General features: G+C 46.9%; 2 protein-coding genes across 4 annotated transcripts; both read right to left on the bottom strand.

Annotated features, from left to right (window-relative positions):
* Window positions 1-314: 314 nt before the first annotated feature.
* POLA2 (DNA polymerase alpha 2, accessory subunit) lies at window positions 315-41,639 on the bottom strand. 3 transcript variants are annotated; one of them, XM_035098932.2, is made up of 18 exons: window positions 41,428-41,639; window positions 40,168-40,292; window positions 37,151-37,236; window positions 36,564-36,621; window positions 35,053-35,162; window positions 33,409-33,602; window positions 32,657-32,745; window positions 31,536-31,691; window positions 30,122-30,184; window positions 29,459-29,501; window positions 28,231-28,355; window positions 27,034-27,072; window positions 23,836-23,909; window positions 22,733-22,838; window positions 16,570-16,676; window positions 7,086-7,145; window positions 6,041-6,167; window positions 315-4,717 (listed from the first exon to the last, which is right to left on the bottom strand). In XM_035098932.2, exons 1-18 carry the CDS (start codon window positions 41,522-41,524, stop codon window positions 4,565-4,567), a joined length of 1,812 nt encoding a protein of 603 aa, XP_034954823.2. In that variant the 5' UTR covers window positions 41,525-41,639; the 3' UTR covers window positions 315-4,564. The 3 variants fall into 3 exon arrangements, with proteins under 3 accessions (XP_034954823.2, XP_034954824.2, XP_034954825.2); XM_035098933.2 differs by having other exon boundaries at window positions 35,053-35,159; XM_035098934.2 differs by lacking the exons at window positions 315-4,717; window positions 6,041-6,167; window positions 7,086-7,145; window positions 16,570-16,676 and adding an exon at window positions 18,862-19,787.
* Window positions 41,640-43,667: 2,028 nt separating this feature from the next.
* LOC118076221 (solute carrier family 22 member 20-like) lies at window positions 43,668-52,403 on the bottom strand. Its single transcript, XM_060269843.1, has 10 exons — window positions 51,806-52,403; window positions 51,511-51,515; window positions 51,061-51,213; window positions 50,715-50,884; window positions 49,813-50,041; window positions 48,550-48,673; window positions 46,553-46,668; window positions 45,533-45,747; window positions 44,256-44,403; window positions 43,668-44,061 (listed from the first exon to the last, which is right to left on the bottom strand). Exons 1-10 carry the CDS (start codon window positions 52,214-52,216, stop codon window positions 43,854-43,856), a joined length of 1,779 nt encoding a protein of 592 aa, XP_060125826.1. The 5' UTR covers window positions 52,217-52,403; the 3' UTR covers window positions 43,668-43,853.
* Window positions 52,404-60,948: the final 8,545 nt, after the last annotated feature.

Here is a 60,948-nt window from a genome sequence, read left to right as displayed (position 1 = left end):
TCAAGTCTGAGGTATGCATGGTTGAAGGCATGGGGAGTATCATATGTTATATACAGCATTTTGGACTGAACCCAGCGGCTAAATAAGAAGATACATCGCAGCGGCCTTCCCCAAACTGGGGCCTTGGGCTGCAATTTGTCCCATCAGCTCCCAGGACAGGACGGTCAATGATCAGGGAGGATTCGAACTGCCAGCAAGTCAGATTTTCTGAGGGACGCATGGTGTCACTGCAGCTGCTGCCTCGGTAGTGGAGGCACATGAATGCTGCCATGGGGTTTTTTCCACTGCCTGAGGCAGCGGCATCACCCCAGGTAATGGCTGTGCCGGGTCAGCACAGGGGTGTTTGGAGGATTCAAATGGGGAGTGCAACATGCAACATATCCATATAGAAACACCTTGAACACAATATCTTAATGGAACAATGGGAAAGACTCTGGCAAACTGATATAAAATTTACGGCCTGTTACAACTTGAAAGAGAATATATTCAAAATGATGTACAGGTGGCATGTAACACCTGAGAAAATGGCCAAAATGTATAAAAATAGATCACCTACATGCTGGAGGTGCGAGAAAGAAAACGGTTCATATTTGCACATGTGGTGGTCGTGTAAAGAGGTTAGCGTTTTTTTGGAATGATGTATACGAAGAGTTGAAAAAACTACTAAAGTGCAACTTTAAAAAAAAGCCAGAGGTATTTCTATTGAGTCTATTGCCAAACGAAATAAGAAAACCCCAAAGAGTATTGCTCATGTACGGTTTAGTGGCAGGAAGAATAATAATAGCAAGAAATTGGAAAAACAAAATAGCACCCAATATAGCAGAATGGCAGATCCTAATGGTGGAATACATGCAATTAGCGAAAATGACAGGTAGAATACGAGGCCAAATGAAACAAGAAGTCAATAAGGAATGGGAAGTGTTTAAAGAGTATATAAGAAAGAATAAAGTAAAAGAAACTCCACTGGCAGAATTAGACTGAACCCAATATGTAAGAAATCTACACCATAAAGATTAACTGTAGAGGAAAAAAGGGAAAAGAAAATGATGTGTATATAACAAACTGTGCATAAAGAAACAATGTAAAGATAAATTACAGCAAGTCTAATTGGAAGTCATCTGTAAGTTAGAATTTAGATCATAAGTTAGTAAGAGATAGATAATATACTGTAAGGGGATTTTTCTTTCTTTTTCTTTCCGTAATTGTATGTTTTTTGTGTGTGTCTTCTGTATGATTGTATCTGTGTATTGCTATCTTGTATCTTTTAAAACAATAAAAATTTATTAAAAAAAGAAAGAAAGAAACACCTTGAATTATCGCCTTCCGATCTCTTCCTTCAAAGGCCTTCTCAGACTCATTTCCCTCCTTACCCCAGGAAGTACTGGCTTGACCCTTTCCCCGAAAATGAAACAAAACCAACTTTACAGCCTTCATGAAAGTTGTTGTGGGTGCTATTTCTAGTTGCTGCAGTGGCCTAACCAGCTAACCTAGCAAGTGAATTAGAAGAGACATTCAACTACAAACACACTCCACGCCCTTCGGCAGGTTCAGTCGCTCACACAAAGACATAGGATGGGCAAGAGGAGGAGAATAATTATAGGGTTGTCTCGACGAGAAGCCCTTAAAATACCGTCAAGACCAGGAATGGGCGACCTGCGACCCTCCAGAACTGGGGTGGGGAACCCTTTTCAGCCTGAGGGCTGCACACCCAACTAGGCAACCTTCCGGGTGCCACATGCCAGGGGTGGGTGGGCCAGAGGCAAATAATGTAAATTTCATCTTTGTATAGTGAGCTAGATTCTGTACATTCCCCCTATCTATCCTGCATCCAGGCAAGCAAAGAGGCAGCCTCAAAGGTTAAGGGCATATTTCAGCCAGGAGGGTATAAAGCAGGTTCACCAAGGGGGCTGTGGCATGGGGAAAGGTCCCTCCACCCCCCACAACCCACTCGCTGCCCAATAATGCAACTAATCCAGAATGCAGCAGCTAGACTGGTGACTGGGAGCGGCCGCCGAGACCACATAACACCGGTCTTGAAAGATCTACATTGGCTCCCTGTACATTTCCAAGCACAATTCAAAGTGTTGGTGCTGACCTTTAAAGCCCTAAATGGCCCCGGTCCAGTATACCTGAAGGAGCGTCTCCACCTCCATCATTCTGCCCGGACACTGAGGTCCAGCACCGAGGGCCTTCTGGCAGTTCCCTCGTTGTGAGAAGCCAAGTTGCAGGGAACTAGGCATAGGGCCTTCTCGGTGGTGGCGCCTGCGCTGTGGAACGCCCTCCCAACAGATGTCAAAAAGGAAAACAACTACCAGACTTTTAGAAGACATCTGAAGGCAGCCCTGTTCAGGGAGGCTTTTAATGTTTAATAGATTATTGTGTTTTATCTTTCTGTTGGAAGCCGCCCAGAGTGGCTGGGGAGACCCGGCCAGATGGGCGGGGTATAAATAATATATTATTATTATTATTATTATTATTATTATTATTATTATTATTATTATTATTATTAGTGCACTACATAGAACCAACCAACACACATAGCAAGAGCCAAAAGGCAAAGTTTACTTCCAGAAGAAGCACTGATCTATGGCTGGGGGCGGGGGGAGGAGGTTGGGTTGCCAACACCGAGTGCTCTAAGCTCTAGACCTAAGTATTATCACATTTCTTTTATTAGCTGCTCTGCACTTTGCTTTTATGGAGCAGTGTGGTTTTATAGGCGGGTGGTACTGGGTCATTAGCATGGAAGGCAGTGTTCCTCCCACCCCCCTTTACCAAGAATGTGTGTGTTAATAGGTTTAACAAAACACATCACAGGTTCAGTGCAAAGCAGGAGGAATACTTAGCTTTTATCTTTCTTAAGCTCTTTGTTGGACTGCCTTATTGAAAAAAACGAAAACACCATAGTTCAGTTGGTTAGAGCAGGCTTCCTCAACCTCGGCCCTCCAGATGTTTGGAGGCTACAATTCCCAGCATCCCTGACCACTGGTCCTGCTAGCTAGGGATCATGGGAGTTGTAAGCCAAAAACATCCGGAGGGCCGAGGTTGAGGAAGCCTGGGTTAGAGGGTAGTGGTGAGAACACCAAGGTCGCAGCTTCGATCCCCTTATAGGACAGCTGCATATTCCTGCATTGCTGGGGGTTAGACTAGATGATTCTCAGGGTCCCTTCCAACACTGCAATCCTTTGATTCTTTGATCTCCTTAATGGACACAGAAGCACAGAATTATAGAGTTGGACGGGACCACCAGGGTCATCTAGTCCAATCCCCTGCAATGTAGGAATCTTTTGCCCGATGTGGGACTTGAACCCAAAACCCTGAGATTCAGAATCTCATGCTCTACCGACTGAGCTATCTCCTAGGTGCCACAGCCACCCGTCAATCAGGGCCCACCTGGGTCAGGAACACCAAACCATCCATTTATAAATACTGTTTGATGAAAAATGGAGCTACATTATTAAAAATATTGTCATGGAAATGTAAGAAGACCCCTGTTGGTATCCAGAGGTATACTGCCTCCAAAATAGTGGCTAGTAGCCACTTCATACGCTTATCCTCCAGAACTCCTTTCAAAGCTATCACAAGCTGATGGCCATCACTTCATCGAGAAGGAGCAACTTCCACAATCCAACTCAACACAGTGTGAAGATGCATTTTCTTGTCTGTCCAAAATCTTCTAACATTCAGCTGGGTCCTTGTGTTATAAGAGAGGGCACCCGCACTCGGGAACCCTTTCAAAATAAACCTCTGAAGTAGATCACTTATGATCCCTCACACATTGCAGGGAGGGCCAAAGCTAAGCCTAAGGCAACCTGAGAGGAACCAGGGACTTAAAGAGTGTCATAACTCAGTCTCTTTGCCCCACCTCTCAGGCTGGTGCACTTTGTACAACTCAGCAAAGAAGAATGGGGACAAAACCAGGCCTAGATGGTTCAACCTGTCCCTGGCCTCCCTACTTTCCACCTCACTGGTCCCAACGGTAAACAGCAACCACTGAATATAGATAAGGCTAGATAATAAGACAAACTGCAGGAGAGTTGTGGTTTTTTTTGTTTTAAATGTCTGCACCCTGGCCGCACGCAAGACCTGAACTTTCCATTTTCCAAACTAGAGGTCAGTTTCCCCACCAACTTTGCAGGAGAGGAGCGTTTGCGCGGGTTGGGGGAGGGCGTGAAGGCACCTAAAAGGATATCAACTTTGAAGCACAGAGGGAGACATGTTGCTCCCCCACCACCCAAAAAAAATGCTACACACCAGTGAATATAGCTAACTTTTTATCTGTCTTCTCAAAGTAGAAAGTGTTTTGTCAAAAGGACATTAGCGTAGGCAAATCCATTCTTCCCCGCCCAAACTTGGGAAAATTGCAACAGAAGAGATTCTCTCCAGCTGTGTTGGCAGCGAAGGTAAAAGGCAGATTCCCAAACAGCTGCAGCCCAGAGAGACCCCTAGACATTGGAGGAGAAACCCGCTCCGTCTCTTCAGTCTCGTCGCTAAACTGTGTTTTGGTCCCACTCCAGCAAAACCTCTGCAGTCCTCTCTGCTAGTGGGTTGAGTACACGGGTGCAAGTTAGATTCTCACGACCTGAGCAGCGATGCAAGGGCTCTTCCGCTCCTCTTGGTCCTTGGAGACCTTCTGCTGGATGCACAAACGCCCGTAGGTGCCCCCTACCTGGCCTTTTGTTAGCCGGCCTGGGTTCACACAGACACACCCAAGGACGTCCTAGGGATGGGCAGGAAACAAGGGGAGAGGGGAGAGACAATAAAAACAAGAAACAGGCTCTCTAGTCAGATGGGAAAGTATCATTAGGACATACTGATTTTAATCTCCTTATTATGGGTGTAGGAACTGTCTTGCCAGATCAGAAAAAATCAGTCTAGTCCAGCATCCTAGTTCCAAAAATGGGGGCAGCCAGATGTTTCTCAGCACTCACTAGCTGGGTATGGCAGCAATGGCTACCCTTTATGGATCTTAAAGAGCGTCTCTCTAAAGTATCAACCATTCTGGGACCTATGATCAGCAAGGGAGGCCCCTGCTGGTGGTACCTGATTGGTGGCAACCCGGAGAGGGCCTTTTTGGTGATGGTTCCGTTTGTGGAATGCCCTCCGTGCTGAAGTGGGCCTGCTCCACTCATTATTAATTTAAAACCATTTCAGTTCATTCAGGCATTTGGTGCTGTTTCACAGAATGACACGAGTTGGAAGGAACCCTAAGGACCACCTGGCCCAACCCCCTGCAATGCAGGAATGTGTAGCTGTCCCTTATGGGGCTCTAACCACGACCTTGTTGTTCTCAGCACCACGCTCTAACCAACTGAGCTATCCAACTGAGTGTATGTGGCTTTAAGGTTTTCAACGTTTTTCCTAATGTAATTGGCTCCCCTCCCCCATTTTGTTCTTTGCTGTCCTTGGGAGGGCAGGATAAATAAGTAAGCAGCTTGCCCTCTAAAACAGACTGCCTCTGAACATGAATGGTATAATAGCGTTTTATCAGTGGATCTGCAGTGAACTCATCTGTATTTCTCCCCCTCTAAGCCTCACTCTGCCATCTATTCTCCAGCCCAACTCCTGCTCAACAGGGCAGCCTGCAGAGATCCTTGCAGAGAAGTGGTGTGGCTGTGTTCAAGAACCTGTAGACAGGAGGTTGAATCCCAATTCCGGAATTAGAGGGAATGGTGGTGGCAGAGGATTTGCTTTGATTGCAGGTCCCAGGTTCAATCCTGGTATTTCCAAGGAAGACTCGGAATATCTCCTGAGTAAGATCCTAGAGAGCTGTTGCTAATCAGTGCAGGCAATACTGAGCTAGACCCAGCCCCCTATGTTTCTATATAAATGGGTCCTTTATTCAGCTCCATGAGGACTGGAATCTTACTTTATTTTTAGAGCTGTAGCAGCATCTCCAGGCAGAGCTGGCGAATACTCTCTTGTTCAAAACCCTGGACAGCCACTGCCAATTTGTGTGGAGAACACTGAGCTACCGCAATAGCTTGGAATGTGTCCCCTCCCTCCATCACCCTGCACCCAGACAGCTTCATTTCCCCCCAACCTTGATAAAGTATCTCAGTTCCGACGGAGTGATCAGCACGTCCGGCGTGACAGGCAGGGCTGCGTATTGGTGGAAACGTTCGTAATCAATGTTCATCTCTTCCGCGGGAGGGTAGAGTGGATAGTAACTGCTCAGGAATTAAAGAAAGAAGGAAAGATCGTGTTACCCCTCCCATTCCGCAACCTGCTCCCTCGCATACATCGACACGCCCAGCAGCTGTTCCTCTCCCCCTTGGGTACCAACAGGATGCCAAGCTGTGCTTTTCAACACTGCTGCCAATTTCAGTTTGCGTGTGTGTGTGTGTTTCTGAAGTCTCTAAATTCAGCACCTTAAAGGCACCGTGTTCCAAGGGGTGTTATCTCCATGTTTCCAAAGTGTTGGGAAGGGGGGTGAAAATAAAGGGAGTCTGCCAAGTATCAAAGAATCACAGAGCTGTAGAGTTGGAAACATCCAATGAAGGAGAGTGGATCTCCTCTTGTGGGAGTCTGTTCCCCTGTCAAACAGCTCTTACTGCCAGTAAGTTATTCCTGATGTTTAGTCCTGATCTTTGGACTTGGCTTGCATGGCTTGACCCCCAGACTCTAGACTTGCCGCCAGGTAGGCCAGGAGTTCAGGACACATACAGCTTGGAAGGACAAAATACAAATGGCAATCACAACGAGGCTGGAAAGATCCCAGCCAACTGGCTACCCCAGCCTCTGGTTTTTCCCTTCCTCTCATCTCCACGGCTACAGACGTTGCGCTTCTTTACAATACTACACGTAATCATGCAACGCGCCAACTTTATTTTAAGGGGCAAGGCCATAGCTCAGTGGCAGAGGCACTGCTTTGCAAGCAGAAAGTCCAGGGTTCAATCCCCACCAGCCTTTTCCTGGTAGGGCTGGGAAAGACTCTGCCTGAAACCCTGGAGAGCGGCTGCCAATCAGTGCAGACCATACTGAGCTAGATGGACCAATGGAGTTGCTGTGATTTGAACCCAGGACTTTTGGCAGGCAAAGCAGGAGGAGCGGGGAGGGTTTGTTTTGCTTCAACAAAAGGAGCTTACCTCCTCTGAGTCAGGATGTGCTTCAGAGTTCTGGAAAACCGGTCCAAGACACTGGAAGAACTGGGACAGAAAGAAAAGAGAGAGGGAGGTGACAAAATTAAAAAGAGGGCGTGAAAATATGTATTAAAAATAGAACCAGTACCGAGCCCCCCCCCCCATATCTGCTTCTCTAAAACAGACTCCCTTTCAGCCTAAGCTAAGTCACTGAGTTGTCATAAGGATAAAATGGGTGGGGGAGATGGAAGATTTAATAATAGGAGTGCTTAGTTGCATACCTTAATTATTTGTATTTTAATTTCTGTGTAGATGGGTTTTCATATTTTGTAAAACTGCTTAGAAGCCTATTTTGCCAAGTGGGATTAATCATCATCATCTTCTTAGAAATGACTGGCTGATGTAAAGATTTTCATCTTTAAATGGCTTCAACAAATTAAACCTTAATTTAAATTAAAAGGTTTAAACCTGACCCTCTTAAATCCAACCCAGACACGTACACATACCAGGCAGCATCAAGCCAGCCACCCGCAGGAAATTTAGGCTGCAGCAAGGGTGTGGAACCTTTGCCCCCCGCCCATGTTGCTGAACTGCAATTCCCATCAGCCACAGCAAGCATGGCCAATGGACCAGGGATGATGGGAGTTGTAGTCCGGCAACATCTGGAAGCCAAAGACTCCCTTTGCATATGATGTACAGGATAATAAACCTCAGTCATTAAACACACACACACACACACAAAACACCCTCCTCAAAATACAGCACAAGTCAGTTCCCTGGCAATTTGTTCCCAATGGAAGCTGCTTCTGTTTAGGAATATTCCTACCCGTCCCATCTTGAGAAAATACTTACTTGTTCCATAAAATTCATATACTGCACGAGTGTAAAAACAAACAAACAAACAAACACAAACAACCTCTGCAGAATTTAGCAAAGATGTATTATTATTTATCTGCAGTGTTAGCACCCCAACCTTTTCACCAAAACGTGTTTCAGAGTAGCTTGTAAGAAAATCCCTGCCTTCAGGCTAACAAACAAGATACGGCACATGAGGAAAAGGGAACAGGAGGGAGGAGGGACGCTCAAGGGAAACATGCCCAGTAAGGGATGTGCTTTGGGAAGAGGGGCTGCAGCTTGGAGGGTCTGTTGTCCGAGGGTCAGCTAGAGGCCTGGGGGGCTGCTTTCAGCTGCTAGGTCTTAAGTTCCCCAGCTCTGCCCCAGCTTGAATATGCAAAGGCTCCAGGCTTCCTATTCTCAGGAGACAGATTCAAGGATCTTGAGATTAAGCCAGAGAAGGGAAGGTCTACATTCTTTTTTGCTATTTTTTTGGCATGTTTATCTGCCAGTTCTGCTTTTCTAAGCAGGGTTTTAAAACGGCTTTTTAAAAATCAGCTAAAAGAGGCTTTAGCAAATTTTCTGTAAGCCGCCATTAGTATTTATATAGCTAACGGTGGGCTATACTGTAAATGCTTTCATAAATACATCAGGCACTGCCCTATGGACGCCTACCACAATTTATCAGGGAAAGAAACTTGAGATTGGTTTAGGCTTGTGGTTCTGAACAGAAGCATTTTTGAAGATGCCAAATCAAGCTTTCAATTGACTGGCCAGCCACATACATAGATACATACATAAATACATACATAGATACATACGTACATACATACATACACACATAATACCACCCCGCCCATCTGGCTGGGTTTCCCCAGCCACTCTGGGCGGCTTCCAACAAAAGATTTAAAATACAGTGGTACCTCAGGTTGCGGACCCGATCCGTTCCGGGGTGCCCCAAAAAGTCCACAACCCGAGCAGCGTTTCTGCGCATGCGCATAGCACGCAGAATGCTTCTGCGCATGCACGCGCAGCAAAACCTGGAAGTAAACACTTCCGGGTCCGCCGCGTTTGTATCACAAAAAAACGCAACCCGCAGCTGACGCAACATGAGGTATGACTGTACATTAAAATGTGTATTCTGCTCTCTGTCATCATCATCATAATATTTATACCTCACCCATCTGACTGGGTTGCCCCAGGCACTCTGGGCAGTTTCCAACATAATAAAAAACCCAGCAAAACATCAAACATTAAAAGCTGAAGAGTTCAAGGAGATGTATGCGGAGGTTCCCTGCCCCCCCCCAGTTATCTTCACAAACACCCTGTGAGGTAGGCCAGGCTGAAGAAAAGGTGGCTGGCTAGCTCAAGATCACCCAGTGGAGCTTCATGGCTGAGCAAGCCCAACTCTCCCAAGAAACTGCAGGGATAGGAAGGGTGGGAAAACACATGAGGCTCTCCAGAGGTTATTGGACTACAATTCCCATCAGCCAAACTGGCTGGGGCTGATGGGATTTAGAGTCCAACAACATCTGGAGATTCCCCCAGGTTTCCCCACTCTCTGAGATGAAGGACACACATATGGCGAGTGGATTTCATAACTGGCAAAGCGGGGTGGGGTGGGGACAGAAAAGAGGCCTCTGCGTTCAAATTTTACCCTGCTGGTGTGGCCCACGTATGTGTGCAAGGGAAAGACTCATGTGCTTACATTACATTAGGTCAGAGCTGGCCCTCTGCCAGCCCATTGTAATATTCGAAACTCTGCTGCAGCTGAGAGGGTTTTTTGGCAGTCGCTGTTAAATCACCCAGCTTAACGCATCATGTTTTTGTACACCCCCCTCCTGCCATGGAGTCCCAGCTAATGCTCATAAATTAAAAGCGCTCTGATGTCTGAAGGCACGGCGACTCACCAAAACACAGAAACCTCGACATAAGGGAGTGTGGAAGTCAGGCATGAAACACGCACACACACAAAAACACGTCATCCGTGTTTTGTATGCAATGGACAAAAGAAAAACAAAGGCAACCCAACAAGTCCCTCCCCAATTTAATAAGGGAGAGAGCTGGGTGGAAGAACAACAGGACAGGAGCAAACGCCTTCCCTGGCAGGGGAGAGACTGCTCACGGCACCTTTCGTTTTGCTGGTTTCTAGTCCATGTGATCCCAAAAATACAGGGCAAAGTGAAAAGGCAATAAAGTATTACCTTAAATTACAGTAATAGCTTTTCATCCAACTCCCATAATTTCTGACCACTACCCATGCTGATGGGAGCTGTGTCCTTACCTGCCCCGTGCCAGATGCCAGGTGTGGGGAAGGTGGGTGCTGTATGTGGGGAAATGCACGTGGGTCAAATTAGGGACCATTTGACAGGCTATCTACACCAGGGGTAGGCAACCTAAGGCCCGGGAGCTGGATGCGGCCCAATCGCCTTCTCAATCCGGCCCACGGACGGTCCGGGAATCAGTGTGTTTTTACATGAGTAGAATGTGTGCTTTTATTTAAAATGCATCTCTGGGTTATTTGTGGGGCATAGGAATTTGTTCATTCCCCCCCCCCAAAAAATAGTCCGGCCCACCACATAGTCTGAGGGACGGTGGACCAGCCCACGGCTGAAAAAGGTTGCTGATCCCTGATCTAAACCAAGGGTCCAGGGGTCCTCCACCTTTTCTTTAGCAGTTGTGCAGAATTGGGGGAATTTCAGCAGCATGACAAGTCATAAATCTGTGGGGGCAGAAAGGAACTTGCTCCAGCCACAAAATCACTCCTCTGTGTAGCAGCTGAGAAGCCCCCCCTGCCCTCCTCTGTACCAACTCATTATGAGAATATATATACAGTATTATTTTCATTTCACAAGATTTATATACCGCCTAATTAAGCAACAAAAAAGACCTCCAAGTGACTTACAAAAGACAATCTAAAGTTTTCTTCAAAATATACCCATGAAAGCAAACATTACAAATTTTAAACTTCTTTAAAACATTAGTAATTTAAAAATCATACTTATCAAAACCACATATTAAAATTGCATGACAAAATTACACATCTGCCTAAACAAAAAAATTTTTTTAGCAGGCACTGAAAACAATACAGCAAAGGTAACTGGCTAATATCAAGGGGCAGGGAGTTCCAGAGATTAGGTGCTGCCACACTGAAGGGTTGATTTCTTGCAGGTGTGGAACGAACATAGTGTGGCACTTCTAAAAGTGCCACTTCTGCAGACTGAAGCAGGTTGTGTGGGCACAGATGGGGTGAGGTGATCCTTCAATATTATCGAATCATTAGATCCTAATATTCATCAAGGGAAGGGGAGGTATGGGGTGGAAAGAGAGAGGAGAGAAATGCAGCCCCCCCTAGAGATACAACATTGCCTTCCTGCCTTTATTCTGGAGAAGAGCAACCGTCTTTCCCCCAGAATGAACAGTCCCTGGAGATCTAAAAATAATAACGTCAGCACTGGGAAGACAGTTGTAAGAGCCAACTGACGGTTTTCCTGGTATTTCAGGGCAAGTTTAAGGAACTGGTTTCCCTGTTATGGGAAGTGGAGGAAAGGCAGCAGAATTTGAAGGTCCCAAGAGAGAGTCTAACTGGACTACTTCAATTAAGATATTGGCATGTTTTGGCCTTTCTCCTCAAGTGAGGGAAGTGCTTGAGGTAGTTTCCTTTGAAGGAGGAAGTGTGAGGTGACGTCTATTTGCCCCTTCCCGCTCTACAACATGAGACAGGGAGACAAACTCCTGCCATCTACCAATTCCCCCACCCCAATCTGCACTAGGCATTTAAAGTGGTGTGACACCACTTTAAAGAGTTACGGTTTCCACACACCCCAGCAAAGAATCCTGGGAACTGTAGTTGCTGAGAAATGCCAGGAGACCCTTATTCCCCTCACAGAGCTACAGTTCTGAAAGGGGCTTCACAATCAATCCCTCTTTCCCAGGATATTATTATTATTCATTCAATTTATATACCGCCCTTTATCAAAGAGATCCCTGGGCGGTGTACAATGTTTAAAGCACATTACAGAACACCAGTGATAAAAACATAATAAAAAGCATACAGACGGACAGCCTAATGAATAAAATAGTCATCACAACAACAGTCCTCTCTCCCACAGGTCATAATTATTTAATAGCCATAAGCCTGGGGTAAAGAGGAATGTTTTGGTCTGGCGCCTAAAGATACTGCAATGGTGACACAATGTGAGTCTTTTTGAGGAGAGCATTGCACACTAGGGGAACCACCATGCAAAAGGCCCGTTCTCTTGTTATGAAGTAACATGACAGACGAAAACACTGGGCTGAAGGAAAAGATTCAGAATTTATAACTCACTATACTTCCAGTGCCTGGCGTGCTATGGTCCATGGGGTCACGAAGAGTCGGACACGACTAAACGACTAAACAACAACAATACTTCCAGAGGACATCTAACTAGTGTACAGAAATATAATATTTTTAAAAAAGTACAGGTCATAAACAGTATAAAAACCAAGAAGTTTAAAACTTCAGGAAACAAAAACAAAAAAAAACAGGCCAGTTTGGGAGAAAAGAATGGAAAGAGCCTAGCTGCTGGATCAGGCCCACCTGGTGCCGTATCCTGTTCTCATAGTGATGAACCAGAAATCCCAGTGGGAAGACCAAAAACAGGGCATGCTCTCCCCACTAGTGATTCCTTGCAACTACGGTAGTATTCAGAGGCATATCAAGGTAGAACATAAACTTATCCACCATTATAAAAAAATTCCTTCAGTAGCACCTTAAAGACCAACTAAGTTTTTATTTTGGTATGAGCCATGCACACGAAAGCTCATACCAAAATAAAAACTTAGTTGGTCTTTAAGGTGCTACTGAAGGAATTTTTTTATTTTGCTTCGACTCAGACCAACACGGCTACCCACCTGTAACTAGAATTATCCACCATTAATTTGTCCAATCCTCTTTTAAATTCCAAGTGCAGGTTTGCATTAATGGCATGATATAGCCGGCTTTAGTTTCAGCCCCTTTCTTAATTATTCCTAGCATGGAATCTGCTTCTTTCACCTTTATCCTTTTATCGAGTTATCCACTACACCTGAAGGTCTCTTTCCTGGTCAGTCACCACCGGTTCAGACCTCGTATGAAATAAAGATTTTCAGTGACCGTCAAAATCCTAATGTCGGGGCTTGTTTCCCTCCTGAGGGAAGAGAATTCCGGAGAACTGGTGCCACAAGGCTAAAAACACAACTTCGAGTCACAGCACGCTTTTGCTCAGAGATGTGTGACGCCACCAACAGGTGACGATGGTGCTGACCGAGAAACGGGGCGCCGTCTCCCCATAAAAGAGGAAGAAGAAACACACATGGTGAAGGGAAAAGAGAGGATGTGACACAAACCCTCAAGGCAGAGGAAGACTGTGTGGCTTGATTTACTTAATGACAGGCCATGGCCGGCTGGCACCAGCCGACCTCTGAGGCATACCACTTGTCAGGAGATTTTCTCAGGAACTGCACTTTGAAGTGAGACAGTCTCCCTCTTTCTTTCTTTCTTTCTTTCTTTCTTTCTTTCTTTCTTTCTTTCTTGTCTGGAGATCAACCCATCCAGATGATTGATTCATTGGCTAAGACAGAAGGAACTCTGCACACAATCAAGAGCACAACACAGTGGTACCTCTGGTTAAGAACTTAATTTGTTCCAGAGGTCCGTTCTTAACCTAATGTTCTTATCCTGAAGCACCACTTTAGCTAATGGGGGCCTCCTGCTGCTGCCGTGCCGCCGGGAGCACAATTTCTGTTCTCATCCTGAAGCAAAGTTCTTAACCTGAGGTACTATTTCTGGGTTAGCAGAGTCTGTAACCTGAAGCGTTTGTAACCCGAGGTACCACTGTATTTGGAACATAGGGAGCCAGACCATTGCTCCCTCAGTATTGCCTATACTGCTCTCCAGATTTTTTCAGGCAGGGGACATCTCCAGCTCTTCACCTGGCACCTAAAAGGTTCGCCAGCCGAACCTCCCTGGGGTCTGAGTAGGTTCATATGGGGAGAGGTGGTCCTTGAGGTATTGCGGTCCTCAGCCATTTAAGGCTTTATAGGTCAAAACCAGCAGCAATTTGAATTGGGCCCGGAAATTAATTAGCAGCCAGGGCAGTTGGGCCAGAATTGGTGAAATATGCTCAAATTGTCTTGCCCCAGTGAGCTTGCCGAATTCCACACCAGCTGAATTTTCCTAATTGTCTTCAGGGACGTGTAACGCGCTGCAATAATCTAACCTCGAGGTTACCAGGACATAAACAGCAGTTAGGCTGCCCCTGTCCAGATAAGGGCACAGCGGGACCACCAGCCAAAAGCAGATGGAAGGCACTCTGTGCCACTGAGGCCACCTGAGCCTCAAGTGACAGCAAGTGACAGCAAAGGATCCAGGAATACACCTCCAGGCTATGGACCCTCTCCTTCAGAGGGAATGTATCCCCATCAAGAGCAGGCAACCTCCCAGCCATCTGGTCTGGGGAACCCCCACTAACAGTGCCTCAGCCTTATCTGGATTGAGCTTCAGTTTATTAAGGACTGGAAACGTCTTGCGGACTTTTGGGCATGAAAGAGAAAATGAACTTGTAATATCTGGAGTCAAAGATTGGGGGGGGAGAAATTGGCTTATAGAAAAAGGTACAACATTTAGAGGACAGACAGAACCCAATGTCTTTCTCTCTCTCTCTCTCCCCTTCTTCTTCTTCTTCTTCTTCTTCTTCTTCTTCTTCTTCTTCTTCTTCTTCTTCTTCTTCTTCTTCTTCTTCTCCCCCCCTCCTTTTCTTCTTTTTGTTCCTGCTCCTTTTTAGATCAGATTTTTTAAACATTTCTTTTATTTTGGTGTATTATATTTGTATGTCTCTTGGTAAGTATCAATAAAAAATAGATTTAATGTTAATACAAAAAGCTCCTACCATACATAAGTTACATGCAGCCTCAAGTGTAAAGGTAAAGGGACCCCTGACCATTACGTCCAGTCGTGACCGACTCTGGGGTTGCGGCGCTCATTTTGATTTATTGGCCAAGAGAGCTGGCGTACAGCTTCCAGGTCATGTGGCCAGCATGACAAAGCCGCTTCTGGCGAACCAGAGCAGCACACAGAAACACCGTTTACCTTCCCGCTGTAGCGGTTCCTATTTATCTACTTGCACTTTGACATGCTTTTGAACTGCTAGGTGGGCAGGAGCTGGGACCGAGCAATGGGAGCTCACCCCATCGCGGGGATTCGAACTGCCGACCTTCTGATCGGCAAGCCCTAGGCTCTGTGGTTTAACCCACAGCGCCACCCGCATCCCATATGCCTCAAGTGTAGTACTAGCAAAATTAATAACACGGTTTCACGGTAACATAAGCGTGTAAACCAGGCATCCCCAAACTTAGGCCCTCCAGATGTTTTGGACTACAATTCCCATCTTCCCCGACTACTGATCCTGTTAGCTAGGGATCATGGGAGTTGTAGGCCAAAACATCTGGAGGGCCGCAGTTTGGGGATGCCTGGTGTAAAAACACACACACACACACACACACAGAGAGAGAGAGAGAGAGAGAGAGAGAGAGAGAGAGAGAGAGAGAGCAAAGGGTTTACAGCAGAAATGGGGACTGTACTTTGGAAGCCGTGAGCAACTTAAGAGGGAATTTTGTGTGACATCAAGCCAAGTGATTCCACAGCTCAGGGCTGACATTTCTTTCGCTCACAGACCGATTACACTTATTGGATTCTGAATCATGCCTGATTCATGCTGTGTCATTTCCCCCACCCCCCATTATTACATCTTCCACACTCACAGCTGTCTGAAGATCAGCAGATATCCTTTTAAAAAGCAGCAGAAAATTGCTCAAGGAACAATGACCACACCAAGGAGCTAAATACAGCACTAAACCACAGTACCTCCCAGTATGAACACAATCTCAGCCAGCAAATGGATGTGTTTGGGGGGTGATTAATAATCCCTTCATTTTAATGCTGGAGGATTTAAGGTTTTAGAACAGGGGTGGGAAGACATGCCTGGGGGGTGACTGCAGGCCTCTCTCAGTCCCCTCAGGACTCTCCCCATGGCCCTCACTGGGCCTGCTCCACGCCCTCCTTGAGGGGTTTGGCCTCGCTGGAATGTGTCCATGAGCTATGGCAATGCCTTTTATTTGTGTAGATGGGGGGGGGAGGTAGAAAAGAGTGTGTAAAATTTACATTTTTTTGCTCACCCCACTTTTGCCTCTGGCACCACCTACCCTGTTTCTCCGAAAATAAGACGTAGCCATAAAATAAGCCATAGCAGGATTTTTAGGCATTCACGGAATATAAGCCATACCCCAAAAATAAGACATAGTGATAGGCGCAGCAGCTATGCCGGCCGCATCAGGAGGAGGAGCAAAAAAATAGGACATCCCCTGAAAATAAGCCATAGTGTGGTTTTTTTGAGAGAAAAAAAAATATAAGACGGTGTCTTATTTTCAGAGAAACACGGTAGCACTTTCGTGTGACCCCCCTGGAAGGTTGGCCAAGATGCAATGCGGCCCTCAGGCTGGAAAAAAAACACACACACCTCAGGGTTTTAGAGTTTAAGAGCATCCTGCATTGCAAGGGGTTGGACTAGATGTCCCTTGGTGTCCCCTTCCAACTCTACAGTTCTGCGAATCTACCGGTACATCCCTGCTTTGAACATACCTGCTAATTTCTTCTGAGCCCATGTGAAAGACCAGGTCCACAGACGTCAAGCCAAAAACCACACCATTGATCTCCAAGGTGCAGGGATCAGAAACGAAGAGAACCCTCTGGAATTGGAGAAAAGGGGAGAGAGGGTTTGTGCGGGTTGACCAAACAGCTCCCAAATCGGGTATTCAAGTAGAAAACACTGCAGGAGATTTTTTTTTTTTAAAAAAGCAGGACAAGAATCAGGGCCTCAAGATATGAGGCAGTTACAAAGCTCTTTCCTCACTACTTTGAGGGGGGCAGATAGAGAAGAGATTCAGCAGAGCTCAGGGATTCTCAGAGTTTGAATACCAGGTCAGAATCATAAATTTTCAAGTAGCATCAAGTAGCTTTCATGGTCTTGGTCCACTCCCTCCCCCCCACTAAAAATCTGTAAAATGGGACCAATGTACAGTGGTACCTCGACTTACGAAGACAATCCGTTCCACAGCCATCTTCGTAAGTCCAAGTCTTCGGCTGTTGAAGCGCCCGTTCGGCACATGCGCGAAGCGCGATTTCGCACTTCTGCGCATGTGCCGACCGTGCGCACCACTTCGGCGCAGAACGCACGTGCGGGGCATGCGCACAGCAAAAAGACTTCCAGGGTTGTCGACTTCGGAAGTCGAGGTATGACTGTAGACTCTACCTCGCGGATCGCTACAAGTGTTTTGATATTAACTCCCCTCAGTTACCATATTTACTCGAATGTAATGTGCCATCGAATCTAATGCACACCTCAATTTTCAAAATTTGAAACCAAAAAAGTATTTCTGGTGAATGTAAACACACCATGAAACCTTATGCGAGCCCTAATTTTCACGACGTAATTTGGCCAAAAAAGGTGCGCATTACATTTGGGTAAATACAGTACTTCTTTATCTGCCACATCAGTATCCAATACCACCAAGGGGGAAGAAATGGGGATAATCCCGGTTTATCTACTGTGGTGTAGTGGTTATAATGTCAGACAAAGGCTGGGGAAGACCTGGGTACAAATTCCCATTAGGCCATGAAATTTCCTGGTTGGACTTGGGCCAACAACATTCTTTCAGCCTAGACCATGGGTGTCAAACACAAGGCCCGGGGGCCTAATCCGGCCCGCCAGACCTCATCATGTGGCCCGCGTAGCCGCCGCCGACATTATGCACTGACAGTAGTTCTGGAGCCTGCGATTGGCCGAGGGTCAAAACCGGGGGCGGGGCTGCAGGCGGAGGCCAGGGCGCTGGAGCCGCGCTGACGGCCTTGGCCAGGGAATTTCAATTTCGAATGAGGCTGAGGTTGGCGGTGGCACAGCGGCCAGACGGGGAAGTGAGATGCAGGAGGAGGAGGAGGAAGCCCGCCGATGAGATAGGAAAGCCCTACAGGCGCCGCCGGCAAAGTTGGTGCCGGGACGGAGCAGCGCTGGATTTTTTTTGGTGGGCTTTGCTGTTGTCTCCGAGAGCGAGAGTGAGTGAGGCGGCACTGGGGAGCCGCCGCCCGCCGCTTCCCTTCCTCTCCTTGGCTGCATCCGGGAGGTGGGCGAGCGAGCGGGCGAAAGGGACGCGGAGTGAGCCTGAGGGGGAAGTAGGCGAAGCGCAACAGCCGCTTTCTTGATGGAGCCGGGTTTCTCTTCCCTCTTCCCCCGTTTTCTCCTCATAGACACTCGGGAGGGTGCCTGGCTTTTGCTCTGCCCCCCACCCCCGAGCCGCCCTTTGGCTTCTCAGTTCCGGCGGAGCTGCTCCCCGGGGGGCGGCCGGGAGGGAGGCGGCAACGACGGCATGGGTTCCTGCTCTTCCCGCTCTGCCGCCGCCTCCTCTCAGCCCCTCGTGATGTAGGGCTCCAGATGGAGTCGCCTCGCGGTTCGAGTAGGTGGGAGGGGAATTTTGGGGGGGGGGAGGTTTTCAAGCCTCCTTTGCCTGCAATCCCGGTAGGGAGAGGCGGCGGCGAAGACGACAACAGCGCAGGTGGGGGGAAGAGCAGCTCTGAGGCGAAGATGCACGTCCGCTGGGGCTACCGCCGCCTTCCTCCTCGGGAAATCCGCTGCCCTCCCTCAGCGCGAGGGGAAGGGACTCTGGCGCTGAGGAGGGAGGATGCAAAAGCAAAGCAGGGAGTTGGCGCTGCACCGCATGTTCCTGCCCCTCTCCAAAGCATGGGGTGGGTTGCAGCGTGTGGCATCCTGCCTAGCGGGGTTTGGGTGTGCGCAGGGCGGGAGAGGGAAGCCCTCTTTCCATCTGCAGGTTTTTAATCCCAGCAGTGGCTTTCTCCTTCCTGCCGAAGGTTTAGTTGAGCCCCCCCCCCCCCCCCCGGAAGCCGTCGATCCCCACCTTTTGTTCAAATTTCCCTCGTTTACATCCCCTCCCACACACGCGCCACGACGCAGGAATGTGATCCGCGTGGGGGCGGGAATGAGCTTACGTTATTACAAAAAACAGTAATAATTGAATGCAGTGACAATAATTTATGATAATAAAGAGTGGACACATAGTCCTACAGACACAACCGGCCCTTTGAGGGCGACCAAACTGCTGATGCGGCCCCCGATGAATTTGAGTTTGACACCCCTGGCCTAGACTCTCACAAGGCTGTTTTGAAAATAAAGTGTGTGTGTGTTAGAAGCCTACACACTGCCCTGTGTGTGTGACAAGGGTAAAGATACAACTCTGATAGAGGGCTTCATATTTTCTTCTTCCTCCTCCCCTTTTTCTAATTTTTCTCTGTTTCCCACCCTTCCTTCCTTTCCTGCTTTGTTTCCTGCTTTCTCTTTTGTTTTTATTTAGAATAGTTTGGCTTTTACTGTATTCTATATTGAAAAGTTTCAATAAAAAACGATTTTTTAAAAAAGGAGGCTTCATGGAGGATAAGGCTCTCTGTGGCCATGTTCAACTTCCACTGTTGGAGACAGAATGTCCTGAAGTATCCGACTGCTGAGAATCACAAGCGGGCACAGTTGTTGTTGCACTCAGCTCCTGCTTGGGTTTTTCCCCCCAGAGACATCTGGTAGGCTACTGTAAGAACAGGATGCTGGGACTATCTTCTTCTTCTTCTTCTTTGGCGATCACTCGTAGCCGAGTAAGATTGTCTTCCATAAACACGGTTTTAACAATGGGTCCGTAAGTGACTGTGGAAGCCAATTCTGGATCCACACGTCCTTCCTTTGGCCTCATCCTGCTGTAGTGCTCTTTTGACGTTCTTATGCCAAGAGTAGGGTAAAAATCCTTCAATGAATAAATAAGGCAAGTAAGGAGGTGTGTAAGGAAGGGACACATTCAGAAAGGCTACAGACAAATCTGGTTCCTGGTGGGAAAAGCTCAAGCTGCTCCAGGGAAACCCCCACATTTCTGCTGCAGAGTAAATGACGTAGGACTTCCTGCCAAGGGGCTCCGATTAGGAATGCGCTCTATGCTTCCTCAGAAAGCGCTATAACCGAAACACACACACAGCTGGACTCTGGGATAGCTGAGAAGCCCTTTGCTGGCTAAGATTCTCCATCTCTATCAATAGCCTTGTTGTTGTTGTTTAGTCATTTAGTTGTGTCTGACTCTTCGTGACCCCATGGACCATAGCACGCCAGGCACTCCTGTCTTCCACTGCCTCCCGCAGTTTGGTCAAACTCATGTTGGTAGCTTCGAGAATACAGTCCAACCACCTCGTCCTCTGTCGTCCCCTTCTCCTTGTGTCCTCCACCTTTCCCAACATCAGGGTCTTTTCCAGGGAGTCTTCTCTTCTCATGAGGTAGCCAAAGTATTGGAGCCTCAGCTTCACGATCTGTCCTTCCAGTGAGCACTCAGGGCTGATTTCTTTAAGAATGGATAGGTTTGATCTTCTTGCAGTCCATGGGACTCTCAAGAGTCTCCTCCAGCACCATAATTCAAAAGCATCAATTCTTCGGCAATCAGCCTTCTTTATGGTCCAGCTCTCACTTCCATACATCACTACTGTACTGGAAAACCATAGCTTTAACTATACGGACCTTTGTTGGCAAGGTGATGTCTCTGCTTTTCAAGATGCTGTCTAGGTTTGTCATTGCTTTCCTCCCATCTGCAGTGATCCATCCTCACCATCTGCAGTGATCATGGAGCCCAAGAAAGTAAAATCTCTCACTGCCTCCATTTCTTCCCCTTCTATTTGCCAGGAGGTGATGGGACCAGGATGTGACGGGGTGAGCTCCCATTGCTTGGTCCCAGCTCCTGCCAACCTAGCAGTTCGAAAGCACATCAAAAAATGCAAGTAGATAAATAGGAACCGCTATAGCGGGAAGGTAAACGGCGTTTCCGTGTGCTGCTCTGGTTCGCCAGAAGTGGCTTTGTCATGCTGGCCACATGACCTGGAAGCTATACGCCGGCTCCCTCGGCCAATAATGCGAGATGAGCGCGCAACCCGAGTCGGTCATGACTGGACCTAATGGTCAGGGGTCCCTTTACCTTTACCACTTTTACCTATCATTGCTAGGTAGGCGATGATGGGAATCGTAGACCAAAAACACTGGTCTAAACAAAAGACTTTTCAGAGTGCAGCAAAGAGTTCATCGGCTCCGATGAGAAAAAAAAATTCATTGTGGGGAAAAGCCGTACCGGCTTCCAGGTCTCCCTACCCCATACCAAACTTGGGAGTTCACTAAAATCACCTCCAAACTTCCGTCAGGAGCAAGAGGAAAACACCAGGCTTTGCCCAGAAGAGCACAGCCTACAGCAGTGCAAACACAGTGCCTTTTCTTCAGCTGGGAGCTCCCCCTTATGGGAAATGGAGCATTTCATGGAATCCAACTAAATCCTGCACATGCAGAGTGTACTCACACAAGGAGTGTTAAAAGGAGGGGGGGATCCTTCATGTGTTTAGTGAAGGGAGGGGCGTGGCCAGCAGGAACACCCTTCCTAGGCCCCCCTCCTCATTTACTTGAACATGCAAGGGGACTCATTTGAAGTGGGAAAGTTCTTTGTTTAGTGCCAGAGCATCAGCTTTGCCTGCAGAAGGTCCTTGGTTCAATCCCCAGCATCTGCAGGTAAGGCTGGGGAAGACTCACTGCCTGAAACTCTGGAGTGCTGCTGCCAGTCAGTGTAGACAATACGGAGCTAGATTGACCCCAATAGCCCGACTGAGTACCAGGTTCCTATGCAGACCTCTCAGGTAAAGGTGTAAGGTATACCCTACTGCAGCTAGCATGTGTAACTGAGATAATCACAGGTTCTTCCCCTGTTTGTCTCTGTTTCAGTCTCCTTCCTGTGTGCTTCTGTGTTAATTTTCAGATTATTGTTATTATTATTATTCGTATACTCACAGGGCGGTTTACAGAATAAAATCAAAATATAAAACCACAACATCCATAATCGAAATAAAAACAACCACCCAATAACACCCCCCCCAAAAGTCCACATTTTAAAAGGGCATAGGATGTCAATCAAATCAATGAAAGGCCTGGTTAAAAAGGAACATTTTCGCTTGGCGCCTAAAGGTGTATAATGAAGGTGCCAGGCGAACATCCCTGGGGAGAACATTCCATAGATGGGGAGCCACTGCAGGGAAGGCCTGTTCTGATGTTGGCACCTTTTGGACCTCTCAAGGAGGAGGCACACAAAGGCGGCCTTCAGAAGATGATCTCAGGGTCCGGGTAGTTTCGTATGTAAAGAGGCAGTCCTTGAGGTATTGCGGTCCTGAGCCATTTAAGGCTTTATAAGCCAAAACCAGCACTTTGAATTGGGCCCAGAAGCTAATTGGTAGCCAGTGCAGTCAAACCAGGATCGGAATAATATGCTCAAACCGTCTTACTCCGGTGAGCAACCTGGCTGCTGAATTCTGCACCAGCTGAACTTTCTGAACCATCTTCAGAGGCAGCTCTATGTATAATGCATTGCAGTAATCTACCGTTGAGGTGACCAGAGCATAGACAACAGTAGTTAAGCTATCCCTGTCCAGATAGGGGCATAGCTGAGCCACCAGCCGAAGCTGATGGAAGGCACTCTGGCTGAAGTTGATGTCTTCAGACGGACTAAGGCTGATTTCTGGCCTCACAGAGCATCTGAGAAACTTCAGGGTTCCTACCAGGCTTTGAAAGCCACCAACATCCAAGCTTCACCTGACAGGCCAAAATACAGATATTCCAGCTGTGCACACACATACAGAAAAGCTTTAAACAAAGGCACTGCCTTTGGATTGTAGGAAGCACCTGTTTGTCTTCTTTCGAGAGCTCGCAAGTCAAAGGCGGCTGGGGATAGATGCAGTGATGGTGGACATCTCTCAGCGAAGGAACGATGACAAGGTGTGATCCAGCACTGTTGGGAAACAGAATAGCTAAGGCCCCCTCTGCACTATACACTTAAAACGCTCTTATACCGCTTTAATGGCTTCTCCCAAAGAATCCTGGGAGCTGTCAGCTGACAAGTTGCTTCAGGGAAGCCCACAAGGGAAGCCCAAAGGCAACAGCTCTCACTTCCTCTGGACCACTTGGCTTCTGTGGCCAAGAGATGGTGATGGGTCCCCGTTGCCACCATTCTTCCGGGTCTTACCCTCTACTGAAGCTAGGGGCCACCCCAAATCTAGTGGCAGCGAGTTCCAGAAGATAATTATTTACCAGGTGAACAATTCCTTTCCCATCTGACCCTGCTTCCTACTACAGTGGTACCTTGGTTCTCAAACACCTTGGTACTCAAACACTGCAAACCCAGAAGTAAGTGTTCTGGTTTGCGAACTTTTTTCGGAAGCCGAACCTGCTCCATTTTGAGTGTTACACTTCCGGTTTGAGTGTTACGCTGAGATCTGTCTGGTTTTGCTATTTATTTTGCTTTTTTGTTTTGTTTTTGTGACTGTGTGGAACCCAGTTCAGCTACTGATTGATTGATCGTGTGACTGCAGTACATTGTTTATTGCTTTCATTTTATGGATCAATGGTCTCGTAAGATAGTAAAATTCATGTTAAATTTCTGTTTTAGGGGTTGTTTTTAAAAGTCTGGAATGGATTAATCCATTTTGCATTATTTTATATTTTCTATTTCCTTGGTTTTGGAACGCTGTGTTTTTTTAATGGACTTCCGGAACGGATTAAGTTTGAGAACCAAGGTACCACTGTATTAGTCATGGGGGCTATGTCCTATAACCGCTGTCGGAGGCAGTCTCTCACAGCATGCCAGCTGCTTTGAGCCAGAAGTGAGGACAGCACTGTTGCGATTTCGTCCTTCTTTTGGGCTTCCCAGAGGCATCTGCTTAGCTCCTGCAAGATACAGGAGGCTGAGCTAGATGGGCCATGGACTCTTCTCATGTTCTTGTTCTCACCTCCTTGTCCCTTCGACTATCATCTTCATGCACCTCTTGAAGATGTCTTCAAACGAGGCAGTGAGCTGAGAGTCCTTGGGGAGAAGAAAAAGCAGAGGAAGAACAGGAACCCAGTGGCAGAGCATTTGCTTCACATGCAGAACGTCCCAAGTTCAATCCCCCGTGTCACCAGTTAAGGGGGAAGATCTTTTTTCTGCCAGAGACCCCAGATCGGCAAGATCCACACAGGATAACGAGTCCACGGTTAGACCCCAAATATCTGAAAGACCACCTCCATCCCCCATTTTGGGTTTTGGGCCCTCTTGTTAGTTCCAACACCCTCGGAAGTGCAGAGAATGGTGGCTCAGGACAGGGCTTTCTCTGTGGCAGCCCCCAATCGTGGGACTCCCTCCCTACAGAGGCGTGTCTGGCACCTTCATTGTATAGTTTCTTACCCTGGCCCTGGACAGTTAAGAGATTTCCCACCCCCATCACTCCTTAGAATTCTGCTTCATTTGTTTAATCTACACTATTCTGTTTGGAACTGTTTTACTTATACACATACATACATACTAGCTGGCCCTGCCACGTGTTGCTGTGGCTCAGTCTGTTAAATGGAGACTCAGAGTCCCCCTTCAGACTCCCCTCACCTTCAGAGTCCCCCTGTGTCCTGGGTTTTGGCAGTATGTTGGATGTTGTTTGTTGGATGTCCACTGGAGGGGGCAATTTTTTGTATACAAATCCAGGTTTCTACCTGTCCTAGGTGTGTGTATGGACAATGTAAGTGGATAGAGACACTCTCACATGCGCTCCCAATGTTGTGGGCAAATTTGAGGACGACCGGGTAAGCGGTTGTGGAGAAAAGTTCGTTTGAACAAACATGCACACTCTACATTTTTCTATATATAGATATATATAGATACCGTGTTTCTCCCAAAATAAGACACGTCTTATATTTATTTTTTCTCTAAAAAAACACATTGCGGCTTATTTTCGGGGGATGTCTTATTTTTTTATTGAGCATGGTACGGGGCTTTCTTGCGCCGCCCGCTGAGCCCGCTGCCGGGTCCCTGGGCTTAGTGCGGTGCGGTGCGGCTGGGGCTGCTGCCGGCTCCTGCCGGCTCCTGCGACTTCGCGCGCCACCCGCTGCCGGGTCCCTGGGCTTCGTGCGGCGCGGCGCGTTGCGGCTGGGGCTGCTGCCGGCTCCTGCCGGCTCCTGCGACTTCGCGCGCCACCCGCTGAGCCCGCTGCCAGGTCCCTGGGTTTTGTGCGGTGCGGTGCGGTGCGGCGCGGCTGGGGCTGCTGCCGGCTGCTGCCGGCTACTGCGACTTCGCGCGCCGCCCGCTGAGCCTGCTGCCGGGTCCCTGGGCTTTGTGCGTGCGGCGCGGCGCGGCTGGGGCTGCTGCCGGCTCCTGCCGGCTACTGCGACTTCGCGCGCCGGCCGCTGAGCCTGCTGCCGGGTCCCTGGGCTTTGGGCGGCGCGGCGCGGCTGGGGCTGCTGCCGGCTCCTGCCAGCTACTGCGACTTCACGCGCCGCCCGCTGAGCCCGCTGCTGGGGCTGCTGCCGGGTCCTGCGGCTTCGTGCGCCGCCCGCTGCCGGGTCCTGGGGCCCGTTCAGTCGGAGCTCGGCGCGTCTCTGTGCTGGGGCTCCCGCTGGGCTGGGGCTTGGCGCACGCTGCTGCGTTTGCCGGCTCCCGCTGGGTCGGGTAGGTACCGGTACCCCCCAACATGTCTTATTTTGGGGGGATGTCTTATATATTTTTGCCTTTAAAAGATCGTGCCATGGCTTATTTTAGAGGCACGTCTTATTTTAGGAGAAACACGGTATATCATTGTATGATTCCATTTTTATAAAGCTTGCCATAGACCTTATGGCAGAAGGTGGCTAAGAAATGGAATGAATTAATTAATTAAATGTTAGTAGGGAGAATCAAATAAATTTTTAAAACACAGTGGTACCTTGGTTCTTGAACTTAATCTGTTCCGGGAGTCCGTTCGACTCCCGAAACCGTTCGAAAACCAAGGCCTGGCTTCCAATTGGCTGCCACAGCTTCCTGCACTCAAGTGGAAGTCGCGTCGGACATTTGGCTTCCGAAAAACGTTTGCAAACCGGAACACTCACTTCTGGGTTTGCGGCGTTTGGGAGCCAAAATGTTCGGCAACTAAGCCGTTCGCGAACCAAGGTACCACTGTACAATTAACCTTGCATTTCTTTGTTTCCGAAAGACTTGGAAAAGAGTACTGGCTGCATATTTTATTACTACTACTACTACTACTACTACTACCTTTAAAATCCTCCTTCCCTTGAAGGAGGCTCAGGGTAGTGAACATGGTTCTCCCCCTCTATATCTTATCCTCACAAGAAACGTGTGAGGTAGGCCAGGCTGAGAGACAGGGATTGGGCCAAGCAGGCTTTCGTGGGTGAGTGGGAGATCTGAACCCTGGTCTCTCCCAGGCCCTAGTGTGGCACTCTAACCACTACACCTCAGCTGACGTCTTTTATGCCCCTGCCAAGGAAGAATTCTAGATTGCTGCTTTTTAAATGAAATCTGAAAATTAAATGAGAAGCTGGGAAGTTTCTCGAAAGAAACCTTTCTCCTGCAAGTCCTGCTTTCCACACTATGGCCCTGGATGTCTGCCAAATTAATAAAAAAAACCCTCCCTTAGATATCTCTGGAGTAGATCTATGGAGTTTGTGAACAAAATGTGCATCCGATTTTAATCTAAGGAAAAGGTAACGTGCGCGTATTTGTGCGCGCGCACACACAAATACTATTTGTCATTAGTTAGGAAAATACTGTGTTAAGGACTAGACCAGGGGTCAGCAACCTTTTTCAGCCGTGGGCTGGTCCACCGTCCCTCAGAGCATGTGGTGGGCTGGACAATATTTTGGGGGAGAAAATGAATGAATTCCTATGCCCCATACATAACCCAGAGATGCATTTTAAATAAAAGCACACATTCTACTCATGTAAAAACACGCTGATTCCCTGACCATCCGCAAGCAGGATTGAGAAGGCGATTGGGCCACATTTGGCCCACGGGCCTTAGGTTGCCTACCCCTGGACTAGACGTTTGCTTTAAGAATCAGGGGCCCCCATACACAACAGGATTCCAAAAAGGAAAGTGTGGGACACACAGTCAACAGGGTTTCTAAAACAACAAAAAACCAACGACACATGAACTTTCAAATCCATTGCCCATTTACTCTGAACTTACCTCAACTTGCTTGTGTTTTGCATCAAGGAAAGGCCCAAGCTGCAAAACAATCAAAGGAAATGAAGGTCATCAAAGAGGGGACGACAAGGCCCTAATTAACCGCCACCAACATTTCTGAAAAATCTATTAAGAGCCCCGTCAATTAATGGTAGCAGGACAAGGATGTGCTTTCAATTCTTGGGCTGGAGTCACAGGAAAACTTCCTCCCCCCCCCCCCAAAAAAAAATCTAACATTTACCAGATGCGATAAACATGACACTGACTTCCCATGCATTGATGACTTTCATTATTCTGCCTTCCCCCTCCGTCATTAGAACAGTATCACAACCAGCCACCATTCTTTATTGCTATTTCATTTATTTCAACTACTCATCCTTGGCTACTGAGGAGGATACAGACTGGCAACTAGCTACGGTACTTACTGATAACCTATATAGAGCAGAGGTTAGGGCCCGGGGGCCAAATGCACCTCCCCCCCCGCCTCTTCATTTGGCTCTCAGGGCACTTCTCGAAGCCATATCCTCATTGAATGTTTTTCTTGGCTGAAATGTAACCTTAAGAGCTTCACCCGTTGCTCTGCCTGATATTCGCCACCAGATTCTCAAACCTTTATTGGCATACGTACAAGACTCCAGTAGGGTTTAATACAAAAGAACCAAAAAAGAATGAGAAAGAAAACCCTGCATCTAAAACTTAAGTTAATGTTGTACAGCATTCACGAATCCTCATTGCGTGTTGCAGAAACCTGGCTGCTATCTCCGTCTTAGTCCCATCCTGAGTAAACATAAGGAAGGCTACCTTGCATTCGCTTGAATGCCTCTCCCTGCTAACAACCAACTGATTAATGAACTTAGATCAAATTGTCTGATACCAGGGGCAGTTCGAAAGAACATGTGCAACTGATTCTATTTGTCTCTGTCCATAGGGGCAGAGTCTCTCTACGAGTGGAGTTTTCTAGAATCTCCCCTATAGCACTGCCAAGGGCAACACATTTCGTCTCGCCAGCATGTAGGCCCTGCGTTGATTCGGGCTGGTCAAATGGGAAAGAAACGACGCCATTGGCTGTCCACCTTGCCCACCCCTTGGCTACTATTGGTATGTGGCTCATAGATGTTTGCCCACAAGCGATTGAAACCCACAGGCTGAAAATGGGTCCCCCGCCCTTCTATAAAGCAACCACAGACACTTCGCCCTTACCAGAATGCAAACATCTGGCTTGTCTCTATTAATAACGTCGATCAGGTCCAACATGGGGTCGTAGGTGATGCTGTCCGAGGTGGTATAAGGACCACAGGCAACGAGGACCATCTGCAGCTCTGGACCTGAAAGGGTTAACGGGCTTTGAAAACAGGAACTTCACTTCCATTACTAACCAAGTTCCTACACTGAACAGATCCCGAGCTATGAATTCCATACAAGAGCAGAACCAGGTACTGGATACAAAGTTTTGTATTCCATTTGTGGGGGAGAGAGGGGGGGACAAATAAAATTGCAAGTTTCCAGTCCTTAGGGTTGCGTGCAAGAAGGTGGGCGGGAGGGAGGGTGAAAGGCTGGTGAAAATCTCAGGAGCCAAACTCAAGAAGCCAATGAGAATTTCAGCGAGGTACTCTAAATGGATAGGCATATACCTATCCAGTTGATAGAGAAGTGAAACTGTATCCCTACTCTTTTAGGGGATGCCGTGCACTTGAAGCTGAATGTTGGAAGGTGCAGGACTGCCGTGGAGGTGTCATGGAGAAAGGGAACAGACCCTGAGGCCGAGTGGCATTTTTCCACCTGGCCCAGGAGGGCGGGGCCCGGACTGACTCCAGCTACAAAAGCTGAGGTTGCTGGGGTATTGTTTAGGTTTAGGAGATTTTTTGTTGCTGTTACTGGGTTTTTTTGTATATTTTTAGATCTTATTGTTGTGTACTTTTTGATGTGTTTTATTTTTCTTTATGACTACTTCCGGTAATTATGTGAATCTTTTCATGCTGTAAACTGCCTTGCGCATGGTTTTAACTACAGAAAGGCAGCATACAGATAAAATTGTGATGGTGATGAATTTGGGGAGTTGGAGCTGGAGGACTCTGACGAGGGTCTCAGTAGGATGGGGATAGCAGATTCTGAACCCCAAGAGATCCCTGATCCCTGGGAGGATCCCAGCAGGCTAGAGGGCGGAGACCTGCCCTCTGAAGGAGGCACAAGGAAGCTCTCAGAAACACCTCCTGTTACCTCCCTGCCTCCTCAACTTTTCCAGCTGAGAAGCTGCTTCTGGAGACTGCTTCTGGTTGTATGTATCACGTGGGGGGCTGGGGGCTGGCATGCGGCCCCCAGACTGTTGCCTATGAGGCAATGTGGCCCTCAGGTTGAAAAGCTTTCCCACCCCTGTTTTAGGCAAGGTTGAGACCCAGCCCCTCTCTTTGAAGCACTGGGTCTAACTCACCTTCTGCTTGATCCACAGGCTGATAAAAAGGAAGCGGTACGCCCTGAGGGAGGGTGGGGGGAAGAGAAAAAAGGGGGGGAGTTAAATGTGCTTCCATCTTCCTTTAAACAGAGAGAAAAGATCCGTATCTCCATGAGGCTTGCAACTCTCTCCTCTCTCTCTCTCTCTGTACCAAGCCTCTGCAAATAATTTGGTTGTGAGAACAAAATAACCTGACTTTAAGGTCATGAATTGATGCTTTTGAATTATGGTGCTGGAGGAGACTCTTGAGAGTCCCATGGACTGCAAGAAGATCAAACCTATCCATTCTTAAGGAAATCAGCCCTGCGTGCTCCCTGGAAGGACAGATCGTGAAGCTGAGGCTCCAATACTTTGGCCACCTCATGAGAAGAGAAGAATCCTTGGAAAAGACCCTGATGTTGGGAAAGATTGAGGGCACTAGGAGAAGGGGACGACAGAGGACAAGATGGTTGGACAGTGTTCTCGAAGCTACGAACATGAGTTTGACCAAACTGCGGGAGGCAGTGGAAGACAGGAGTGCCTGGCGTGCTATGGTCCATGGGGTCACGAAGAGTCGGACACGACTAAACGACTAAACAACAACAACAAGGTCATGAAATGTGGTAGGGAAATGCATTTAAATTCTTTTTAAAAAGTTATCACCTCATACAGCTTGGACGCAACCAGCCTCTCCCCAGTACTGTTCATGCCTTCCATAACCACAACCTGGAAGATGAAAGGGGGAAATAAGACAGGCAATCGACAGCAACTTTTTGCTTATTTTCACTGCAGGAAAGAGACAGTGGCAAAAGCAAGGAATGCGTTCATAATTTATTTACTTTTCTCAAGGCAGGCAAGTCTTCTGAAAGGCAAATTCATGGGCGATAAGGCTTTGAATGGCTACTAGCCACAATGGCTAAGTTTCATCTCCACTGTCATCTTGGCTGTGAGCCCTGGAAGACCTGCTCCCTTGTCTTGCAGGCCTGTTCCCACCTGGCCTGGGAGGGAAGGGCCCTGACTGACTCCAGCTACAAAAGCTGAGGCGGCTGAACAAACTCTTGTGCTGGGTATTGTTTAGGGTGTTTTGTTGGCAGGGGTGGGGCTGGGGGGGTTAGTTGCCGCTATTGACATGGATTTTTGGTATCTTTGTTTCAGATCAAATTATAATTTGTGTGGAAATTGTTCAGCTTGGCTGTGTACTTCTTCTGTTTTATTTATTATGACTACTTTTGTACTTATCAAAACGAAGCACATCCGAGCTTGTTATTTAACAAAGCTCCCACTTGCCGTAATAAGAATTGCTTTTACAGAATTACGATTCCAATCGATGCCCTCGGCGGTGGTGGATGGTCGGTACGGCAAAGTACAGTACAAGGAGAGACTTTGTCTGTGTGGGCAAAGAGGACCTGTACCACTATTTATTGCAATGCCCGCTATTTATAGAACCAAGAGACCGACTTATAAAACCCCTGCTCACGAACGGAACACACTCAAACAGAGTGGAAAGGGTGAAATGGCTGCTGAGTGATACTGATGACTTCGTAACTTATAAAGTAGCAGTCAATGGCAAAGGTGATTCGGACATTTAAGCTGGCACATTCTACCTGAGAACCCCTTGCTATTATATAGATGTGATCGTAGTTTATTGTATCTGCAGTGCCTGATTTTTTTTAATGGTTTTTATGGTTACTGTTGCTTTTCTTTTTGTTCCCTTTGTGAATGATGCCATGGCCTTTGGCTAGCGCAATGCAGTGGTACCTCGGGTTACAAACGCTTCAGGTTACAAACTCCGCTAACCCAGAAACAGTACCTCAGGTTAAGAACTTTGCTTCAGGGTGAGAACAGAAATCGTGCTCCGGTGGCGCGGCAGCAGCAGGAGGCCCCATTAGCTAAAGAGGTGCTTCAGGTTAAGAACAGTTTCAGGTTAAGAACGGACCTCCGGAACGAATTAGGTTCTTAACCAGAGGTACCACTGTAAAGTTAATGATAATGATGACTACTTTTGTTCTCTGTGAAAAGGTGGTTCATAAATTAATTATAATGAACCCCCCCCCCCCCCGCTTCCCAAATGCCTCACCTGTCCTGGGAAGAGCGAGTACTCCTGGAGTTCCGATACATCCACAGGTACCAGGCCTCCCGAGGAGTGCTCCTGATCCCCTTCCAAGATGACGGACTTGGCATTCAACTTCCCGTTGGAATCGCAGCCGATTTGTCCCAGGACAGTGATTGGCTCCTTTCCCAGCATCATTGAAAAACAAACAAACGAAGGGACTTTTTTTTTAAAGTACTAAAATCCTGAGCACAGCATATCTCCATGTTACCAAGCGGTTGTCTTAGAGTCCATCAGACTTTTAAAGCCCTAAACAGCCTCGGTCCAGTATACCTGAAGGAGCGTCTCCACCTCCATCATTCTGCCCGGACTCTGAGGTCCAGCGCCGAGGGCCTTCTGGCAGTTCCCTCGCTGTGAGAAGCCAAGTTACAGGGAACCCGGCAGAGGGCCTTCTCGGTAGTGGCACCCGCCCTGTGGAACACCCTCCCACCAGATGTCAAAGAGAAAAACAACTACCAGACTTTTAGAGAACATCTGAAGGCAGCCCTGTTTTTATTATTATTATTATTATTAATTATTATTATTATATTATCTAACCGACACTATAGGGCTGTTGTGAACGGAGAGAGGGAAAGCAGGGTAACTTCATGTACATTTCAAAGGGCCTACATTAAGGAGAAATGAGTTGGATATAACCCAGAAAAGTCTAATCTGGTTCACAAATGGGAAGGCTATAAAATATAGCAATCCTTTCCACCCCAAACAGGACCAGCATGGTAACGATAAGCTGATTGATGGCACTTTTGCAAAGCACTGAGTGGGGCACGGAAGGGGCCAGCGATCAGGTGAGCCACGGTGTTCACAAACTCCTGTTCTGCCCAGCCACGTTTCTACCTCCCCCACAACAGACATCAAATGTAGAACGTTACAGGCATGGGCTTGGCAGAAATGGCCTCATTGGCCAAATGGAGAGGCCTGGTAGTGACATGGAGGCTTGGAAACCTGAGATTCTCCACTGCTAGTTTAAAGCAACTGTTTCTCTGAGCATGTGCAGAATGCTCACAAACCCCACTGGATAACTATAGATACACTCACCTGTGTAAATAATTAAGCTCTAGCAACCCATAAGATATTAACACAGAGGTTACCTGCACAGGGATGGTCAAAGAAGAAAATTCTTCTATTTTGTAGTGCTCCTTTAGTGCCGCACCAAGGTCTTCCATCTTGCAGGAAAGCACTTATTTCATTTTTAGAGGGAGGAAAAGAGGCAGATAAAGATGGATATTTGTATTATTATTATTATTATTACATTTTTATTATTATTTCATTTTACATTGTATATAAAACAGAACAATTGTAACAACACACAAAAATTAAAAGATGAAAATGAAAATAAATAGAATAGCAAAAGAGATCTATTCCAGAAGGGACAGTATTCTGTTTGAGAACTGATGTTTTGGTATAGTATTGTACAGTTAATTTCACTTCATTTTTGTTCATGATTTTGTTTTTCCTCCCCCCCCTTTCCCCCCTCTTGCTATTTTTGTTTTTTGCTTTATTTCTTTGTTTTCTGTAGATTTGTTTGTTATGTCGAGTCTTGTTTGTATTTGCACAATTTTTTAAAAAAACATTAAAAGATGAAAACTGTAAAGTAGGCATGTAGAATGAGTAAGCTGCACATAAATTAAACTAACAAAGTCCAAGTAAAAACTATCAACATTATTAGATCATCAAGTATGGTTCCAGACTACACCTTAAGTTGGCCTGGTGACATGCAGGCAGATAGCGCAGATCCTGGAAGAAACAGGAGTTCTGCAATCAGATTCTGCACTAGCTGGATCATGTCCAGTAGATTTTCCATATACAGGTAGAAACAGATAGAGGGTTTTCTAAAAATTACCTTCACGGTTATCCACAAGTTCCTGGAACATGAATTTGTAGGGCTTGGTGAGGGAATCTTGGGGGGAATGGAAGAGGTTTACAGAGGTGGCCAAGCCGCCATTTCCCCTCCAGGAGGTTCCCTGCACAGAGGCAAAGGAGGTGACAATCTCTCCGCGGTTGCTTCGAGAACCATACTTCTGTGAAGGGGTAGCACTTGAGGAGGACAGGCAAGCAAGGGGGAGAAGAGAAACAATTTTTAAAAATTCAGGAAAACCTGGTCACTTCCTTGATTTCAACATCGACATTTTAGAAGTATTGCCCAGTGTTAAAATAGTTTTATCCCGTTACAACTGGGTCTTTAATCGGAGTAATCAACAAAAACCTTAGGAGGGGTATGAGAAGTGAGGCATTTTTTTTCCTCTGGTATGTTACTGCAGAAAATGAACAGAACAAAAAGTAGAAGGGGAAATCTTGTCTTTAACAGCAGCTTGCACCGTATTTAAGTGTCTAAATGGATGCATCATGGTTTGTGATTGACTAACATGCCAATCTATGGTTTGAGTTTGTGCCAACTAGAACTTAGTATCACATCTGAAGTGACAAACCACTGTTCTGTCTCTGAAGGCCGCAGCACCTGGAGCGTTAAAGCAGGTGGTAAAGAACACCCCCCCAAAAAGCAAACAAGCTCAACCATTGTTTCCTCAGTATGTTGTTGGAAGCTCTTGAACCATGGTTTGGGGCATGCTCTCTGAAATGAGCCAAGGAGTAATAAGCAATAAGGTCGTGGCCAATTAAGTCAGGCTCCGAGTGGTCCTACTGACATCGACAGACTTTAAAGTTATTCAGCTTTTATCTTCATTTAAGGGATGCACTGTTCAGGTGCCCAGCCTGATCTAAACATGACTGGAAGTGCGTGAACCAACTCCCCCTGCACGCTAGACACAGCCACTCCAACTTTTGAATGTTTTCGGCATGAAAGTCAAGGCGCAACCAGTACAGAGGAGATACTGGGGGTGTGGGTCCCACACATGCACCCAGCCCCACCCCCTACACACATTTGGCCTCCACCCAGCGACATTTCCCAGTGGTTTCTGCAGCAGAGATGTGGGCTCTTAGAGCGGTTTTATGCCTGTGGTGCAGATATGCTGCTAGGGTTAGTTTTGGGGCTGCAGCTAGGATTAGGGTTAGGATTGCCCTCTTATTCACACGCAGTACTAAAAACTAGATTAGAAAACACAGATTCTTTTCCTAGGAAAGGCTTTCCCTGTAACAAACCCAGCATCTAAAACAAAAACAAAGAAGCCCAATTCACCCAACCAAGTTGGCACACCAAGAGGACCTCCGGCAAATTCAGCATGTGGCAAATCAACCCAAGGATTGGTGCCACCACAGCTAGACACGCATCACGCTCAACTGGCAAAGTGAAAGCAGCAGTTACTGAGCTACTGTACCAAGACTTGGCTTGCTGCACCTCAAAGCTCCACCAGAAATGGGTCCATTTTCAGCTGCAATGCATTTGTGCCGCCGCCGGAATGGGCCCTCTTCTTTAAGGACACTTTGACATCTCTGAACAAGAGGCAGGTTCCGAGTCCTTCGGAGAAGCAAAGCTGGCTAATCAAAGAAAGAGGTGGGCCACACATTTACGGGCTGCGTCACGGCATACCTGGGAGAGAAGCTGCTGGGGGAGAAGGCCAGGCGGGGACTGCAGTTGGAGAGAGTCCGCTTGGAACGCGGGTTTTCCGGTGTGGTTATCACCCGCTTCTGAGATCCCTGCTAGACAGTAAAGGGTAGAGCAGCTCAGCCTCACAGAGTGGTGGCATGGGGCCTTGTTGGAAGCACAGGAATCAGACCATTGGTCCATGTAGCCTAGTACTGTCTACACGGGCTGGCAGAAGCTCTGCAGTGTTTTAGATGGGGGATAATTCACAAGTCTACCTGCTTTCTGTCCTGAATCTCCCATCATCCAGCATCACTGGGCTCTGGTGTTATATGAGAGAGGGAGAAAAACTGGCTCTACACTATACATTGTGTTTTCTCACCTTCCTTGCCTTTTTTTAAAAGAAAGAAAGACTAAACTACAAACATCTGGACGGCTGTTTTCTGCTCTGATTGGCAGCGGCTCTCCAGGGTCTCAGGCAGAGGTGTCTCCCAGTCCCAGATGAAGAAAATTCAGGACACACAATGGAAGTCCTTTACACAGCACACAAACTAGGAAATTTGCTCCAGCGAAAGGCAGTGAGGGCCAAAAGAGGGGTAGTCAAATTATTGAGTTGGCATAGCTCAAGTTGGTAGAGCATGAAACTCTTAATCTCAGGGTTGTGGGTTCAAGCCCCACGTTGGACAAAAGATTCCTGCACTGCAGAGGTTGATCCCTTCCAACTCTGCAATTCTGTGATTCTGTGCAGCTAATCAGTGGCTGCGGGTCACAATATCTAATCTAAGTTCTCCTTCCACTGTCAGAGGCGGTATGTCTTTTGCTACCAATTGTAGGTGCTGTTGCACTCAGCTCTTGCTTGCTATAGATATCCGGTTGGCCACTGCGAGAGAAGTTTGCACCCCATGTTAGCTCTACTCAGAGGACACCCAATGAAATTAATGAGCATGACTAACTTCAGCCCGTTAATTTAATTGGGTCCACTCTAAGTAGAACTTAGTTGGACACAGCCCTGAGTGCTGGACATCTAGACGTGCCCTTGCCCTGTCCCAGTAGTGCTCTTATTGATACAAATCAATAAAAAATGCAAATACAAATATACCATACAAAAATTGTCCCAGCACAAAAGCAGGTCTCTGCCTGACAGCTTAGAGCAGGCATCCCCAAACTTCGGCCCTCCAGATGTTTTGGACTACAATTCCCATCTTCCCTGACCACTGGTCCTGCTAGCTAGGGATCATGGGAGTTGTAGGCCAAAACATCTGGAGGGCTGCAGTTTGGGGATGCCTGGCTTAGAGAGTTGCCACAAGCCAGAGAGGATAAACATGGGACTAGATAGATAAATAGTCTGATGTGATTTAAAGGTAGCACAGAGGCAAGGCACCTGCTTTAAATGCAGGTCACAGGTGCACACAGTTTTCTAAGTTGCAATGCTCCTGCACCGGCCAACGTGTGCAAGATGCGTTGCGAGCTTGTTCCTATGCATGTTCTTCAAAACTTCCTTCCTTCCACATACTTACTTTTGATGGCGATGTGTAGGTATCTAGAAGGTTTTCTTCCTCCTCCTCTACATCGAGACTAAGAAGAGTCAAGGGAGCCAAATGCACACCGAAAATACATGAGCTAAAACTACACAAGAGCCATCATTGCTCACTGGTTGTCCGACCCCCATCGGTCCCACCCCAGAAGAGCCAATGGCAAAGCATGAGGGCAGATGTGGTCCAGGAGAGTGGAGGTGCACGAGGTGGAGAAGACTACATGGGTGTGGAACATAGGTTACGCTGGTGAAGCCAATGCACTTTGCACGTGCTTAGATGCCTTCTCCTCTTCAGTATTAGCGTGCCTATTTCAAGGCAGAGCACTGAAATCAAGAGTCAAGGGCTGAACCCCATAATAGCAGCCACTGCAAAAAAGGGGGGGATTAATTGCTCCAATTCACCCCTTTTAAAATTAGATTTTTTCCTCTCTCACCCAAACACTGGAAGACAACAGTGGGGTACAGAGAGATAAAGCTTGCATTTGATTAGTTTTACCACTAGGGCGTTTTGCTGCCATGTCCAAAAGGGGCCCCTCCGTTTGAGCCACGCTCAGCTGCTTGGGAGGATACAGTTCTTGAATGGTGTTGACATCTCTGATTCTAGGGTAATGGCTCTCCTTCCTCTTCTGAGGTTTTGTAGATCGCTTGTGCAGCACCTGAAAGAAGAGCACGAGCCGTCGAAACCCCAGGGAAGCCAACACCTCCCATCATCACAACACTTTTGGCTTAGCCGGGACCAACAGGGCAGACATGGCACGCACTGCTATGTGCATCAGGACCTGCTATGGGACCCGTAAATATTGTCCGAAACATCAGCAATGAAGAAAAGACTGCTTGCTCCTCCTGCAAGTCCCATTAAATATGCCCACACTCCCTTCTGTTCTGAACAGAGAATAAATGGAAAGAGCATCTCTCTCTGAGCAAGCACCTTTTCCCCATGCGCCTGGCACCTGGCAAATTTCGAACACCGACCCTGACTCAAGGGACTGGATCCATAGGCTAGTCAGCACTGCTATTGCCCACTTCCCTGCCCCCGGCCAGCTTAAGGATCCACTGCTTTTGCCACTGCTTCCCAGCAGACTCTGGCCCCCTTCATCCTTCCTGCCTTTCTGCTTTGCACCTCTAACATCAAGCTCTAAGCGGAGGGGGTAGCAGTAAGGGGGGCGGGTAGTCGAGCAAAGTGGGCAGGGGCGGCCACCTCTAGCAAAACAGTCATAACATGAAACGTTAAAAACAAATTGACATGAAATGTATCAAAATGGAGGCTTCCGGTTCAGCGCCAGCGCCGATCGGCGGGGTTTCGTCTCGTCTCCAAGACGACCCGTCTCCGCTAGGAGTGGGGAGGGCAGCGAGAGCGACGCTGCGCCCCTTAGAACCCCGGGAAGAGCGTCCCGGGGGCGAATTTTGTTCGGCGGTGCCCAAATCCGGACTCCCCAACTCTCTGGCAAGCTCTAATAAGAGCCCCGGAGTGAGGAGGGTAGAAGTCGTGGGGGCCATCTTGAACAACAGCGTTAACCTAGCGGAGAGAAGCTTCAAGCCGAAGGCGGAGAGCGCTGGATTCTTTGGGGGGAAAAAACGATTTGGAAAAGACTGTAAGTAACCTTAAAAGATTGGATTATAAATTAATTTGGATTTGGGAGAGAGGGGTAAAAAATGGAAGCCACCCCCCCCCACCGGCAATTCAAGAAACAGTAAACAAAAAACCCGAAGCCGCGAACAGAAGATTTTAATTTTAAAGGGTTTCCTTAAAGACATTGAAAAAGAAGATGCAGGGTAAAAGGGGAGATGGACTGTGGATATAAGGATTTAGAAAGACCTTTCCTCCCCCCGGGAGCCGGCAGCCCAGACAGCCCAGCGAGCAGATTTGGATTTATAAGTGGAATTTTATTTTTATTTTTGGACTTTTTAGAATTTCTGGCCTATATGTTTTTGAAGTATTAGTTTGGATTTTTAGGTTTTAAGAATTGGAGAATGCAGCCAGCTCGTTAAAATGGGGTCGAGAAAATAACTGTGACCAGCTTCCACCCCATGTGACAAGTTTTGACCTTGACAGGATTGAACTATGTCAACAAAAAGGTATCCGCCAGAGTTCCAGCGGAATGTTGTGACAATTATGTGGGAAACAAGAATAGGACTATGTCAAGATGAGACACAACAGCAAGAGTTAAGGCAACAATTCCAGATGGTGATTGCGGAATATGATCTCTTAGAGGATGAAGCCACTGAAACTGAGGAGGAAGAGTTTGAAAATGATAGTGACAGTGATTTGGAGGATTTTGACAATGATGGCGATTGTGATTTGGAACGTATAGATGATGACGACGACTGTGACAATATAATGCAAAATGAAGCTCACCACGAAGGAAAAGATGACTTTTTGCTACAAAAAGACATGTGGAGTGCTCCTCTTTTGAGGAGGGTACGACTGGATATACTGGAACTTCAGAATGCCCACAGGGAAGAAGAAAAAAAGAACCAAAGAAGGGGTGAAACTCAGGGGGGTTGTATGGAGGTCTGGACGGTAAAACACTGGAAAAAGGGGGTGGGATGAAGGGAGAGTGGGGTTGTGATTAATAGGATGGATAACTAGGATGATTAGGATTAAAACTGGACTGCTGACTACGGAACTTGCTGGATTGGGGGGTTGTAGCCGGAAACCGGGGAAGAAAGGTTAGATTGGGAATAGTTATAGTTTAAATGAGAATTGATTTTAGAAAAAGTTGAAATTAAGGAGGTCTATAGGGGGGGGGGGTAAAATTAGGCACGGGAAGAAAAATTGGAGTTCGATTTATAATGATTAAGATAATTGGTGAAAATGATATTAGTCAATGTTTATAATTGTATGAGGTATAAAGGTAATTATTTGATAGATTAAGAAACTGTGGAAGAGGGGGAAAAAAGGGATGAAAACCGGGGAAGGGGGGAGGTTGGGGAAGCCCACAAAATATGGTTTACCAATGTTGAATGGAAAAAGATTATTTTTGCTTTGCTTTTTTTCCTTTTTTCTTCTGTTTTTTTTTTCTTTTTTCCCTTTTTGGTATGAGAATGGATGGTTGGATGGATGCCTTCCTGCTCCCTGCCCTGATCCCCTGGAGCTCTCTGGTGGCAGGGGGGGGGCTCTGGGGCGGGGGAGGGGGACAGAAACCCAATTATAAAATGGACCATCTTTGACTGCTCACCTGCATGGGATACTCCAGTGGCAGGGGAGGACCCATGGGGGGGTGGGAAGAAGGTGGAAATGTGTCTATGTATGTACCGTTGTTTTTTTTGTAACTTGTAAAACTAATAAAAATATGTTTTAAAAAAAGAAATGTATCAAAATGTAAGTAAAATCTGCTGTTTTAAAATGAACATACACGGTTAAGTTGCATGCAAGATGGCATTCTAAAAGTTTTTAGCCAGTGCCAAAAACAGTACAGTACAGCCAAGGAGCCTGCCTAACATCAATAGGCAGGGAGTTCCAGAGGGTAGGGGCTGCCGCCTACGCTCTGAATGCACCATAGCGGAGCTGCCCTTATAGTGGATCTACCTCAAATAGGCAAATCAAAACATCTATCTACCGCAATTTCTTCCAAAAGCTCACTTACTTCATGTTCAAAGATGTGCAGGGACTCTGCCGTAAGCTTAATGAATTGCTTCGTTACAGCAAAAGCAATTATTTCATTTGCAATCTCGTTTTCTTTCAACCTGTACAACGTGCAAAGTTCTACCACTACAAGAGAGAAAGAGAGAGGGGAGTTATTAAACAGTGGTACTTTATCAGTTCCTCAAGGACATCCCTATAACAGACAGCGAGATCCACCTCAGTGAAGTGCGATGAAAAATTTCCACCATTACGGTAGATTTTTCTGCAGAAAACTTTCCAGTTTTTGAAATTGTCTCATGTAATCAATGAACAGAATACACACAATCCAGTCCAAAATGGGGAATAGAAACCATACCAGTAAAATCTAAAATCAAAGTTTAAAAATATATTTATAACTTTTAGCACCTTTCTTGTTTGTCTTGAAATCTAAATAATTGAAGTCCTTTAGTACATTGTGTTCCATTGAAATGTAAAAAAAAAAGTTACAAGTAATACATTAAAAATAATTTCCTGGCAAATTTCCTGGATTTGTTTGAATGCAAGATTTAAAACACATTAACAGTTCAAGCATGAAGGTGGTATCTGAAGAAGTGTGCATGCACACAAAAGCTCATACCTATGACAAACTTAGTTGGTCTCTAAGGTGCTACTGGAAGGATTTTTTATTTTTAGTTCAACCCTAAGTGCACTTGTCTGATTCAAGAAGGCAACCCTTCACCATAAGACCCCAGGGCTGGGTTACGACGATATTAAAGCCAGCTAAAAACAATTTATTAAGGAGCAGCAATTCAAACAGGCAAAGCTCACAGACACATTCTCCTGTAGGCAGCAGATACGAGAGTCACACTGAGCCTCCACATTCAGGGACAGTCTACCTTTGAAGACCAGGTACAGGGAACAACCAGCCGTTTCTTTCAGGCCCTGCTGGAGAGCCTTCCCAGAGGAATCTACAGCTGCTCACTCCTGGAAACAGGATCCTCGGCTAGACGGATCTTCTGGCCCGATCCAGGCAAGACTCATTTTTAAAACTGCCCCACCTCTCTGAATCCGCCTCCCTCTTTTCCACATTTATCTTCTTTCCCCATTTTCTCTCCACGCTTCTTGCATCCTATCCCCCAGAAATCCCCCAGTCCACCGCTGTTCCCCACATAGACAACCGCCTGCATATCCCAAATTACGCCCCCTCCAAATAAAAAGCTCCTCAATGAGAACTAGCGCCCTTCCTAGTAAATCCCCCGCCCCCGTTCTATATGCGGCTCACATTTGTCGGTAAGGGCAGCCCCGTCTTCACCCTCCTTCAAGTCCAGCCCGAAGAGCCTAAGCTCAGCCAACACGTCCTCAACCACGAGCGCCGCCATTGCAGGACCTCCTTTCCCGCCACTTCTCTTGGCGGGGTAGGCGGGGAGCGCGCAGTTATTCGGTTATTTACGGCGCCACCTTCCTCGCCCGCAAGAAGAAGGGAAAGAGCAGGAAAGAGCGGGAGGGGGCGGAGCTTCAACTCCTGAATGGGCGCATGCCAGTTCTTACATGAATGGGAGGAGGTTGCAGAGGAGCATAGAGATGTGGCGTTGCTGCTGCTGCTGCTTGAAACTCCTAGAGCGGCTAAGAACGCCGGAATACCCTTCGACGCTTTGCGGAGTGGAAAAAGGACGGCTGCTTTATAAAGAAGGTTCTTTTGCGTGGCTTTGATTGGCCTGCGCCGTATAATTCCCTCCCTCGCCCCGCCCCTTCTGCGCCAGAATAAGCAGAGCTCCTGCTCTTTATAAACGCAAGTATTTTTATTCCCCGCCAAATTAAATAACAGGTCATCATCGGTATCATTCCGATACCTTCCATTACTTTGTGATGGTAAAGCCTTCTCTGTCTTTAATGCTGTATTTTGACTTAATTAATTAGTTGATTAATGGTGGCTGATGAGCATTATGAACAACAACTAATCTGTTGTTACCGGTTATAATGCAGGGACGTTGCTGATTGGGCTGAGGCCACAACAACCCTGCAATGTAGTACGGTGGGATTATTCTCACATTGGGGACACAATCACAAACTTACCTGCCTGATAGATATGTTTTGGATATGCAGAGGTATTGGTTTCATTTGCTTACTTTTTCTTTTTTGAGTACTTTTATCAGCTGCCAATCTCATTGTGTCAGTTTGTTTCTTTGAAGTGTATAATATTTTGACAGCAGCAGTACATTTTATCTTTCTCTTTTTAAGTGGCTTTAAAATGTAATAAAGATAAGGATATTTTTTTAAAAAAAAATCAATAGCAGCAGTGGTGCAGTTGGGTACTTAAGAATCCTGTCCTTAATGGACTTCTAGACTGCGGAGTGTGCTATTTAGATGGTATAATGTGTATTACTTCATTTACTTCTTAATGAGGTGAATTGCCCACACTCCTGCTTTTTGGAGCCCTTCTGCTCAGTCTGTTATGGGGGCCCTGGACCTCTTTCCCGAAGTCTGACCTGCATGGCACCAGCATTATTGACACAGCATTTCTTCTCAAAGTGTTTGGGTACAACAATTCCACTTAAAAACACATCACACACTTTTTGTTTGTTAGGAAAGTGTTGAGGGAGATGCACTAAAAAGTTTGGGATAAAGGTGCATAGCCTCCACCCCTAACAAATCAATAAAGAGTGGGGGTCATATAACCTTTCTGCAGGTTTTTAAATCTAATTTGATGTCTGCGCTTACAAACAAAAAAGCTCTTGAGTCTCACATGAGGATAAGGTAAAGGTAAAGGGACCCCTGACTGTTAGGTCCAGTCGCGGATGACTCTGGGTTTTTGGCGCTCATCTCGCTTTACTGGCCGAGGGAGCTGGCGTTTGTCCGCAGACAGCTTCCGGGTCATGTGGCCATCATGATTAAGTAGCCCCCGGCTAAAGAACATTTCAATGAACAAGTGAATTTCCCAAATTAAGTGGAGTATAAAGAAGTCATTTAATTTTGTATGAGCTGAATCTTACACCACAGTTTCCCATCATCATCATTACATTTATATCCCACCAGAGGGGGTGGTCCCAAGCTTTCACTCAAAAATCTAAATGTGCCAACAGTTCTAAAAAAGTTGGTGGTCCCTGAACTAAGTATCAGCCTCCTGTTTCTCCTGTCTTCTCTCAAAAGGAAGATGCTTGGTTTAATGCTACCCTTTTCCACTTAATGAATCACTTTTTCCAGAAATGTGTGGTTTGTCAAAGGATTATTTCTCTCTCTCTCTCTCTCACACACACACACACAGAGAGAGAGAGAGAGCTATTGCTGTGCTAAACAGATTCTTTCAAAATAGATCTCTCCACTTGCTGGAGGCAAATTTCTTCTACTGTTTCCATTGAGGGTCCATTTCTAGACCTAAAGGAACACAAACAACAGAATATTGATTAGCACCATGATAATTTCCATTTTATGGACAGTGTGCTATTAATTAATTCATTAATTAATTATCTGTCCTTTACCACAAGGCCACAACAGCAGGTTACTGAAACCACCCTAAAGGTGAAATTTGCATCCCTTGCTCTGCTCACTTTGGCCGTGCCAACCGCTAACAGGTGCCCCCCCCCAAAATAGGTTGAGCATAGAAGAATGTGGTGCTCCACTCCATGCATGCTAAATGGCATAAAACCACTCTTTGGGTCAGGGTCCCATCCTAATCGTTTTTCAACTCCTATAAGGGATGGGAAAGAAAACTTACCTGCGTTCCATCTCTGCGATGGTTTCCAGGAGGGGTAAACGTCTCGTCTCCATCAGGAAGCAGGCAGAGACCCCCGCAAGGAGGGCAGCAGCTCCAAATATAATTGGTGGCAGGACAGGAAAGGAATCCCTAAGCACGTAGACCAGGGGCGCAACCATGGCTCCGAGACGGGCTTGCATTGACACAAATCCCATGCCTGTTTGCCTGGCAAGAAGAAATGCTGGTGTTTATAAGACTCTAAACACCAGCTGCTTGAACCCTGTGGCCGTTAATCTGGCAGAAATAATCCCTGACCACTGGTCCTGCTAGCCGCGGATGATGGGAGTTGTAGTCCAAAAACAGCTAGAGACCCAAGTTTGGGAAACCCTGGTTTACCGTAGATGATACTAGCTGCTCACCTGATCTCTGTTGGGTAGAGCTCCCCAGAATACAGATATGCACCAATAAAGGAACTGGCGAGGCACCCTTTCCCTAGTGCTGCCTGCACTGTACGCAACGTTTGCAGTTCTGCAGGAAGGAGAAATATATAGAATAAACGAAACGTTTACAGCCATAGGCTGTCACAATATGAATACAACAAACTGTCTTTTTGACCTATCGAACAGGCAGTCACCCACCCACCCCTCATGTACACACGCAAAAGAAAACAGAAAAATAACACTCCCCCCCCCCAATCAGTGTAAATTAGGGTTACCAGGCGTCCCCAGGGACAGTCCCCGGATTTGCAAATAAGTCCCCGGACAAATTCCATCCCCCTAGCGGTGGTCTAGGACTGAAGAGAGCTGGGTTCCCCCTTAGCCGTGGTGCTCCCTGGGAGTCTGTGGGCACATTTGCCATCCTGAGAGACTCTTGTGGGCATCACAAGCACACACACACCCAGCCAACAAGCAGACATTGCAACCTATTCTATAGGTTACAATGGAAGTGTCTTTCGGGCCTAATCTCAGCAGGGGGCAGGGACTCTAAGGAACCAAGGAATAGCTCTATGGGCGCATGTGTGCCCAATGGAACTGGGTTGGTGACCCCTGCTCAAGCAGCAACACAGCATGGCTGATACCAAGGGTGACAGCAGTACAGCTCACAGGTCGATAGGATGGACTGAGCACAATATTCATGCGAAAACAGATTAGACAAATTCCTGGAGGCCGAGGCTATCAGTTGGCTACTAGCCATGGCTGTGTTTTACCTCCAGCGATGGAGGCCATGTGCATCAGAATGCCACTCACTGTGGGTCACATGTAGAAGAGAAGAAGAAGAGTTTGGATTTGATATCCCACTTTATCACTACCCGAAGGAGTCTCAAAGCGGCTAACAATCTCCTTTCCCTTCCTCCCCCACCACAAACACCCTGTGAGGCCGAGAGACTTCAGAGAAGTATGACTAGCCCAAGGTCACCCAGCAGCTGCATGTGGAGGAGCGGGGATGCGAACCCGGTTCACCAGATTACGAGCCCACTGCTCTTAACCACTACACCACACTGGCTCTCGGTGAAGTTGCGCTACTTTGGGGCTGCCCCTAGGCATCTGGTTGGCTACTGTGAGAACAGGAGGTTGGCCTTGATAAGCCACTGGCCTGATCCAGCAGCCAGACTCTTTCTGATGTTTTGATGAAAACTCATAGCATGGAGCAGCAGTGACCAGGCAGATGCAGGTGAAAAACGCATAAAGCAACTTGCCGTCTGGCACAAACATGTTGACGAACACCAGGAGCCCAGCAAGGGATAGGAAGCCGGCCATGGCAAGGCGGCGTCCAATGAAGACCATGACAAAGGTGGACAGCAGCACAACGGGAAGGTCGATCGCTCCAAACAACACCTGCACCACAAAGATGTTCAGGCCAAATTTTTGCACGTCCATCGCCAAGCCGTAATAAGAAAAGGAACTGGAAAACCTAGGTAGAGTGGGAAGCAAGCTTGATTTGCAAATTTAAGGGCTGGATTTCTGCAATGATTAATAATAACTTATTATTATTATTAATAATATTTTCATTATTTCCCACCCATCTGGCTGGGTGTAGGCAATGCATATTATGCACAAACTATTATTATTACTACTGCTACAAATGAGTGATCATTGCTGCTGCTGCTGCTGCTACAACTCAATACTTAAAGGTAAAGGGATCCCTGACCGTTAGGTCCAGTCATGAGTTCCGGCACTCATCTCGCTTTACTGGCTGGGGGAGCCAGCGTACAGCTTCCGGGTCATGTGGCCAGCATAACAAAGCCACTTCTGTTGAACAAGAGCAGCGCATGGAAATGCCGTTTACCTTCCCACCGGAGCGACACCTATTTATCTACCGTACTTGCACTTTGATGTGCTTTCGAACTGCTAGGTGGGCAGGAGCAGGGACTGAGCAACGGGAGCTCACCCTGCCGCGGGGATTCAAATCGCCAACCTTCTGATCGGCAAGGCCTAGGCTCTGTGGTTTAGACCACAGTGCCACCTGCGTCCCAACTCAGCACTTACAAAGCACCTAAGATGTTCTAAATGCAATAGGCACAATACAAAATTACTATGATTAGTAGTATTTAACGCATAAACGACCTCATATGTTCCTGAGTTGCCTACATACTTCCATGTTCTGAGAAGAGGCTCAAAGCATAAGAGGAAAGAAAGGGCAATCCTTGACTTCTCTCCCCTATTCAATTACCGTTTCCCTCTGCAGATAAAAACAACAGAGTTGCTCTTGCACTCACCAGACAACCATGAGGCAGCAAGTGACCCTCCGCAATACTGGACTGCGAAACAGGTCGAAGACAGTGCGCCGGGATTTCAGACTTGCAGCTTCCATCTGCATGTGAGAATGCAATACCTGTGCAATAGGGGGAAAATGAGTGGAAGGAATGTGACAGGCCTGGGGAGGGGCCTTAATCCAGAAGAAAGAGTGCAGATTGAGGCTTTGGTGGGGTGGTCTCAAATTGAACCCCAACATACCTGTCACCTTCTGTCCTAGCCTAATAATAATAATAATAATAATAATAATAATAATAATACCCTGCCCATCCGGCTCCCAGCCACTCTGGGCAGCTTCCAGCAAAATATAAAAACATAATGAAATGTCAAACATTAAAAACTTCCCTCCAAGCAATGCCAGGCCTCCATTTTAATTTCCCAGAATGCTCTGGTTTGTGACCCTCTGTGGCATTGTGGGAAATAATAGCTAAATCCATCTGTCCAGAGCCTCTTGTAGAATTACTACTGCTCTCCCTTGCCCAGGGGGCGTTGCTAAGGGTCGGTATATGAGACGTGAGCCTCACTTTCCTGTACTGGCAGCTGCCACTTTACATCAAATTACACTGATTATATAAAACGTCTGAGTCACCCTTCAGGGAAAGCCCTCTGAAAAAGATACGTTTTCAACATCTGCCTAAAAGCAAAAATACCAGGCGCCTGTCTAAATTTGATCGGGAGCTGATTCCATAGGGTTGGAGCTGCAACATTAAAAGCCTGGGTTCTAGTTGATACCATCGGTACCTCTGGGGTGGGCTTTCCCGAACTTGGGTCTCCAGCTGTTTTTGGACTACAATCCCCATCCTCCCTGACCACTGGTCCTGCCAGCAGGGGATGATGGGAGTTGTAGTCCAAAAACAGCTGGAGACTCAAGATTGGGAAACCCTGCTCTAGGGTGATACAGAGGCGGACTGTTCTCTTGACAACCCACTTGGTCCTTCGCCAGGATCCTGGTCTCCATCTCCCAAGCCACTGGGAACCTCCCCAGATTCAGACACTTCTCAGGGTTCCCCCCCCATCCCCCAACCTGCTAGGACAGGGCAGTCCAACTTTTCATACCAAGTGGGCCTCAAAAGTACTTTGAAACAGAACCCATGGGCTGCACACTGCCTTGTCAACATGCTGGCAAGAGACAAGGACAAAATTTGATGCCCACCCCCAGCCCTCACACTGCCTTCCCAAAGCTAACTAGGGCCCTGCCAGAGTCTCATGCCTCCTTCTCAAAACTCAGAGCCTCACTTACTCACATTTGGGAAGGTAGTGCGAGGGCATCAAATGTTGCCAAGGGCTGCTGAAAAAGGGTATTGAGGGCCACATGCCACTTTTGGGCTGTGTGTTGAACCATCCTGTTGCTGGGACCCTCCCCTGAGTTGGACCCCTGCAACTCTCCAATCTGCCCCCCCCCAGTCCTCTTCTTCATTTAACCAGCCTCTTCACAATGTTTTAATGGGACTCGTGGTACCTAGGGCTTTAAATGCTAAAAGCAAAACTGAACATATTATTACGTTACTATATCATATTTCCTAATCTCCTATTATAGAAATTGTTATGTTTTGGTTTAATTTGTGTACATGAGTTTCTCTGCTAGTCCTGTAACTACCTTTCCCACTCTAGGGCGATTCAAATGGGTGCAGTGACAGTTGCTATTGGTTAACTTGTTAGCACAATTTGGATCCTCACTCTGATAGGTTCCCGCCAAAATCTAAATGTATCCTTTCCCCAACCCCTGCTCCTGAGAGTATAAAAGGAGCTCACCCTTTCCCTCCAGTCAGTCAAGATTCCTACTGTAATAAAGAAGACTGTTCTTGTTATACTTGACTCCTAGCAGTTCCTTGCTAGTATGCTGAATCACTATTCTGAGCTGACTTCATGAAGAGCTGAAATCACAATCACGACATAACAGAAATTATTATTATTACCGGTATTACAAAAAACCAAAACATTGGTCAATCTCATGGCTAACCTCTTTGTTAATTTTCTCTCCCTCCTTGCTTTTGCCGTTTATTGCGGCAACTTTCCTCAGATTCTGGACTGCTACCTGTGCCTTGTTATGAAGCAGGAGCCAGCGTGGTGATTCTGGAAGTTTCCTGACAAGACAGAGATAGATAGATATTATTAACAAGGGGATGTTTAAAATAAAAAGAAAAAAGCTTGTGTAATGGAGTGTGGTTCACATTTCCAGCCTCTCTGTTCCATCTTTCTCCCAGGTGGAACATTTATTTCCCCTCTTCCAAAATGCACTCTGCATTCACTGGCCTGTTTTGGTGTTTACTCCCCCTGCTCTGCTGCACACATAAATACATACAGTGGTACCTCTACTTACGAATAACTCTAATTACGAATAACTCTACTTACGAATGTTTCTACTTACGAATGGAGCTCCGTCTGCCATCTTGGATGCGGTTTAGATAGGATTTTTTCTACTTACGAATTTTTAGATAGGGTTGTGTCACAGTGGTCGGATGGGACTACTTCAGAGTAACGACTCTCCACCGCTCTGCATTTTATCTTTTTATTGGTGCTGCGTATTTACAGTGCTAAAGGTAGAGCTATTTACAGAGACACATCCTTTCAGCTTTCATCAGAACCTCCGAATGGCTTTTGGCGCGTCTTGCGCCAGCATAACAACTTGGGGAGCCCCATCCTCTTCCCCCGACGCTTTCTGCGAAGTTCCGGAGTTGGGGGGATGGGTCTGCCCCCCCTCTTTCCTCCTTCCTGTCCCACCTGGGACACTGGCTCTTCTACCCTGCCAGAGCCTTGGATCCCACTTCCTGTTTCCCCACTGGGGCTGAAGCTCTCCCTGCTCTCAGTCGTGCTCTGGGCTGGGCTGGAACTCAGGAGGGGAGGGGCTTCGCGATACCCCTTGCCCCTCACAGGTTGCTTCGACTTACAATTTTTTTCTCCCAATGCATTCCTACGGGATTCGACTTACAATTTTTTTAGACTTACGAATGTGCATTCGGAACGCATTAAATTCGTAAGTAGAGGTACCACTGTACTGTATTCTTTGTTTTGTTCTTCTGCCAACTAAGTCTGTTGACACATCCTCCTAGGTGTGGATGGTGCAATTTTGTTTACTTAAGGCACAGCACACGCTGCCTGAACATCGGCCATGGCGGCCATAGGGTCTTGGCCTAACACAAAATGGCTGCCACATCTACATGAGTGGAAAAGAGAGACACACCGAAGCCATACCACAGTCGTATTTGGCGCTATCACCCCCTACCATGAACAGACAAAAATGATGAAAAATGGTGCCGAGACGGAGAGTTGGAGCCAGCGCCAGTTTCTGACTCCGTATGCGACTCCTGCCAAGACGATCTGCCCAAAGGTGACAAAGTAACCTAAGAGGGCACCTGCCACTGTCCGGCCCTTGTTGGGCATCCACTCCAGAACTAGGAGAAAAGCAAGAGAAACTGTTAAAAAAGGACTTGCAGTAAAAACCAGGATGAACATTTTTTAATGGGCAACATGTCGCATGCAATCGTTTGGCACCATAGGCTGACTGCTGATATAAACCTGAAAGGACATTAATATTTATAGTGCCTTGTCTGAGGCTTATCCACACTTCTCTACTCATTCCAGCCATAGGACTAGTGGCGTAGCAAGGTCAGGTGGTACCCGGTGTGGAAAATTTATTGTCACCCCCACCCCACCCCACCCATTGAAATCTAGTTGGACTCCCAAGAGACTGCGATCTACTCACAGTATAAAAAGACTGCCTGTGAACTACCTATTGTAATTGCCAGGAGTTGTTGAGCTTTTTTTTGGGATTCCAGGGTTGTGTCTCGAGTTTAGGGAGCTTCTGCTTCTCTCCTTCCCTCCACCCTCCGCTTGTTTGCTCGCCTGCCTCCTTCCCATCCTCTGCCTGCCTGCCTGCCTCCCTCCTTCAGCAGCACGGGAGCGCACCGCAGCTCCCCCCCTTCCCCCAACGGCTAGGGGTAGGCGGGAGTCACGCGCCCCTCGGAGATGACACCTGGTGTGGTCCGCCCCCACCTTGCTTCGCCCCTGCACAGGCCTGGGGTTTAGCTCTGTATCCGGGCATGGTTTATTTTTGTTTGTTTGTCCTGAGCTTTCCCTGCAAAACCCGCTCTTTAAAGTTGAATTGGAGCAAACCAAACTACTTACTCAAGGACAGAGAATTTAGCATGATTCCTGAAAACGTCATGCCAGCCAGGAAGCGGAAGGCGCAGTAGCTGCTGAAGCTGGGCAGGAATGCTGTGATGGTGCCAGCGAGGGCGATTTGCAGATATGACCAGATCAGAGGTTTGCGCCGGCCAAACCTGAGTCCCCACCCCCAAAAAAGGAGAAGTAGGATGCATGCATTAATGTATTGTGTGGTGGGGAGTTATGGGGACAGGCTCTAGCTGGGTCTTAATTTCCTTGGGTCTCTAGCTGTTTTGGGGCTACAATCCCTATCCCCCCCCATCCAGAGACTTCAGGTCAGACCTGGAGATCTGGCAACGCTCCTCACCTAACATTCATCACAACAACCACCCACCTGTCTGATAAGACTCCAAACACACCAGCCCCAACCAGCACACCAGCCATGTAGAGCGACTGGGCTACATCTCTCAGGTTCTGTAGGTCACACACCAAATTCCACTGGAAGGGAGAGAGAGGAGAACTGAGTCAATTTTCTCTCCGTGGTTGCAATATATACATATATACACATATACATATACTGTACATACATTTGACTGAGCATCATGTGAGTCTTATTCCTTTAAACTTCCTTCTGCAAAGGAATAATCAATGCTAGCTGCATAAAATCTGTATTTTTTAAAATTAATATCTTTTAATATCAAAAACTCAAAGCACTGTTTTGCAACCTCTCCTGTGCTCCCAGCATCCCCGGCTGTTCTGTGTTCCGGAACAGTGGGTTTTACCTGCTTTACCTGCCATAGGTGTGACACCTATTTACGCAACCTGTATATGGTCACTTACATATTCACTTGGGACGTTGTATCCAAATTTGAACGCAATCAGTCAAGCGGTTTCGGATAAAAGTGGAGACTAACGCACATGTCCAGTTTACATTTATATAGAGAGACACAGAGATACTGTATATTCTCTTTTAAAAATTAAATCTAAGCCAAACAACCCCAAACAAGTTACTTCATTTGTTATTGGAATGTTTTAATTTATATCCCTGCCACTCTGTGTTTTAAAACTGCCTCCCCGTCTTTCATTTCTTGTTGATGATGAAGAAAGCTCACCTCTGTCACAATGGTAGACTCGAACACACTCACATCATAGACCCATCCACTTGTGCAGAGTTCGGTGTGCACCTGTGTGGCAGAGTCCCCAACCGCTACAGTCGCATTTGGGCTCAATAGGCGCCACCAACTCATGGCAAACTGGAGACACTTCTCCGGCTTCCGATTCTGGTCTATGGGGACAGGTGCCTTCAACAAGACTCCTTCTGCTGTGCTTTGGGTGTAGCTAGAGGGCAAGGTCTGGTTGGTGGGCTGCAAAGGCTTGCAATGGTGGTCTGGAACGGCGGCAGTGAAGTTCTGCAGGAAGTTGTGGCAAGCAATGAGGCAGACGGAAATCAGCAAGAAGGTGATTTGCGAGATCTGGAAGCGGCCAACTCCTCCAATAGACTCCAAGACATCATTGAATGCCATAACAAAAGTTGAGGATTACTGTGCAATCGGATAGAACAGGCGAGGTTGCCTACTTTTCTGGATTTCTCTCCACGTAGGCCAACTTAGGGGAAAGCCCTTCAGAGTCTAAGCTGGCCCAAGACGAGCAGCTGGCCGTTTTGAACTTTCCCAAGCAGTTTTGAACGCTAAAGCCTTGTAATTGAATCTGAAACAAAACGATAATCTCAATATTTAAGAAACCCAACATATTAATTTCCCCCCAAATCTAAGTCAGAAATCTAAAGACTGAGCAAAGCAACAACTCCATTTGTTTTTGCAGACAGAGGAAAACAACCTGCCACTTCTAGTGGGCATTTTAGTCTCCCCTCCAATTACTATTTCTTGCACATTCATCCATATATGCCTGCACAAAGCTTGTGTTAAGGTCCAATAAGATCCTGTCTTTATCAAGTTTTTGTTCTGATTTGATCGCAGGGAGGTTCTGTTTGTGCAGAAGTTCTATGTCTTTCTCTGAATTCCACACTTTTTAGTGTATTTTCCCATCAGTTTCCTAACTGTCCCCCCCCCCCACAAAAAATGGTTGTTTATTTAAAAAGTTTGTCTACCTTAATTGCATAAACTAAAGGGCTCATTCACACTTTTGCTTGCCCTGTATTTTGATGGGATTTTATACCAATAAATTCCACAGGTGTATGAGAGCTCCTCTTGTTGTGCCATGGCTGTGCCCTTGGAAAATCTGGTCTTACCCGCTGAATCAGAAGCTTGGTAAGCAAAATCTCTCTTCGGATTTTCCGCACATCTGATAAGATCCGATTCAGCAAGTAAGGGTGGATTTCTGCACAGCCGCAGAACAAGGAGAAAAGCTTTCAGATCCAGGGGAATTAATTGGTGCACAATATGATCAAAATTTCCCTTTTGGGCAGGTAAAAGCAGTGATGGTATAGGGGGCAACTGGGGGGGGGAGACTTACCAGGCACAGAACGGGTTCCAAATATCTGCGTGGGCAAAGATGGGACAGGTTTTCTAAGAAGAAATAGGCTTTCTAGATTGCAGGAATCCTTTAATTCATCTCTGTTATGTCCTAACATGCAACAAATTTTGAGGGAGCTTGAATAAATTGCAGCATCCCAAATTGCAAAAGAGGCCTGAATCTGTTTATTGAGTCTTGACTGACTATATAGACATCTACACACACACACACACACACACACACACACACACACACACACAGCTACTCTTTAATTTCTCCTGGGCCTCTGCTCATTTTACAGGCTCCTAAAAAGAGCAAGGGATTATGTAAGGGGCAGGTGTTTGGCTACCGTGGGAAGGCTTTATTTACACGGTTGTTATTGGAAAACAAACCACTAATTAAAAAGACAATTACTTGGGGATTGGTGTTTTGGCTGACAATAAGAATCAATTACAATCAAAGGGCCAATGCAGTGTATGCAACAGAAAGCACCCCATGGGGGCAGAAACATATTAATTACACAGATACTTCTACATCCCCTCCAACATTTCTCTGATGAAAATGGGAACGTCCCATTCCATAATGATAAATTTACTATTCATACCCCCCACATCTTATGGGGTCACTCCAGCACTCTGGGCAGCTTCCAACATATATAAAAACATAACTAAACATTAAACATAAAAAAACCTTCCCAATACAGTATTGCCTTCAGATGGCTCGGTGGTTGGATAACTCCATAACCTCCAATATTTCTCCAATTAAAATAGGGGCATCCTAAGGAAAAGTGGGACGTCCTCGGATCAAATCAGGAAGTGGGAGGGTTTCTCTAAATCAGAGACATCCCTGGAAAAGAGGGACACTTGGAGGGTCTGCTTCTATGGGGGTCTGATTGGGATGGTGACAAATGACTTGGGGATCTGGTGGCTCTAACTTGTAGAAGATAATGTCTGACCCATTGTGCAGCGGCTAGGGGTAGGGGATACATTTGACTCAGTTCACATTTAATGGCAAACCTACATAATCTGCGCCTTCTAAAACAATGCACCAACTGAAATGCAGCATCCTTCAAAATGTGTACTCTAAATTTTGTAGCACGGTTAAGTAACGATTACAAAAATAATCAATGATCAATTGATGCTTTTTGTTACACGCCACCCCCGACCTCCACAGCAGTGTGAGATTCCAGGAGCGTTTTACGCACCAGGGTCTGTGTTTTCTTGGAAAAATGAGGCACAGTGGATAATGTTGTGTCTTTATGGTACGTATATGGTTTATTTACACATATATACAACCTGAGTCTTGATGGAGTATTCACACTCCAAGAGGGCCTCTTGCTTCTCCCATAGGTTCAGCAGGTTTGGATATCAAACTGAGAAAGAAGTCATGCTTTCTGTCTCTTTATTACAGTCTGTCACAGTTCATGCCCCGCCTTCTTCTGCCTTGCCGCTGCTAACCCAGTGAAATTATTCCCTTCCACCCCATGTCATGCAAACTGAAATCCTAAACCCTTTTTGTCTCAGACCCTCCAAGTGTCCCTATTTTCCAGGGACAGTCCCGAATTTACAGAAGCCGTCCCAGTTTCTCATTTGATCCCAGAATGCCCCACTTTCCCTTAGGATGTCGCTATTTTCATTGGAGAAGTGTTGGAGGATATGGAGTTATGTAACTATACAACCTTTAGAAAACATCTGAAGGTGGCCCTGTATAAGGAAGCTTTTTTAAGTAGTTAATGTTTTATTATGTTTTTATATATGTTAGAAACCACCCAGAATGACTGGGGCAACCCAGTCAGATGGGCGAGGTATAAATAATAAGGTTTATGTTTATGTTTATTAAATATGTCCCTATTTTTAAATGTTGGGAGGGTATGCTCATGGGCAGTGCTTTCTTTCTAGAAAAATAGGTAACGGTAGTGCAGTGGTACCTCGGTTTACAAACACAATTGGTTCTGGAAGTCTGTACTTAACCTGAAGCGTACTTAACCTGAAGCGAACTTTCCCATTGGAAGTAATGGCAAGTGGATTAATCCGTTCCAGATGGTCCGTGGAGTACTTAACCTGAAGCGTACTTAACCTGAAGCGAACTTTCCCATTGAAAGTAATGGAAAGTGGATTAATCTGTTCCAGACGGGTCCGCGGAGTACTCAGCCTGAAGCGTACTTAACCCGAGGTATGAGCATAGCTGCCAAGTTTTCCCTTTTCTCGCGAGGAAGCCTATTCAGCATAAGGGAAAATCCCTTTAAAAAAGGGATAACTTGGCAGCTATGGGTATGAGTGTAATTGGTTCCGTAAGTCCATACTTAACCTGAAGCGTACTTAATCTGAAGCGAACTTTCCCATTGAAAGTAATGGAAAGTGGATTAATCCGTTCCAGACAGGTCCGCGGAGCACTTAAACTGAAAATACAGTACTCAAACCAAGGCGTACTTAAACCGAGGTATGACTGACTCAGTATGAAGTTGTTGCAGTAAGTGCCACACTTTTTAACAACAGAAGAGAGGTGCCCTTGAGTACCTCCTGGAAAAAAGCACAGCTACAAACTAATTCAAATCTCTCCCCCATTCCTGGCGAGGCTAAAGAGTACTCTTGGGAAAGTGCTCTTTCTGTTGACTTCGCCAGGACTGCACACAGAGGACTGAAACACAAGAGCAGCCTAAGGCTTTCCAGTTGTGAGGATTCACTTCCGCCCCTGGTGCCTCTCGCAAGATGGCGTCTTGAGTGCCCTCGGTGGCGCCGCCGACTGCAGCTTCAAGATGGCGCACTTCCGCCCGACCTTATCCCACAGCGCCTTTCTCAACAGGGCGGTGCCCACGGAGGAGCAGCTGCAAGAGGGCGCCGTCTCGGAGCTCAAGATCCTTAGCTACCATAGAGCATGAGCAGAGGGGGCCACACACACACCAACGAGGGAATCTCCTAAGCAGCACACTCCAAACCGGCCACCCCTCCCCCTCTCCCCTCGTCTCTCTTTTGGAAGGGCTGCTTGGAGCCTCCATGGCTCAGCGCAGTCTGTCTGCAGGCGATGGCAGGAATTCAGTAGCGGGCGGACGCTGCGCACCAAGCCTCCAGCTCCATGAGCACGCTACATCTGCCCAGAGGCAGCTCCCATCATGTGCTGCAGGAGTCTACCCCACCGCCTCCATTGAGTGAGACAGGGGAGTGGGATATTTTTAATTTTATTTTTAAGGCAGAATCGGTGTCTGTTTCTTATTACACCTCGAGCGCCGCTGCTCGGGAGATCTCAGTGGGTGTCCTCGGGGACGCATTAAACCCCCGAGTGGAAGGAGAGGACTCGAAGACTCTGGTGAGACAAATCTGTTCCCCGAGAATGAGGTGGGCATCCTTGCCAGATGTGGGAAGAAGGGTGGGAGACACCGAGGTCCTTCTTCACCGCCTCTACCCTATTCTTGGAGGGCAGGGGAAGAACCAGGTGAGAAACAGCTCCTTTACTGAGAGGTAGAAAGCCTCTAGATGGGGAGGCTCCACTACGCTTGTGTAGCTTATGCCTGCGGACAAATTTCGCTGTGCTTAGGGATATGAGTGGCATCCTCTGGCTTCTAGCACCCATGAAGGCTTGCTGGTCCTCTGAATAAACAATACATGACACTATACTCAGAAGTCATATATTTCTCAGTAATATATATATACTGTATTAAAAACCCAGCCTTTAACTGATTTTGATTTAATTTTAATATGCTTGTGTTGATAAATTTATGTACATTAAAGTAAGATTTCCTTTCCAAACAATTATGTATATTTGCAAGAAGCACAGCAGAAAAGAAACAAAAGCAATCTTAAGTGCTTCACACATGCTTATCAGATTGCTGCCCAATATTGTTTTTCATCACATACCGGTAGTTTACTGGTTCTGTGCACGTCTGAGGGATGAAAATAAAAGAAAAATACTCCACCAGAATTTCCACTATAGAAAAATAGAATTAAGCTGTCACTGTCCTCACTGTCTGTAAAACTGCCCTATTTTCTACTGTGTTCAAGCATTCTTTGTATTTTAGTTTAAATCCTGTTATCCCGAATTGTACTTTCCCCAAGAAGGCATTATTTTGAGCCATCCTTCTTTTGATCAAGGAGGTGGGAGAATGTTGAAGAGGTATGGTAAACCCTTATGACCTGTGTAGAATTCTAGTTGCTTATACATTTTCTAATTTATAGGCTTCAAAAGTTGACAACCACCCTCAAGAACAGTGCTGGCCTGATACAATGCTTACAGGTAAAAGTTTGGTTGGAAAATTAGATCACTGTTTGCCATACTAAACCCTTACGGCAGAGCTTTCTAAACTCTGTGTAGCGGCACATTAGCGTGTCGGCTGCAGTGTGTAGGTGTGTCATGCGAAGGCGTTCATTTAACCTCGCTTGCTAGTAAAGCTGAATTAATGTGTCGTGAAATGAAGCATGTCTAAAAAGTGTGTCACCAACGTGAAAAGTTTGGAAAGCTCTGCCTTTCTGGAATTATCTTTAAAAACAACAACACACACTTCTGAATGCAAATAGTGAATTGTCCTTTAGGTGACTGCTTCTCATGTGTCTGAACTACAGTGTGACATACTTTACCCTGTAAATAAAGTTGCGCCTCATTTGTTACGAAAGAAGAAGCACATCATCAGATTTCCTCTTCACTAATATAAACTTTCAAAACTACCAGACAGAGATTTAATATAAGCTAGCTGCTGCTGCTGTTTAAATCAAAACGGGGATTGAATTACAACCAAAAGTTACACCTGGAGGAGAGGTGGGAAAGGGGCTGGTCAAGGTTCCCATGGGGTCCAGGGGCTTAGCTCAGGACCTGGTTCGGGCCCTGATTCATAGGAAGATAAGCCTAAAGGAGAAAGTTCATCTGAGTCATGTGCAGAACGTTTTTTCTTCATCACTGAGTAAGGGAAGACAGTCCTATGGATTGCAGGGGGTGGGAAGTATGGCACGGCTAAGGGAGCGGCTTCCTTTCATCCCACCTCAGAGGGATGTAGAATCTTGTGCAGCATCGCTGCCCTCTGGCCCCACCACTGCCCCCTTGGTGCCCAGGGGGCATGCGTAGCTCTTTCCCTCCTCAGGACTCGAGAACTCTTGGTAGAAACGGATCCTGTGTTGCTGGTGCTGCTGCTGGTGGAAGTGAGGGAGGCCCCGGCCTGCTCCGCTCCCCTCTGTGGCACCAGCTAAACGGAAGCCTTCCAACCTGCCCGCCTTGGGTGGTTCATTCCCCCGGCGGCTCTTCTGCAGCAGGCCGTCAAGCATTTTTTGGGCCGACTGGTAATCCAGGTGAGGTCCTCCTGATGTCTTCTCCACCAAGCCAGGGCTCCAGGAGACCTCGCCATTCTCAGAGCTCTCGGAGCTGCTCATTTCTGGCACCAGCTCCTCAAGCTGCCCACTGGGCGGCAGGTTGGTGGGGGAAGGCAGGTGGGCGGCTTCAAAGACCTCTGTCTGCAGTGTGGGCAAGGCTGGGAAATGGCTGCTGGGCCCCGGCGGGGCCACCAGGGCCTCCTGCCTCAAGTACAGGAAGCGCGGGGCTGGGAGGGGACAAAGCGGGGCTGCTCCCTCCTCCTCGCTGCACTCGCTTTCTGTCGAATTCGTGTCTTGCGTTGAGAACGCCGTGGACTTCTGCTTCCAGGGGATGAAGGCTGTGGCCCGGGTGTGGCTCTTGCTGTGTCTCTTTGGCCCTTCTGGGGATTGTGCCACCAGGGCCGCCTCGTACTTCAGCAGGAGGCTCCTCTCCTCGCTCGGCCCGGCTGCTGTGTCCGATTCGGAGCTGCAGCCCAGTTTGCTGGTTTCGGTGGCCGAGTCGGACTGGTTGGGGGTGGTTTGCATCTCAGAGGCGCCATCCATGAAAGCAGGAGGGGGTGCGACATCCAGAATGTGCAGAGAGCAGAGGCTATCTGAGGGAGACACGTCCTTCCCACTGCGCCGCTGCTTTTCCAGGCTGGGCTTTGCCAGCAGCCCTGAGATCTGTGAGTGGAGAGACAGCAAAGACCATTCAGACCATTTAGGTAATGGCCTTCCCTCCCAAAAAAATCCCAGCAGGTCTTGTAGTTTGAGGGTGTGCTATAAATATGTTTGGCCCTGTAAAGTGGAACAGATTCAGAGGAGAGCAGTTTATGCACATTCAAGATGTGTGCAACTGTGATAAAACGCATCGCGCTGAATCTGGAAGTGAACCAAAGACGTCACAGAAATATCACTAAAAGGGTGGAGTGGTTTGTTTGCGGAGGTTTTCAGTGAGTTTCAATTATATGTGATTTCACAGACGTGTGCGGTGCCTTGGAACGCAAGACCTGCATCTACGGGGAGCTGCCTGCCTGTATGGAAAATGAGGAAATGGAAGGGCTCTTGCCAGTGGCACCATCACACACAGCAGTGGGAAAAGGCTGCTTCTCTTCTCTGCTGCCCCAGAGAGGGCAGGACTAGATCTAAGGGGGTTTCAAGAGAGGAGCAAGAGGGGCAGTAGGAGAAACCTGTTGATGGATAAGTGAGATCAACCTAAATTGGCAGGTGCTGGGGTCTCCTTTAGAGGTCTTGAAATAAAATTTCAAGAGCCTTTTGTTGGGAATGGTCTCGCACTCTGAATTTCCCCCGCTAGAGTAGTGGGGCAGAAGAAATTAGACCTCCCATGATTCAAGTTTTCCTCCATTATTCTGTTGTTATACCTTTCTCTCCTCAACGCCCCCCCCAAAGTACTTTGATCAAAGTACTCACGTTAATTTTCTCCAAGGTGCAAATCGTGTTTTGGGCACTGATCAGCCTCTCCAGCAGCTCATTGATCCGCTGGTTCAAAGTTTGCTTTTCTTCAGCCATGCTCTGAGCCTGTTGTGAGGAAAGCATGGGGCGGGGAGACAAGTCAGCAAAGGAGGCCGGAAGAGAGAGAGAGAGAGAGAGAGAGAGAGAGAGAGAGAGAGAGGAGCAAGACATAATAATACAAATAGAATACACTCTAATTGGTGCTGCAAAGTGTAACTTAATTAAATAAGTATGTTTCTTGCGACAAGCCTGGGGGCCAGTTACTGTAAGGGAGACAGGGATACAGAAGGAATAAAATGTCATAATAAAAAAAGCAAAAACAACTATTTGTTTAAACATCTTAGGGTGGATCCATCTAGAATAGACTCACAAAGATGAATGGGCCTAAGTGAGTCTTGCTGTGCATCTATTTCAGTGGGTCTCAATGTTGTCTTCTCCTTTTACAACCTTGTTTATAAGTCATTGGGTTGTGCTCTGAACTTTATGGTTCCAGAATAAGACAAAAAAAGCTCCGCTTTTCAAATAAATGATTATATTCCTTCGCTTCTTCCAACAATATCCATTAATTTGACCATATAACTCGTCTCCCATACTTTCAAGAGCTGGTACTCTAAAGAGGCAGGGGGGGGTGAGAATCTTTTTCTCACTAACAGCTGGACATGTGGCTGCTGAAAAAGGAACCATCATTTTGATAACTTCATGCATGTTTTGACAGAGCACAGCAATATAGTTCCCAGTGGCGATGTATGGATGCATTTTTGCTTTTTTCCTAGTATAATATAATGGCGAGAACCAAATTTATTCATTCCTTCTTTTTTACATTTCCCTTACAATAATCTGAAGTCTGTCTTCCAGCAGCTGGTTAGTGAGCCGTGTGTTGGAATAGTCTTCCTGAAGCCTGAAAGGAAGCAAATACAGTCATGACAGCAAAAACTCTGAGCCAAAGTCCTGCACAAGATTATATATTATTATATCACTTGGTTGCATGAATCCAATTGAAGCATCTTTTGCTCCTCCCCCAAAGGGTGGGGCTTAGAGAA

This window comes from Zootoca vivipara, chromosome 17 (genome assembly GCF_963506605.1).
Source record: "Zootoca vivipara chromosome 17, rZooViv1.1, whole genome shotgun sequence".
NCBI lineage: Eukaryota > Metazoa > Chordata > Lepidosauria > Squamata > Lacertidae > Zootoca > Zootoca vivipara.
The sequence above is the reverse complement of the archived record's forward strand: the minus strand, read 5'-3'. Positions and strand labels throughout refer to the sequence as shown.

Bases quoted from the DNA above. Each gene is read 5' to 3' on its own strand.
- POLA2 (XM_035098932.2), bottom strand. From the start codon at position 41,524: ATGGCGGCGCTCGTGGTTGAGGACGTGTTGGCTGAGCTTAGGCTCTTC. The intron at 32,746-33,408 runs GTAATTTTTAGA...AAATGAAATAAG, and splicing joins ACTTGTGGATAACCGTGAAG to TGCTTTCCTGCAAGATGGAA. The intron at 7,146-16,569 runs GTATGTTCAAAG...TTTCTGTCCCAG, and splicing joins GGCTCAGAAGAAATTAGCAG to TTCTTCCAGTGTCTTGGACC.
- LOC118076221 (XM_060269843.1), bottom strand. From the start codon at position 52,216: ATGGCATTCAATGATGTCTTGGAGTCTATTGGAGGAGTTGGCCGCTTC. The intron at 46,669-48,549 runs GTTAGCCATGAG...CCTATTGCACAG, and splicing joins GAGAGAAAATTAACAAAGAG to GTATTGCATTCTCACATGCA. The intron at 45,748-46,552 runs GTGAGTGCAAGA...CACTCTACCTAG, and splicing joins TGCTGCCTCATGGTTGTCTG to GTTTTCCAGTTCCTTTTCTT.